The following is a 60,948-nucleotide window of genomic DNA, read 5'->3' as shown; positions in this document are numbered from 1 at the left end:
ATTCTTCCCCCTCTCTTCATTGCCCCCCCGTTCTCCCATCCCTTCTCCCCACCTCCATCCATTCCTTCTCTCCTGCCCTCTCCCTGACCTTCCCCCTCTTTTACTCTCCTTCAGTTTCACTTTCCTGTTTTCTCCCCCTCCCACTCCTGGCTCCTCCTTTTTCTTCTTTTCCTTCTATGGCTGGGACTAGCAGATACTTGCAGGCGGCCCCTCCCAGTGTCAGCTCAAGCCCACACTGTGTAGAGCCACTGGCAGGGAGAACAGATACTCACCCAGCTGCCATGGCCGCTGCAGCTACAGCAGGAGAAATACAAGATGAAGCTATTTGCTCCATCTGCCTGGGGTATCTGATGGAGCCGGTGACTATCGCGTGTGGGCACAACTTCTGCCGAGCCTGCCTCACCCAGTACAGTGAGGAGAAGGGAACGGGGACACCCCTGACCTGTCCCCAGTGCAGAGCCCAGTTCCAAAAAGGGGAGTTCAAGCCCAACGCCCAGCTGAACAACATCATACAAAGGATCAAACAACTGGGGTTAAAACCAGGAAAAGGGCAAAAGGAGGATCTGTGTGAGAGACACGAGGAACGTCTCAAACTCTTCTGTGAGGAGGATGGAGAAACTATTTGCTGGGTGTGTGAGAAATCCCGACACCACAAGTCTCACACTGTGGTTCCCATTGAGGAGGCTGCCCAGGGATGCAAGGTAAGAAATGCTGTTGACTTTGCTTAATTAAACCCCTTAAGGACACCAGGTTTATCCCCCATCAATACAAGGACAAACATTCACTCCTGGCTGCCTAAGGTTAGGCACCTAAATGAAAGGGGCCTGGTTTTCAGAGGGGATGAGCACTGGGGGTTGTAGATAATGAGAAAAGGTCCGAACTTTTTTTGCTCCAACACTGCAAGTTCCAACATGTAATAGAGAGAACAGGGCTGACGGCTCTTTATGCACCTGCAACCCGTCTGCCAGGTGGAGTGGGCAGCAAGAACATAAGACCATAAGAACAGCCATCCCCTGTCGGAGCAAAGGTGCATCTAGCCCAGTATCCTGTCTTCTGACAGTGGCCAATGCCAGGTGCCCCAGAGGGAGTGAACAGAACAGGTGATCATCAAGGGATCCATCCCCTGTCGCCCATTCCCAGCTTCTGGGAACAGCTGATCCGTGGCAGGTGGGAGGCGCTGGGAGGACGGGGCAGGAGCTGATCTCAGGGTCTCCAGCAGGCAGGAGACATTAGGGGGCAGGGGAAGAGCTGATCGGTGGGGCTGCCAGTAGGTGCTGAGCACCCACTATTTTTATTCCATGGTTGCTCCAGCCCTGGAGCACCCACAGAGTTGGTGCCGATGGTAAAAAAGAAACTTTAAATGAGAGGAGGGAAGTCACCCGGCATTAATGAAGGAAAATACCACACGCAGGATTCATAAATATAAAACCGTGAGCAAAACACCCTCTCCAGTGTACGTTGGTCAGTGTCTTCTGCCTCATGTTCTGGAGTTCCATAACCAAAAGTTCCTTTGTTGTGCCCCTCTCTGCTCCCTCACCCCACCCCACTCACAGTGGCTGTCCTAAGTCAGTGAAGACTCAGAGTTCAGAGATGCATCTGTGTGAGCTCACCTCCCACCCTGGTTCGGGGGCGGGGGAGGACGAAGATGGTACCTTGCTTGCTCCAGTGTCCAAGCCAGGGCCGTCCTTAGGCATACGCAGCTGCGTAGGGCACCATGAAATTTGGGGCACCAAATTGCCCCAAATTTAATGGTGCCCTAGGCAGCTGCATGCTGCATACTTGGCAGCACCAGCCCCGGCAACCAGCCCTATCCCTCAGCCAGCCCCCCGCGGGCTGTGCCCACTGCAAGGGGCAGGGCCTTTCCTACGGGGGTGTGGGGCTCCGGACACTCCCTCCACCCTGCCTCTTACCCTTCCCCCCTGCTCTGCCCCCGGCCCGCCCCCATTCCACCTCTTTCTCCAGCAACCCCGCACTCACCAGCAGTGGCGGGAAGTGGAGCAGCTGGGCCCCAGCCCGATCTACTCCGCCAGATCCCAGCCACGGCGCTCCGCTTCCCGCCGCCGGTGAGAGCGGGAGGTGATCCTTTCCGCAACCCGAGCGATATGGCTAGGGCCGGGGCAAGGGAAGCGGGGCGGGCTCCTCCCAGCCCCCCGCTAATCCCCAGGGCCACTCTGAGCCTGTGTGGCCCCCCACAACTCCTGCCATCCATACCCTGGGGGGGGTGGCCTGGGGCCCCACACAGCCCCCCCCCATGGGGGGGGCTGTGTAGGGCACCCAAATGGCTAGAGAAGGCCCTGGTCCAAGTACTTGCTCTAGTGTCACCACCCTACCGCACACCCCACTGTCCCACTCCACCGGCCGCCCTGCCAGCCATCACCTGCTTCTCTGCTATAACCTCTGCAGATCAGGGCCTGTCTACACTTGCAATTTAAAGCAGAAAAAGTCCCCTTTTGCTCAAAACCCTAGTCTCTTGAGGTTCTGCGCTGCTCTTGGTGATTTTCAACTCTTAGTGGGGGAACGTCCTTGCTGAAGCAGGCTGGGCAGAAACACTGTCCCACATCAAGTGATTTCAGCTCTAGTGATCACTTAACAAAACAAAAGACTCCGAATGGAGCCTTAATTAGTTCTGTCTTTGAACAGTGGAGAGGAGCAAGTTAAACCATGCCTAGGACTCTTGGGTAAAGTCCACACTGCCCAGCAAGCACATCTGTCCCCACCTCCTCTTAAACTTCACAGGGGTCTGGCATCCAAGCCCCCTGCTTAGTGAGATCAGTTCAGTGGAGGGTGACCCCCTCAATCAGAACAGGCTAAGCCAGGGGTGGCCAACCTGAGCCTCAGAAGAAGCCAGAATTTACCAATGCACATTGCCAAAGAGCCACAGTAATATGTCATGCATAATGACAGGTTTCAGAGGAACAGCCGTGTTAGTCTGTATTCGCAAAAAGAAAAGGAGGACTTGTGGCACCTTAGAGACTAAGGTGACTTAGAGACTTAGTCTCTAAGGTGCCACAAGTCCTCCTTTTCTTTTTGCGAGTAATATGTCAGCAGCCCCCGATCAGCTCCCCCGTCCCGCTCCTGCGCCTCCCACCCACCTGCAGCCCTGCCGGTCAGAGCCTCCCCCTCCTCCCTGCACCTCCCGATCAGCTGTTCCGTGGCGTGCAGGAGGGTCTGGGACGGAGGAGTGAGGGCACGGCGGGCTCAGGGGAAGGGGCAGGAAGGGGTGAAGTGGGGGCAGGGCCCATGGCAGAGCCAGGGGTTGAGCAGTGAGCACCCCCCGGCACCTTGGAAGGCTGGTGTCTGCAGTTCCAGCCACGGAGTCGGTGCCTATACAAGGAACCGTATCTTAACTTCTAAAGATCTGCATGTGGCTCCGGAGCCACAGGTTGGCCACCCCTGGGCTAAATGCTACTCCGCTGCCCTTTCCTCATACTGTAAAGAGAACCCTATTTCATTACCCCCACATTCCATACTGAAGTGATCTGTAATCCAGCACAGTTGATCACTTTGGCAACATGGCCCTGCTGCTGGCTACCTAGGCAGAGTCGGTGTGTTCATGTAAATACAGTCTGCACCTGAAGCCTTTTCCCCTCCCCAGCCAGCTGTCAGGGGAGAGCTCATTCAGACCCTGCTTGCACACGAAACAATCTGGACCCTGACTCATCCCTGCATGTCAGTGGCACTGAAAGCCACAGCTGGTACCTGTGTCCTGATCTTCTTTCTTTCTTTCTTTCTTTCTTTCTTTCTTTCTTTCTTTCTTTCTTTCTTTCTTTCTTTCTTTCTTTCTTTCTTTCCCCATGTCCTGTTCTTCTCTCCTTCTTCAGCTCTTCCCCGTCCAGCAGCCCTGCTCCACTCATATTGATTCCTGCAGCCATTAGCCCAGATAACATTAGTAGGATGAGAGGGGGTTGTACAGCTTAGGTACACCATGGATGTACACACCAGGGTATTATAATTGTCTGACAAAGTTGGGGCCACCTGTGTCCTGACACGGTTGGGTTTTGACAGCGTGGGTGGACAACACGGTTCTGGAACCACATTAAAGAAACATGTCATTGCTCCCAACCCATCTGGGGCTGTGTCTGGGCTGGAGAGTGGGAGGCCAGGGATGAGACGCTGCTGAGGTTCCCTGCCCGCACCCCGGGAGAGAGGGGAGGACATGGGCTGATGTTAGGGCCCTGCCCAGGGTTGCAGAAGGAAGGGAGGGAAATGGCCTGAATTCCCTCCCGACAGGGACCAGACTCACTGACACACTCAGTTTGGCCTGAACTGTCCCAAATTTCTGCTCCAAGTCCCTTCTTCATTGAGCTGCTTCTCTGCCCCAGGATCTCGCAGGCCACGTCGACACTGCCAGGGTTTCAGCAGCACAGCTACAGCCCGGCAGCACAATAGCCAGGGCAACTGAAGTGTCACGTTAAGATCAGGCCCAAGCCTCTGTGCTCACTGACAGGGCTCAGAGACAACCAGGACTCCAGGGCTCTGTGAAAAGAGAGTGAAATGGGGAGATCTCTGGCGGGGGCTCGGGAGAGGGGTCTAGGGCACTGCCAGGGGTGTTGCACAGAGCGGGGCTGACGGGGCAGGAGCACGTTGCTGTGCTGTGTGAATGAATCACACGCTGTCAAAGGGGAAGAGAGCCCTGGGTTATTACAGCTCTGGAGCCGTTATAATTATGGGGGGCCCATTCCCCCAGACTGAGTGTGTTCCCTGTTCCTCACTGACCTCCAGCTACATCACAGCTTCACTCTGCACAGTTAACGGGACTGCACTGGTTCAGGTGCTCAGCTGCTGCCTGAGGGAGGCCACGTGGGAGCCTGGACAGACGAGAGCCCAGTGGGGTCTTGTTCCTGGCCTGGGTCTGGGGTACAGTGGAGCGAGGTGCTGTCCCAACCTCTTCACTCGCACTGGCAGGAGGGATCATTCAGAACCTTCCCAGCTGCTTCACCTCTGGCCTGTGCTCAGGGATGGGAAACTTTAGCTAAAACACAGGCTTTGAGAAGTCCTGAGTGTCTGCACGAAGCAGAGCCCCCGCTCTGAGACTGGCGTCTTGGCTCCCACGCTGCCTTTGGGGCCGGCAGAGCCGAGTCTGCTGCTCGCTTCCAGGGTATTTTACTGCTCCTGTATGAAATGCCAATATGGATAGTGTTGTCCATCGGACAGGCAGATTAATGGCCGTTTATCGCACACGATGCCCTTGCAGGTGAAACTCCAGGGAGCCCTGGACCCTCTGAGGAAGGAGCTGCAAGAGGCCCTGGCTCTGACGTCTAAAGAGAAAAAGAAAACTACAGAGTGGCAGGTGGGTGTCCGGGTTTATTCCTCCCTTCCCCCTTCCCCCTGCAGCATTCCCAGGAATGCCGGGGCCCGTAAAGCTCCAGGATGAGGCTATGAACCTGCTCTGGTTGTTTGCTCCATTGCACAGGCTTGGTGCCGGCCATGGGCAGCGGATGCCTCCGGCATTTGGGGAGGCCGGGCGTGAGTGCCGGAACCTCCCTGGTGCCCAGATCATTGCCCTGCCCACTGCTCCAGACCCATTTGGCCTCCTCTCCCCAAGGCCCCGACCACGCTCCCTTCCTGCTCTGCCCCATGCCCGGCCCCACTCCCTTCCAGCCCCCTCCCCAGTGGCTCCCCGTTCACTGTGCAGCTTTCTCCTCTCCCCCACCCCCTCCCGCAAGGCCCCCTCACCTGCCGCTTGCTCCTTTCTGCCCGCTCCTGCCTTAAGGGTGAGTGACAGGGGAGGGGCGGAGAGGAGCAAGTGGCGGGGTCCCCCACACAGCTGATGGGCGGCAAGCGGCAGGTGCTGCGGGGTTCGGGGGAAGAGCGGGAGCGAGGGCACAGGGCGGAGCGCAGGCAGGACTCCAAAGGCAGCAGGTCTGTAGCCTGCCTCCAAAGGGAGGGGCGCTGCATCCTGTTTGTGGAGCCTCAGCCTCCCCGGCCTATGGTACCTGCCATCCAGGGTGCTGGCAGCATCAGGCTGTGTCTCCGGTGGGGATCTCAGCGCAGCAGCAGCTCCTGTAGGCGGAGGAGGAGGGGCAGTTCCTGGCCCTTGTACAGTGGTGCAGACCCACCCCTGAGATCTCTGATGGGGCAAATTCTCCATACTGGGTGCAGTGTTTTCACTATTCCATGGATCCTGTTTCCCTCCTGCAGGTGGGGAGGGTGTGTCGGCCGCTCCAGCCATCGGTTTTCCGTGGCCTCCATGACAGCTCTGTAGCTTCTCTGCAGCCTGGAGGAAACAGATTGTTCCTTCTCTCCCTGCTCCCACAGTCCCTGCAATGAATCTGCCCAGTGCCTGGGCCAGACTCTGGAGCTGGGAGGACGATTTGCCCCCACGGGTGAGGTTCAGATTTGCTCAGCTGGCTGGGCTGGGGGCACGCTGGGAGCTGAGCTCTTCTGAACATCAAACCCAGTGGCGGGTGTGGAGCTCTGTGGAAAATCTGACCCCAGGGTGCATCTACATGGCCCCAGCAGCTAGCTGCAGGCTAGTCCCTGAGTGACACCCAGGGGTCTGGTTGGGTGTGAACAGCCCGTGCTGCTGCGGCTTCATAGCTACCAGTACCCGAGCTCGCTAGATCAAAGCAAACTGGGGTGTGTCTACACACGGTGCTGTCAGACCTTCACTGCAGTGTGGACACCCCCTGAGTGAGCAGAGCCAGGGGCAGGTCAGTGTAAAGCCAGGCAGCACTCGGCCACCTCACAGCCTCTCCTGCCATCACGTGGCCACTTCATCCCAGGCACCTGCTACTGTTACTGTGACTTTACCTGTGCTTGTCTGTAGCCAGCTGATGAACCCAGGGGACAAAATGTCTGTTCTGGTTCGCCTGCCTTTTCCAGTGAAATCCCTGCAGAGAGCGTGGGGGGCGTGAGGAAGATGCCAGCAGCAGGGAGGAGAGGAGAAGCAGGTGTCCCACGATTCAGATAAAAATGGCCATTTACAAGAGCTGAAATGCTCAGAGCTGGGTGCCCCTGGTTCTGCATCTGAAGCCGTATTTAGAGCCCGGCGGAAGTGGGCTGGTTTCCAGAGGACAGAACCGCAGCAGCTCCCACTCTCCGCACCGGAAGCAGTTGGTGCTCAGTTCCTCAGACAGTAGGGATTTAGATGCATAACAATTAACAGCCGTCTTGAATGTGTCCGGCAAAGTTCCCAGCCGGCGCCATGGAGGCGGCTGCACCTTGGGACAGTCACTGGGGTGGTTCTGAAACCCTTGATTATCACCCAGTGAGAGCGAGTTACGTCCCACAGCACCAGAGGTCACAGCCCAGTGATCAGTGTCACTCCGTGCAGAGTAACTGCAGCCCCAGCGACTGTGAGATGAGGCCCAGCAGGGGCGGCCAGTCACCCACTGAGAGGGGCCGTCATGGGCCTGAGCCAGGTGGGGAGTATTCCCATGAGTGGGAGCAGGGCCCAGGAGGTGACAGGCCCCCATGAAGGATGCGCTGCCCATGTCTGATGGGGGGAGATGTTAGGGGATATCATAATACTTGCAGGACTTGAATTAGCTGTAACTCAACAGCTCCCAGGGGGCAGGAGGGGAAAGAGGCTGCAGGTCCATGGCCCTTTGCAGGGTCCAGGCCACATGCACAAAGCCTCGGGCAGGTGCCCACAGGGGCTCCTGAGGCAGCTGGGCCTTGTCAGGGCTGTACCCGAGTTGTCTGAGTGTCCTGTGGCTGCAGCGCTCCCAAGGGCGGGGTGGGGGTTGGTCTGGGGGATGGGTTGGTGGGTGTTGCAGATGGGCCCTGGGGTGCTGGAGGGCTGCGCTGGGGGCTCAGGTAAGAGGGACTTTTCCTAACATCACTGTAGCCCGAATCACGCTGGGGGGCAGGTTCACTCCAGGGTCACCCAGCACCTCTGGGCTGAGTTGCAGGGGAGCTAGAGAGGCCAGTGCAGAGCAGCCAGCCCGTTCCCCGGCCAGGGTCAGCACTGGCTCAGCATCATTCCCACGGCTCCTTTCAGAGAGCAGGTGGGGACACAGCTGGCATCAGCAACCCGCTGCTCTGTGAGCCTAGAGGGCTCCCTAAAGGCTGCAGCACGTGGGTATGGGGCACTCGGCCAGGCTGGGTGAGGCCAAAGCCAGCCCTGACAATGCCCTGGGTGCCCAACACCCATGTGAGCCCCAGGATGGCACCCAAAGGACTATTAGCATCAGCCCTAGGTCCTGAATGTTGCAGCCCCGGGAGCTGGTTGTCAAAGAAGGAGCATTGCCCACATCCCGCTGTGACGGGTCCCCGGGGTGTCTGAGTGCCCAGCACTTGGCACCCAAATCCCCCCACGGACGCCCTGTGCAGCCCCCTGTAAATCTTTACTGTCCCCTCGATTTCTCCCCACTCCACTGTGTCCATCCCGTGCCACCTGCAATAACGTACTGCGTCTTTACAAAGCACCCTAGACAACCCCGTTACGGAACTGGCCATATGAAGTAAATACCCTTCCAAACTGATACTGATCTAATATCCCCTGTTTCATGAACAGAGGCCCAGTCCATGTAACTCAACATCTGGCTCACGTTTTCTCTGTGCCTTTCCTATTTTTCTATCTCAAGGGGAAAGTGAAGAATAAGAGAGAGATGATTGCAGGTGAATTTAACAAACTGCACACACTGCTGAGAGAGGAGGAGCAGCTGCTTCTGCAGAGCCTGGAGGAGGAGGAGAGGGAGACTCTGCAGAGACTACGGGAAAATGTCACCAAACTTTCCCAGCAAAGCTCCTCTCTGCAGCAGCTGATCACAGAGATAGAGGAGAAGTGTCAGCAACCGGTTGCGGAGCTGCTGAAGGTGAGATGGCATCAAAATTCTCCACCCATCCAAAATTATAACTCAGCTCCATGGGTCTGGATTCCAACAATTAGAGTCAATGTGTTCTGTGGTTTACTGACAAACAGAACATGAGGCTAAGGGCTCCATCAGTTCCCAAATATCGCAGTTCATGTTAGAGGGGAATTCTCTTCATGGAGATCCAGTGAGGCCATGGGAGATTAGATGGATGATAGAAAAATGATACTGAGCTGAACCCATCCCTGCTCTGACTTCAGAACATTGGACCCAACACAGTCGATAAACACAGATACTGATGGGTTGTGTCCCTACAAGGGAGAACCCTTTAGCTAAATTCCTGTCTCCTCTATATATATGAAACAAGTGTTCAAAACAGTGAAGCCTGGGAGGGTTGATCTATTTTCTACAAGAAAGTTTGATGCCCAGAGTGAGACTCACTCAGTTTTATGCACATTGTGTTAATACAAGACATTGATTCTCTTTTTCCTTTCAGGATGTGAAAAGCACATTGAGCAGGTGCGTTTCCTATGTTCATTGCTCTTATATTCTTGGTGGTGGTTCTGGGATGATGTGTGCACAGAGCTGCTGAGTGATAATGGGACATTTTCTTCATAGGAGTAAGAATATGAAACTCCAGGAACCAGAAGCTGTTTCTACTGACCTGAAGAACGTGTATAAAATTTCCCTTGACATGAGGGAAGCGCTGAAGAGATTTGGAGGTGAGTGGCGTCGACTGGGACATTCAGCTGTATTGTGCCTGGGATCTGGACAGAGCCTGGGACCCCAGGACACGCTTGCACCCAGCTGACAGGCTTGGAGCTGTGTGAGAGCTGGAGGCTGATGCGCTGAGTGCTGGGCAGTTTCCCTGCTACTTACAGCCACCTGCTGGTACTTGCCCAGGTGTCTGACCAGGCCTCATCACTGTGACATCCTGACCCCTCCATGGCTGAGTTAATGGGTGTCCCTGAGCTAGGTGCTGTGAGGCCTGGATTGGGCACATTGCGCTGGGAGCTGCACAGACTGGTAACGGATGATGTGTCTGTGCCTCTCTCCTGGGATATGTGAGGGCTGCGTTGTGTGGCCACCGCTCAGCACTGCCCCAGCCCCCTTTAGCCAAGGCTGGCCGAGCTTTCTGAGCTGGAGGAGGGGCCGCTCTGGCTGCTGCGGTCTGACCTGGGCCGTGTGTTACTGGGTAACAAACTGAATCCTACGGGCCCCTCGTCTGTTCTGAGCACAGCCCAGTGTGAGGTTGGGTCAGTGGTTTGCTGCTCAGTGAGTGAGATTCACTCAAAAGAATGTGACTCACAACGTCTGAAAGTGAGCTGCCCCCACCCAAACGCCTCCCCACATCCCCAGCGTGGAGACCGGGGGCAAAGGCAGAAACCTGACGGCGAGGAGGGACAGAGAAGAAGCGAAGGCCGAGGAGAGGGGGAGTGGGAAGGTTCAGTGAGCTCGGTCTGTGATTGCTGAACTGGCCCTTTCATCCTACCCCCCCCGCCCTCCTCTCTTCCCACCCCCAGCAGGGGGCAGTCGAAGGGGCCAAGCTGGGTGCGTCTGTCCCGGCCGATGGAGGCTGCGCAGTGGGTGCCGGCTGCAGGGCCAGGATCTCAGGGCTCCGGGGAGCAGGAACCCCAGGCTGTGGGGGAAGCAGCTTCCTCTCTGTGGCTGGCTGGAGCCAGCACATCCCTGCTCCCCTCCCCCCTCGCTGCCCCCAGCCCAGCCCAGTCTGTGCCCACCGGACCCTGAACACGGCTGGGCTCTGGGCCATTCCACAGCCCTGGCCCCTGAGCCTGTCGGGATCCTGAGCCAGTCACCTCCGTGCCTCCTTCTAGGGGATCAGCAGCCCCTGGGGAGCCTCCTGTCACCCCCCGGAAACCCCGTCCTGGGCAGGGCCCCAGGCCCTGAGTCACTCGCTGGCTGCTCCCGGCTGGCCAGGCCCAGGGTCTCCAGCAGGGCCCTTGGTGCCGGCCCCGCGCTGGCTGCCAGAGCTCCCAGCCCCTGGCCCAGCCCGGCCTGTTGTCCCAGCACCGACCCCTCCCCTGCGGGTGGGGGGGGTGGGGACCCTGCTGCTCTCAATGGCTGAGCCCCCCCCCCCCCCCCCCCCCCCCCCCGCGGCCTCTGGTGCTGCGCTCGCAGGCTCAGCCCGTGCCAGGGCCAATGCGGCGCTGCTGGGGCTGCTCCTCCCCCGGCCCCTGGGTTCTCTGGGTCTGGGCGAGTGGCTGGGCGAGTGGGCAGGGACCTGCTCAGAGACACGCGCCCTGTGCTGCCCCCGGAGGGCAGAGACCAGCCAGGGCCGGGCAGCAAAGCGCCACCGCGCTGGGATTAACCCTTTCCTGCCACCCACCCCAGCAGCCCCGGCCGGTCAGTGCCACTTGACTGCCCGCGCTCAGGCCCTAGGGACCCGGGTCCGGCAGCTCGGGGGAGTCGCTGGGTGAATGTGTGGGGCAGAGTAACCAGGGCTCCCTGCTCCCCAAGGTCTCCGTGTGCAATGGGGAAGGCCCCGCGCTGTCATGCAGCCCTTTGGAGCTGGGCCCTGAGTGTTATTATTGATATAGCGCCCACGAGTGAGCCAGGCACTGCAGAGACAGAACACGGGGCTGCCAGCCCCACAGGGCTCCTGGTCTGAGCGCAGACAAGGCCCAGCAAGGGCAGCAGCAAGCATTGGGGGAGGGGACACGAGGGTCCCATTGTGGGGCCAGCCACTCCCTGAGCCCACCCTGTGCCTGTCTTCTGGGTGTGGTAGACAGTATTGTAGTGACCCTGATGGCTCCATGCTGGGCCCTGGGTCACTGCCCAGGGAACAGGGCAGGGCAGAGGCAGCCTGAGGTCGGGGGGAACTGGAGGCTGTGGGGGAGCGGGAGCATCCTGGGAACTGGGACAGGGACACTGGATGCCAGGTGGATGGCCCAAAACCCTGAGCTGTGTTTGCTCCAGGTTCCCACTCTGTGCTGCAGGCTCTGTTGGGGTCAGATGCTGTGGTGAGGGGCCCGCCCAGACAGACTGAAGAGAGCAAGGCTCTGTCTGCATGGGGAAGGGGCAGCAGTTCTGTTAAATTGGTTCCAGTTTTGTAGACTCATCGTGGGGTGGCCCCCTCAGGTACCACCCTCAGTCATTTCAGTGTGTCTTGGCAAGCATCTTGTCTCAGTTTAACCTCTTCAGCACTTCTTAAATTGCGCCTCATTGTCCAAAAGATCTGAGAGAAAAGTCCCCTCCTGGGGTCCACTCTGAGTCCAAGTAAACCCCAAAATAAAATCTTTTCCTTCACTCTGCTCCAGCCTCCAGCTCTCACTCAAGCTCCTCACTGTCCTCAAGACAGGAGTCCTAAGTCCTCCTTCCCGGAGCTGGGCTTGGATTAGTTTCCGTCGTGGAATCAGATGACGCCAGCCCTCCTTCCGGGAGCTGGGGTCATTTCAGACTGTGCCTTTATTCCCTGCATCCACTTTCTCCAGCCGGGGGCAGCTCTCCAGGGCTCTGTCCTTCTACAGCTGCTGCTGTCATTGTCATCTCTGGCAGCGCCTCCCCCTTAGGGGAGCTCCTCTTGTCTAGGACAGTGCTTCCCAAACGTTTTTGGTCATGCCCTCCCTTACCTGGTTTGTGCCCCCACCCCGGGAGCTGCGGTCGGGAGCTGGGCCAGGAACAGGGCTGCAATTGGGGCTAGGACCTGGGGGCCGGGTCTGGAACTGGACCCGCTGTTGGAGTTGGAGCTGCAGCTGGGGTCACAGCCTGGAGCAGGGCCAGGAGTCGGTGGCTGAGGCTGGGGCCAGAGCTGCAGCTGGGGCCAGAGTGGAGGTGGGGGCAGAGCAGGGCTGGTCGGCGTTCCCTTCCCGCCACCCATAGGGGCTGGTCCAGGCCCTGCCATGCCCCCAAATGTTCCTCCACACCCTCTAGGGGGCCACAACCCACAGTTTGGGGACCACTGCTCTGGAAGCACCCCTTCCAGGCTCCTTGCTCTGGAGAGCTCTCCTGGGAGCTCCTCTTCTCGGCAGCTTCCTGTCCCTAGGATTCCTTCGGCTGAGCCCCGGTAACCCTTTTTCAGGCTCATTAATTATTTAGCTGCCAACTAGCCACATAGGGATTTAATTACTTCCAGGTCGGTCTGGGTTGTCTCATTCTCCCTTACAGGAGCCTGTCACAGGTAGTCTGGTCCCTAACTCCCATAAAAGGGCCAGCCCTCTTCATACATTTCCCCCCACCCCCAGAGCCAACCTATATTCCAAGGTTGGCTTGACCATGGCTGACACTTGGTTATGTTCTGCAGCTGGGGTGGGGGGTACTTCCTGCCCTGCTGCCACAAGGAAATCTGCAAGGCCCTTGGCGATAATTTTCTTCTTGTCACCGAAGTGTGAAGAGACCAGGAGTTTGATTCCCCAACTTTCTATGTAGCTCATGTCATGGGTCAAATCCCCCATAGTCTTCAGCATGTCATAGTTCAGAACAACTCTTTGGCCAGAGCAGAGGTAGTCAATAACACTGGGCTTCATCATTGGTGTGATGGTCCTGTCACAGATATGGGCTGGCTACGGAGCTTCCCTCTCAGCCAGATAAACACCAGATGTGTTCATCACAAAATCCTTGAATTTTCCACCAAGCATGACTGAGATCAGTTTTAAGATGGTATTTTACACCCAGCACTACCTAGGGGTTGAACAGCATAATATAGTTTAGCGTTCCATTACATCTTCCCCGTTAAGTTCTACATTCCGACCATTTATAATATTTACATTATCTCACTGTCTTTGAAGTTCAGTGCGGATTAGTCTGTTAGGTGTCTCTGAATGGTGCTGGTCTTTTAATTACACAACCCGAACAGGTAACAGCTTCGTCATCTGGCTGTCCATTAGTTCCAATGACTGACTGTGGTCAGTCTGAAATCCTTGAGTCATCTTCTTGTTCTGCATCCATCATCTGCAGAGTTTGCACAGTTGATTGTTCTTTCTGAGGAACAAATTGTAGATGTTGACAGTTTCTGTTGAACTCTCCTCTCTGGGTCTTGATCACATACAACCTGAGTCTTGAATTCTTTTTCTTTACAACAGCTGGAGTATTCCATTCTTTTTCTCCATCCAGTTTGACACAAGCATGGTCACTGGGTTCTAGGCCTGGTAGTTTTCTAAGTGATGTCTGTTGTAAAAGTGTTTGCAAGCTCTTTTTGCCTTTTTGTTCAATTTGACTACTCTTTACATGTCTGACAACTTTGGAGATAGATTCTTTTCCAAAGTTGGGAGGGTAGTTCTGAGTTGTCTTCCCATCAGGAGTTGTGCTGCACTATATCCAGTAGCTGCTATTGGGGTTGATCTATAACTCAGTAGAGCAAAGAATGGATCTTCCTGTTGAAGGATATTCTTCACTGTATGATTCTTCACAAGATCATATTTTGTTTAGATAAATTAAATTCTACGTCAGTGAATTATGGTCCATGCTCTGTCACAAGTTCTTCTGGAACCCTGAAATGACCAAAAGTGCCCTTCAGTTGCTCTATAACACTGTGGTCCATTATGTCTTTCAAGTACACTCTTTCTTTCTATATACCTGGAAAAATAGTCCACGACTACCAGGTAAAGATGTCCCCTGAATTCACATAACTCTGCAGCTAGTCTCTTCCAAGGTCTCTTTCATTCAGACTAGTTCCTTGTTAGTGTCACTAATTACTACTGGCCATATCTCTTTCCCTGCAGCCTTCGGTAAAGAGCTATGGGAGCCCATGGGGAAATGTTTCTACCAAGGGCAAATTTAACAGCAGCTCTGGAGTGTTTCATAGCTGGTGTCCTGAGCCTGGCCTGGCCGTACCTGTGCGTTTCTGAGGATGTTGACAGTCACTCACTGCAAGTCACTGGGATTTGGGCTCCTAAGTTTCTGGGACATGTTTGAAATAGAGCTGGGTGTAATTTGGGGGGTAAATAGTTTATTTGCTGAAAAATTATATTTTGGGTCGACAGAAACTATTCGCGAATCCATGTCGAGTTTGCTGACTAGTTTCAATGAACAGAGAAAGGTGCCACCACTTCCCTTCCAGCCTTTAGCCCCGTGGCTGGGCCCTCAGTGGGGAGCCCCCGGTTCAATCCCCCTGTGGGATGTGGGGCAGGAATTGGAATGTGGGAATCCAGGAAAGGGCTGAAACTGCTGGGCTCCGGGTGTCTGATGTGGGGCTCCCACAATCTCTCCTGCTGAAGACGTCCCCCTGTGTCTAAACACTGCCCTGGGCACTGGGCCAGAGCGTGGGAGTGAGAATCACTCTGCAGGCCAGTGGGTCGGGCTGCACCTGGCAGCCCAGAGTCCAGCTCCGCTGCTCCAATGACCCTGTAAATACTGATCAATAACCCCCATGAGGGGAGGGGTTCTGGCCCCTGGCGCACCGGTGTCTCAGCCATGTCGGTGCCCCACTGAAAACCCCAAGTACAGATGCACTGCACTGGTATGAACTGGGACTGGCCCCTGGTGCAGCTTCTCCCAGATGGAGTGGGCAGCAAGTGGGGAAATGCTCCCTCCCCTCCCCACTGCCCCAGCCTAATTAGCAATGGCCCCTGTTCCCCCCAGCACCCCTCAACTCCTATTTCCCACTACCCTGTCCCCTTCCAGCGAGCCCAGACACCCTGCCCGTGCCCTAGTATGGAGAGTGCCCCAGCTGCGCCCCGTGGGTCAGGGCTGCACTCCCAGTGTGTGTGGGGATGGCACCAACCTGCTCTTAGCAACAAACCAGCCACACACGACCCCAAAGCAACAGAGATTCCCTGGGGCCTGTCCCCTTCACCTTCCCTCTTGCCCCCCTTCACCTCCCTCTATCCTCCTAGCACCTGCCCCTCCCTTACCCTTCCCTCAATTCCTGTGCCCACCTGACCCCCACCTCTATCCTGTCCCCTCACCCTCACCCCAAACTCCTGCTTCTCCCCCTGGGACCCTGCCCCTCTCCCCATCTTTGTCTCCCTGGCATCTGCCCCTGCCCTCCACCCACCTCTGCCCCCTGGCACCAGCCAGTCTCCTCATTCCCCTGTGCCCCCTGGCTCCTGCTCCTCCCTAACCCCTGTGTCCACCTGGCCCCTGCCTCTATCCTCACCCCTCCCCTTTTTCTCACCCCCTTTCTGCTCCCCTGGGCCCCTGCCCCTCTGCCCCCACTTTGCCTCCCTGGCATGTGCCCCTGCCCTCCACCCACCTCTGCCCCCCTGGAACTCACCCCTCCCTTCTCCCCCTGCCGTCCTGCCCCTCTCCCCCAAACATCCTTTGCACCCTGGAGCCCACCCATCACTTCACCCCCCTGCTACCCCTCCCCTCTCCTCTCCCCTTTCCCCCTCTCCTGCCATGTCTCCTTCCCCTCCCCTCGCCCCCCCTGCCCCGCTGGCGCCTGTACTGCCCTCACCCCTCTGCCCTTTCATGCCCCCCCATCACCCTCCTCTGCTGTCTTGGCTCCTGCCCTTCCCACCCCCCTGAGCCCTGCCTGTTACCCGTCCCTCTCCCCACCCTCTCTGACCACTGGCACCCTACTCAACCCCCTCAATCCCCCTGGTACCTGCCCTTTTCCTGACCCCCCTGCACCCTCCTGGTGCCGACCCCTTCCCTCATTCACCCTGGCCCCCTGGTACCCGCCCCTCCTCTTGCCCCCTTTCTCCCTGATGCCCACCCCCCTCACTCCGTCTGCCCCCTGACTCCACTCTCCTCACGCCCCTCTTCCCCCATCACCCATGAGTTGCCCCACCCCCTGCCTTTCTCGTGACCACCCCTCCTTTCACCCCCCATCTCCTGGCACCCACTCCTCCCCACCCCCTTCCCTCCTTTTTGACTGCCCCCTTCCTTTACCCCCTTCTGTCCCCCGGCACCTGCCCCTCCCCCTGCCCCTCTGGCACCCACCTCTTCCCTTGCCCCCCTCTGCCCCCAATACTGCCTCTTGCCTCTTGTTGTCCCTGGTGCCTGCCCCATTCCATGCCTCACCACTGTCCCCCTGGCACCTTCCCCTCCCACTGTCCCATTGCTGCCTGCCCATCTGCTCACGCTCCTGTGCCCCCCGGCTTTCACCCTTCCCCTCGTACCCCTCTAGTCTCCCGGCACCCACCCCTTCCCTTGCCCTCCTACCCACTGACGACCACACTTTACCTCACCGTCCCGCCCATTTGCCCCTGGTGCCTTCCCCATCCCATGCCCCACCACTGTCCCCCAACCCCCCAGCATTTGTCTCTCCCCCACTCTGCCCCCGGTTCTTGCCCCTTCCTTCTCCCGCCCTGGCCCCCACTTCTCCCCTCAGTACAAGCCACTTCCTGCACCCCCACCCCCTGTTGCCTGCCCCTTCCCTTGCACCCCTCCCCTGCCACCTTCCCCTTAGTTCTGCCCCCTTCCCTTCCCTCACTCTCTGCCTCCCTAAAACCTGCACCCCTCACCCCCCTCTAGTCCCCTGGTGCCAGCCCCTCTGTTCACTCCTCCTCTGCCCCCCTGAGGCCCATCTCTACCATTGCCCCCATCTGCCTCCTTGGTGCCAGCTCCTTCCTTTGCCCCCTCTACCTACCTGGTGCAAACCCCTTCCCTTGCCCGCCTTTGGGCCCCCTGGTATCTGCCCCTCCCCTCCCCATCTCCTAACCTCTGGGTCCCACCCCACCCCAAACCTCCCTCTTCCCCCCTCATGCCCACATCTCCACACCCCGCTGCCCATAGGGTGCGCCATTCTCCACACTCCACTTTCTGCCCCCCAGTGCCTGCCCCTCTCCTCTCTCCACTCCTTGTATCTACCCCTCTGCTCATCCCTCCGCATCCGTCCTGGTGACTACCCCTTGCCTCCTCCCACCTCTGTCTTCCTGTCACCCACCCCTCATGACCCTCTCTCCCTTTATGACTGCCCTTTCCCTCGGTCCACTGCTGCCCCCTGGGGTCTGCCCCACCGCTTGCCCCGGCATGTCCCTCTGAAACCTGTCCTACCCCCACCCCTCTTTGTCCCCTTGTCACCTGCGCCTTCTCCCACCCCCTCCTCTTCCCCTGGTGCCAGCCCCTCCTTCTACTCCCCCTCTGCCTCCCTAGCGCCTGACCCTCTGTTCACCCCTTGTGTCCCCTGGTGCAAGCCCCTTTCCCTCCTCCCATCCCCCAGTTCTGCCCGCCGCTTCTCTATCCCACCCTTTGGACCCCTGGTGTCCACCCCTCTCCTCATCTTTCTCTTTTCCTTGGCACCAGTCCTGCCCCTCACTCACACTCTACAGCCCTGATGCATGTCCCTCATAGAATCACAGAATATCAGGGTTGGAAGGGAACTCAGGAGATCATCCAGTCCAACCCCCCACTCAAAGCAGGACCAATCCACAACTAAATCATCCCAGCCAGGGCTTTGTCAAGCCTGACCTTAAAAACTTCTAAAGAAGGAGATTTCACCACCTCCCTAGGTAACGCATTCCAGTGTTTCACCACGCTCCTAGTGGAAAAGTTTTTCCTAATATACAACCTAAACCTCCCCCACTGCAACTTGAGACCATTACTCCTTGTTCTGTCATCTGCCACCACTCAAAACACTCAAGAGCCATCCTCTTTGGAACCCCCTTTCAGGTAGTTGAAAGCAGCTATCAAATCCCCCCTCATTCTTCTCTTCCGCAGACTAAACAATCCCAGTTCCCTCAGCCTCTCCTCATAAGTCATATGTTCCAGTCCCCTAATCATTTTTGTTACCCTCCGCTGGACTCTTTCCAATTTTTCCACATCTTGTAGTGTGGGGCCCAAAACTGGACACAGTACTCCAGATGAGGCCTCACCAATGTCGAATAGAGGGGAACGATCACGTCCCTGGATCTGCTGGCAATGCCCCTACTTATACAGCCCAAAATGCCATTGGCCTTCTTGGCAACAAGGGCACACTGTTGACTCACATCCAGCTTCTCGTCCACTGTAACCCCTAGGTCCTTTTCTGCAGAACTGCTGCCGAGCGATTAGGTCCCTAGTCTGTAGCGGTGCATGGGATTCTTCCATCCTAAGTGCAGGACTCTGCACTTGTCCTTGTTGAACCTCATCAGATTTCTTTTGGCCCAATCCTCTAATTTGTCTAGGTCCCTCTGTATCCTATCCCTACCCTCCAGTGTATCTACCACTCCTCCCAGTTTAGTGTCACCTGCAAACTTACTGAGGGTGCAGTCCACACCATCCTCCAGATCATTTATGAAGATATTGAACAAAACCGGCCCCAGGACCGACCCTTGGGGCACTCCGCTTGATACACCGGCTGCCAACTAGACATGGAGCCATTGATCACTACCTGTTGAGCCTGACAATCTAGCCAACTTTCTATCCACCTTATAGTCCATTCACCCAGCTCATACTTCTTTAACTTGCTGGCAAGAATACTGTGGGAGACCGTGTCAAAAGCTTTGCTAAAGTCAAGGAACAACACGTCCACTGCTTTCCCTTCATCCACAGAGCCAGTTATCTCGTCATAGAAGGCAATTAGATTAGTCAGCATGACTTGCCCTTGGTGAATCCATGCTGACTGTTCCTGATCACTTTCCTCTCCTCTAAGTGCTTCAGAATTGATTCCTTGAGGACCTGCTCCATGATTTTTCCAGGGACTGAGGTGAGGCTGACTGGCCTGTAGTTCCCAGGATCCTCCTTCTTCCCTTTTTTAAAGATGGGCACTACATTAGCCTTTTTCCAGTTGTCTGGGACTTCCCTTGATCGCTATGAGTTTTCAAAGATAATGGCCAATGGCTCTGCAATCACATCCACCAACTCCTTTAGCACTCTCAGATGCAGCGCATCCGGCCCCATGGACTTGTGCTCGTCCAGCTTTTCTAAATAGTCCCGAACCACTTCTTTCTCCACAGAGGGCCGGTCACCTCCTCCCCATGCTGTGCTGCCCAGTGCAGTAGTCCGGAGGTGACCTTGTTTGTGAAGACAGAGGCAAAAAAAGCATTGAGTACATTAGCTTTTTCCACATCCTCGGTCACTAGGTTGCCTCCCTCATTCAGTAAGGGGCCCACACTTTCCTTGACTTTCTTCTTGTTGCTAACATACCTGAAGAACCCCTTCTGGTTACTCTTAGCATCTCTTGCTAGCTGCAACTCCAGGTGTGATTTGGCCTTCCTGATTTCACTCCTGCATGCCCAAGCAATATTTTTATACTCTTCCCTGGTCATTTGTCCAGTCTTCTACTTCTTGTAAGCTTCTTTTTTGTGTTCAAGATCAGCAAGGATTTCACTGTGAAGCCAAGCTGGTCGCCTGCCATATTTACTATTCTTTCTACACATTGGGATGGTTTGTCCCTGTAACCTCAATAAGGATTCTTTAAAATACAGCCAGCTCTCCTGGACTCCTTTCCCCCTCATGTTATTCTCCCAGGGGATCCTGCCCATCAGTTCCCGGAGGGAGTCAAAGTCTGCTTTTCTGAAGTCCAGGGTCCGTATTCTGCTGCTCTCCTTTCTTCCCTGTGTCAGGATCCTGAACTCAACCATCTCATGGTCACTGCCCCCCAGGTTCCCATCCACTTTTGCTTCCCCTACTAATTCGTCCCGGTTTGTGAGCAGCAGGTCAAGAAGAGCTCTGCCCCTAGTTGGTTCCTCCAGCACTTGCACCAGGAAATTGTCCCCTACACTTTTCGAAAACTTCCTGGACTGTCTGTGCACCGCCGTATTGCTCTCCCAGCAGATATCAGGGTGATTGAAGTCTCCCATGAGAACCAGGGCCTGTGATCTAGTAACTTCCGTGAGTTGCCAGAAGAAAGCCTCGTCCACCTCATTCCCCTGGTCTGGTGGTCCATAGCAGACTCCCACCACGACATCACCCTTGTTGCTTACGCTTCTAAGCTTCATCCAGAGACTCTCAGGTTTTTCTGCAGTTTCATACTGGAGCTCTGAGCAGTCATACTGCTCCCTAACATACAGTGCAACTCCCCTGCTTTTTCTGCCCTGCCTGTCCTTCCTGAACAGTTTATATCCATCCATGAGAGTACTCCAGTCATGTGAGTTATCCCACCAAGTCTCTGTTATTCCAATCACATCATAATTCCTTGACTGTGCCAGGACTTCCAGTTCTCCCTGCTTGTTTCCCAGGCTTCTTGCATTTGTGTATAGGCACTTGAGATAACTCGCTGATTGTCCCTCTTTCTCAGTATGAGATGGGAACCCTGCCCTCTCGCGTGCTCCTGCTCGTGCTTCCTCGCGGTATCCCGGAGTCCCTCCCCTTCCCCCTTAGCCCCACTCAGTGCCTGCCCCTCCCATCATCCCATTTTCTCCCCTGGCATATGCTCCTCTGTTCACCCTTCCCCGTAGCCCCCTGGGAACCTGCCCCTCCTCTTACCCTCCTCCACCCACTGGTGACTCACCAACCTCACCAAGCAGGACATGGCGCCAGATCTACCCCACTGCCCCCGGCAGTGACCCCCGCAGCTGGTACCTGCACAGGGGTGACTGGGCCCTGCTGGCCCTGAGCTCCCGATCTCACTCACTGCTCCAAGCTGCCCCGTCTCTGCAGCTCCCAGGCACTCTGGACCCAGAGCTCCCTTTGCGTAGGCATGGTCACCCCGCAGCTCCCCCATTACAGCCACTGACACACCTGGGACTTGTCACGTCCTGGGCAGACTCACAGATTTCCCAGGAGAGTGACATGGACAAAGGGACAATCCTGGGAAAACCTGGACAGGTCGGGTTGCCAACTTTCTAATCTCACAAAACCAAACACCCCTGCCCCGCCCCTGCCCTGAGGCTCTGCCCTTCCCCCTCTCCGGGGCCCTGCCCTCTCTCCCTCCATCCCTCCTCCCTCCCTCGCTCACTCTCCCCCACCCTCACTCACATTCACTGAGCTGGGGCAGGGGTTTGGGGTGTGGGAGGGGGATGAAGGCTCCGGCTGGTGGTGCGGACTCTGGGTTAGGGCCAGGGATGAGGGGTTTGGGGTACAGGAGAAGGCTCCAGGATGGGACAGGGGATTGGGGTGCAGCAGGGGGATGCGCTCTGGGCTGGGGATGTGGGCTCCAGGTGGGGCCAGAAATGAGGGGTTCAGGGTGTGGGAGAGGGCTCTGGGCTGGGGTAGGGGGTTGGGTGCAGGGGTGCTGAGGACTCCAGCTGGGGGTGCAGGTTCTGGGGTGGGGCCAGAGATCAGGGGTTTGGGTTGCAGGAAGGGGCTCCGGGCTGGAGCCGAAGGGTTCAGAGTGAGGGAGGGGTGCGGGCTCTGGGGTGGGGCTGGGGATGAGGGATTTGTGGTGAAGGACAGATGCCTGGCAACCTTGTGGACAGTCCTAGGTCCTGTCCACACGGCCCAGTATCACCCTGCTGAGCTGGGTACAGGCAGCCACATGCCAGCCCAGGCCCCTGGCAGGGGCACTGAGCTGCTATGGTTACTAACAGTGTTAACTCTGCCACTTGCCACACACCACACCCCAGGAACAGCTGTAACCTAGACTCGTGGCACTGCAGGGCTGGAAGGGACCTGGAGAGGTCACCTAGCCCAGCCCCTGGTGCTGGGGCAGGGCCTAGACCATCTCTGGCAGGGGTTTGTCCAATCTGTTCTTACAAACCTCCAGTGACGGGGATCCCACAGCCTCCCTTGGACCAGGTCCAGAGCTTCACTGCCCTGAGACTTAGAAAGTGTTTCCTCATCTCCAGCCTCAGTCTCCCTTGCTGCAGCTTGCACCCATTGCTCCTTGGACAGGCCCTCGCCCTGCCCGCTGCGGGCACTGGGGGTGTCACCAGGTGTGAGCATCGCTGTTATCGCTCTGAATGGCTGGGGGCGCTGGGCTGGCTCAGGGGGGCAGTGAGGGAGCTGGGGCCTTTCACTCCCCAGTCACCGATCTCAGCCCAGGCTCAGAGTCCGGCTCCTAGTGAACAGGAGCTCATGTCATAATTCTTGTCAACGGCAGCCTGACCGGCCACCTCCGCAGGGAGGCCAAGGCCTGAAGGGGCCGCAGGGACGGTTCCTCCCCAGGGAGAGGCTCCAGCAGGTGTCAGGGCTGAGCCACGTTGGCAGGACAGTGCGGGGCTCACAAGGCCACTGTGACACCCTCGTACCCTCGCTACCCAGAGCTCCAGCAAGAGGGGTGTAAACCCCACTTGTACCCCCAGCACTGAACTCACTGACACTGCCCCAAGGCCCCCGCTCCTCCCGAGGTTGGGGGGGTGAATAAATGGCACTGGAAGAGAGGGGCCAGGAGACCATGGCCCCATCACTTTTACTGATAGGAGGGCTAGGTCTCCCACTTTTTACCGGCTGTAAGGGCTAGCGATGGGGGGCGGGAGGGGGCAGAGAGGAGCGACCTTGGGGGCAGAGTGTTGGGGGGAAGAGGCGGTGCGGGGGGTGGAGTCTTGGGGAGAATGGGCGGTGCGGGGGCGGGGTCTTAAGAAGGAGCTCCCGGAGAAGGACCCACATGGGAGGGCGGGGCCATGGTACAGGCACCGGTGGCCCCTCTACTTTTAGGGAGTTTCCATCACTCCTGGGGAGAGGACCATCCCGGATCCTGATCCACGGGCACATCTGTGTATTTGCCGGGTGCACAGAGCTCTCCAGGTGGAGACACTTTCTCACTGACCCAGGAATCGGTGCTGGGAGGCCCCACTGCCCAGGAGGCCAAGGGCTCTCGCTCCCCTGCCCTGCGGGTGAAGGGAGGGGCCCAGGGGCTGCTGTTCCCTGTCCCAGGAATGGGGTGAAGGGGACGTGGACACAGACAATCTCGTCGCTTGCGCTGTGAGGGGCAGACCTGGCTCCACGCTGGGCTTCAGAGCCTGAGCTCCAGCCTGAGCCTGAACGTCTACATGGCTATTTTTAGTGCCAAAGAGGGAGCCCCACAAGCCTGAATCTGTCCACCCTGTTCGGAGACTCGCTGCCGCGGGCTGTGTACATGAACCCAGAGTGTGTCCAGAGTCTGGGTCTGAAAGTTCCCAGCGCGTCTGATCCAGGGCTGGTTAATGAGAGCGAGGGGGGTGGCTGGCGCAGTGGTTAGATGGAGACACCGGGGCCCCTGGGGCTCTGGGACGGTCTCTGTGACCATTGTCTGCTCTGGGAGACGCCCAGGTGCAGCTGCAGAGGGTCTGTGCCGCCAGCATCATCCATGGGACAATCGCTCTGGGCAGAGTTCAGGCTGATTTGTGGGGGTCTCCATTTTCAGCCTGATTTTGGGGGCGAGATCAGGGGCTCGGGGAATTTTTTTACCCAGGGCAAATTAAATAGCAGCTCTGGAGTGTTTCATAGCTGATGTCCTGAGTCTGACCTGCCCGTAACTGCGTTTCTGGGGATGTTGAGAGTCACTCACTGCAAGTCACTGGGATTTGGGCTCCTCAGTTGCTCAGACAGGTTTACAGTGAAGCTGGGTGAAATGTTTTGGACAAATACTTTATTTGCTGCAAAATTATATTTCGGGTTGACAGAAACGATTCACGAACCCCTGTCGAGTTTGCTGACGAGTTTCAATGAACAGAAATGTGCCGCCGCTTCCCTTCCAGCCTTTAGCCCCGTGGCTGGGCCCCCAGCGGGGAGTCCCCGGTTCAATCCCCCCGTGGGACGCCATGAGGGCTTGAGCTGCTGGGCTCTGGGGGTCTGATGACGTCCCCCTGTGTCTAAATATTGCCCTGGGCACTGGCCAGAGCGTGGGAGCTAGGCTGACTCTGCAGCCCAGTGTGTCGGGCCCCGACCTGGGAGACGCAGAGTCCAGCCCCCCTACTCCAGTCACCCTGTAATCATTGATCCATAACCCCAGTGACGGGAGGGGTTACGGCCCCTGGCACACCAGTGTCTCAGGCCATGTCTGCCGGGGTTTCCTTGCATCGGTGCAAACCCCCAGGGTAGACTGGCTGTGCGGATGTGAACTGGGACTGGCGCTTGGTGCAGCTTCTCCCAGATGGAGGGGGCAGTAAGTGGGGAAATGCCCCCTCCCCTCCCCACTGTCCTGGCCTCATTAGCAACAGCCTATTAGTACGCATTTGCCCCCCCCTCCCCCAGAATCCTCCACTGCATGGCCGCCCCAGTGAGCCCAACCCAGAGCACTGCCCCATGGCAGACGGGCTGGGCCAGGAAAGGGGCGGGGCTGGCTGTGGGGTTTGCCTGGCTGGAAGGTGGTGCCCATGGGGCCCGCCAGCATGGAGAGTCCCAGCTGCGCCCCCTAGGGCAGGGCTGCATCCCCAGTGTGTGTGGGGCCAACACCAACCTGCTCTTAGTGAGAAACCAACCACACATGACCCCAAAGCAAGAGAGATTCCCTGGGACCTGCCTCTCCCTCACCCCTCTGGCTCCTGCCCCTCCCTTACCCTTTTCTCACCCCTGTGCCCACCTGGACCCTGTGTCTATTCTGACCCCTCCTCCTTCCCCCTCCCCTTCTTCCCACCCACTTTCTGCTTCCCCAGGCCGCTCTGTCCCCTACTTGGCCTCCCTGGCATGTGCCCCTGCCTTCCACCCACCTCTGCCCCACCGGAAACCCCCCTTTCTTCCCCCCTGCCCTCCTGGCACCTTTCCCTCTCCCCCAAACATCCTCTACACCCTGGAGCCTACCCATCACTTCACACCCCCGCTATGTCCTGGCATCCACCTCTCCCCTTTCCCTCCTCTGCTGCCAGGTCTCCCACCCCTTCCCTCATTCACATCTGCTTCCCTGGTGCCTGCCACTGCCCTCACCCCCTCTGCCCCCTGATGGCCGTCCCACCCCTCACCCTCTTCTGCTGTCCTGGCTTCTGCCCTTCTTACTCCCCTCAGCCCTCCTGGCACCTGCTTCTCTCCCCACCCTCTCTGACCCCTGGCACGCACCCCTTCCCTCACCCCCCTGTGCCCACCCCTCCTCTAGCCCCACTCTGACCCCCCGGCACCTGCCTCTCCCCAATGTCATCTCCTAACACCTCCCTCTACCCACCTGCCCCTGCCTCTCTCCTCGCCCCTCTCTGCCCCCTGGTGCTTGTCCCTCCCCTCCTCTGCCCTCCCTGTGTCTGCCCTTCTGCTCAACCCCCTCAATCCCCCTGGCACCTACCCTTTCCCTTACCCCCCGCACCCTTCCCTCCTTCCCCCTGCCCCCCCAAAAACCTGACCCTCCCCTTGTCCCCTTCCTCCCTGGTGCCTACCCCCTCACCACCCTCTGCCCCACTGACCTCACTCTCCTCTCGCCCCTCTGCCACCATCATCCATGCCACCTTCTCTTTATTTCTCACTCTGCCCCTCCCCTCGCCCTCTGGCTCCATGACACCTGCACCCCTCAGCACCCCTCTAGTCCCTTGATGCCAGCTCCTCCTCTGCCCCAAGTCCCAGCTCTACCCTTGCCCCATCTGCCTCCCTGGTGCCTGCCATTTCCTTTGCCCCCTCTGCCCGCCTGGTGCAAGTCCCTCCCCTCGCCCCCCTTTGGACCCCTGGTCTCTGCCCTTCCCCTCACCTCAGCACTGGCCCGCCCCTCCCCTCACCCTCTCCTAATCTCTGGGTCCCACCCCTCCCTTCACCCTCCCTTTGCCCCTCTGGTGCCCACATCTCCCTTCACACTCCTCTGCCCCCCTAGGTCCTGCCCTTCTCCACACCCCTCTCTCTGCCCCCCTTCTGCTCACCTGCTCCCTCACCCCCCATTCTGCCCCCCGGCACCAGTGCCTGCCCATTCGCTCCCCCCATGGTTTCACCTCCCCACTCCTCATCATCTCACCCCCTGGCAGCTCACCCTCCCCTTGACTTCCCCTGCCCCATTGGAGCTCCCCCATTCCCTCACACCCCTCTGCCCCCTGGTGCCTGCCCCTTCCCTTGCCCCCTGCAGCCCCCTGGGGTCCGTCCCCTTCTTCTCCCATGGAGCCCACCCCTCCCCCCATCCCCTGCAGCCCCCAGGATCCTGCCCTTCGCCCCCCCTCTGTTCTTATGGTGCCTGCCCCTTCCCTTGTCCCCACATTGCCCTTCTCCCTGCCCCTCCCCTCTACCCCTCCCCCCTCTGCTCCTGTCACCTGCCCCACCCCTCTACCCCTCCCCCCTCTGCTCCTGTCACCTGCCCCTCCCCTCTACCCCTCCCCCCTCTGCTCCTGTCACCTGCCCCACCCCTCTACCCCTCCCCCCTCTGCTCCTGTCACCTGCCCCTCCCCTCTACCCCTCCCCGCTCTGCTCCTGTCACCTGCCCCACCCCTCTACCCCTCCCCCCTCTGCTCCTGTCACCTGCCCCTCCCCTTTCCTCTCCCAGCATCATCCTCCCCCCTCCCCACTGACACCTTCCCACCCCTCCCCCGCTCCTCCTGCCCCTTCCCCCCATTGTCTCCTCACAGGCAGAAGGGCCCTGACTCCCCTCAGGCAACAACCCCCCCCAGTGATTAACGGGGACGCAGGTTAATTTCCCTTCGATCCCAGTGACCAGCCCCTGCCCCCGGCCCTGACTCTGTGACTCTCTCCCCAGTGGACGTGACTCTGGATCCAGACACGGCAAATCCCTACCTCGTCCTGTCTGGGGATCGGAAACGTGTGAGCGATGGAGACAGACGCCAGGATCTGCCCGACAACCCTGAGAGATTTGATCCTTGTGCCCTTGTCCTGGGCGCTGAGGGGTTCGCGGGCGGGAGGCGTTACTGGGAGGTGGGGGTGGGAGACAAGACGAGATGGATTCTGGGGGTTTGTTGGGAATCTGTGAGCAGGGAGGAGTGGGTCACACACACACCTGAGGATGGATACTGGGCCGTGCGGCTGTGGTATGGGGGATACGAGGCCCTCACCGACCCCCTAACCCCCCTCCCCGTGAGCGTCCCGCCCGGCCGGGTGGGGATTTTCCTGGACTATGAGGCGGGCGAGGTCTCGTTTTACAATGTCACTGACGGGTCCCATCTCTTCACGTTCACTGACACCTTCTCCGGGACGCTCCGCCCTTATTTCTGTCCTGGTTACAGTGCTGGGGGTGAAAACGCGGCTCCCCTGATCCTCTGCCCGGTCCCGGCTCTGGCCGGGGGGAATCTCGGTCCCTGACACTGACCCCGCGGCACAGACCGGCCCCCCCAGTGCTGCTGCTCCTCTGTGGGGGGGCCGGTTACTGCAGCTACTGGAGTTTTTGTGCTGACCGGATGCTGCCAGTTTCCCTTTTCCACTGGAGGGTCCAGACGAAAACCGGACACCCGGCAACCCCCAGCCCTCACCTTGCCCCGTCCCCTGCCCCGGGGGTAGCAGATGGTGGGGGATGGCGTCATTCACTCCTGCCAGAATTTTCTATCCCTGTGAAATCTCAGTGTAAAATAGGAAAGAAAAAAGATTAATCTAATTTAGAAAATATTATTGTAACAAGGTGAAAATACAAGAATATTTCACTTACATTTCAACAGTATTTCAAAAGTCAAGCATCTAAACATATTTTTAGAAATGGAATTATTTACATTTATTTTTTGATTCTTCCCTCAAATCTGTATTGAAGTTTAACTTCTCTAACTAATGTCATTTGTATTTCAACAGTGGAATTTCAAGAAATCCAAAATATTTATCTTCACAAAATAAACTATTAAATTGTCAGATGGGGTTGTTCCGTTACAATGTACGTGTGTCATAAACATCACAACTACACACATGTGCAGCTGCTCTCTCGCTCTCTCTCCCCCCCCCCCGCCCCCTTTATTGTCTTGACTGGTTCTCTCTGGGAGGCAGGGCACATACACCCACCTCCTGCACTGCACCTTTGAAAATTAATAGCTTAAAAATGATAGAATTAATGAAGCAATATATTTAAAATAACCCATACAAGATTATATAATATTCTTTGAAGTTCTGTCAGCATTAATTCACTTTCTAGCTGCACATAATCGGTAATCAAGATATGACCCTTCCTTTCTTTTTCTCACAAAACGCGGTCCCCAACCTCAAATGCTGTATTCTTAGATACCAGGGGTCGGCAACCGTTCAGAAGTGGTGTGCCGAGTCTTCATTTAGTTACTCTAATGTAAGGTTTTGAGTGCCAGTCATACATTTTAACATTTTTAGGAGGTCTCTTTCTATAAGTAAATTATATATAACTAAACTATTGTTGTATGTAAAGTAAATAAGTTTTTTTTAAATGTTTAAGAAGCTTCATTTAAAATTAAATTAAAATACAGAGCCCCCCCGGCCCTTGGCCAGGACCCGGGCAGTGTGAGTGCCACTGAAAATCAGCTCGCATTCTGCCTTTGGCACACGTTCCATAGGTTGCCTACCCCTGCGAAATACAAAAATGTCTTCTACAATCTCATTTTTTTTGGTTTATTTTTCTTTAGAAATATTATTTGCAGGCAATGTACTTTGAGTGTGCACTGTTGATTTCAAAGTACTGCCAGGCTTTCCATGTTCTTGGTTATAAGGACACAACAAATGTAGATTGAGAAAGAAATAGAGAAGGGGTTGTATTCCTTTACTGAATCATCACAAATTAACTTAATATACTGGCACTTAATGACACATAACATGAAATTTGGTGACGTTTTATTGGGAGACCTTTCTTCTCGGCCATAAATCAGTTGAAAGGGTGACATTTTTGTTGTCATGTGAGGTTTAGAGTACAAAGAAAAGAAAGTTGCTCCAGGAAATTCATCACAATTCCAATGGGTTCTGTCCACCACTTTCTAGAATGCTCTGTAAAAATAGTGACCGATTGGTCCAATTCCTTGATGTTAGCGATTGAACCTAATTTCTGGAAGAGCTGGCTGAGCTGCGTGTGAGAGGAGGCACATCACATGGCATTGCTAGGACCACTTTTTGTTTTAAACGTGACGCGTTATGAACATTTTCAATGTCATCATTCAGTTTTGAAGATTTATTCACAATACGCCATCCATGGCAGAGGGCCCTAAACTTACGCTGATTATTTGAAAATAAATACCCTCACGTTATCTTGTGATGGATTCATTTGTGGTTTTATCAAGTCTGCTGCTGTCTAGGTGGCATGGTCTGCTGAAGCTCTGTGTCACCCCACCATGATTGTGTAATTGACCATCTAGTGAAAATATCACCAAATGTAAACTGTTACCTCATTATTCAATTCAGAACCTAGATCTGCCAGTATCTGCTCTGGACAGCCATGTTAATATATCATTTCACATGTCTTCTTCTCCACCTCATGTGCTTTCATAGTTCTAAGTGGAAATTCTTCTACCTATTTTGAAAAATCATCTGTAGCTCTCAGTACATACTGGTATCGCTTCTGAGACACTGGATAGAGCCCGATTAAATCTGCTCTCAGCAATTCCCAGGTTTTAACAACCTATGTGCAACAACACAGGCGAGAGTTCTCATTTGGATCTTTCCTATGACATTTTTATTATAATCCCATCTATAGTAAGAAAAGTAAACATTATAATGTGGTTTCTGTAATAGTTGATGTCTCCACACAGTCAGAATCTAACTTTTAGTGTTTTTCAGAAGTAAATAAATACCGGACAAATTTCTGCAACTGAGAACGTGCATAAATACACCTTGCAGGGTCGGCGAGTTATATGGGCCCATGGTGCTCGTGCTCCAGCAATATTCAGGGCCCGGGAGCCAGGGTCCACCAATGTTTGGGGCCAGGTCTCTGCCCCGGCCCCATCTGCTGCCCCCATGGGCCTCCCCTGGAGCGCCCCCGGCCCCGCCAGCTGCTCCGCGCAGTGCTCCCTCACCGGCCACTGCTGGCTACAACACAGGGACTGGCGCGGGCGGCAGGCTGAGGTGGCCGCTGCGCCTACGGAGGGGGGAGAGGAGGAGGTGCACATGTGATGGCAGCCCCCCTGGCACCTACTGGGAGACGACTCCAACTCCGAGGAGGCTTCCTGGAGTCTGGACCTGAGCAGCTGGGGCATGGGTCTGTGTTGGACTCGTGCCCCCGCCCGCAGTCACTTCTCCTGCCCCACGCTTGGCAAGGTGATGCCCCATCCCCCACCCCCAGTGATGCTATGGTGACAGGCATCAGCAGGGGAGGAGGTGCACACGTGACAGCAGCCCCCCCCCCCCCCCCGCCACCTTCTGTCACCCACCACAAGGGAGGCGAGGGGGCTTCCTGGACCTGAGCAGCTGGGGGTTGGGTGAGTGTCGTGACACCCTGCCCTCCCCCGCCCTCCGCAGTCACCACTCCTGCCCCAGGCTGGGCAAGGGGCAGCCCCATCCCCCACTGGACAACGACGAAAAGTGTTTGCTGCCTCCTGAAGAACATCGCAAAAGAAGGGGAGACATTTTGTTTTAATTTTATGTAAGCAGAGTCAGGATGGGCTCCACCCTGACATCTGGTGGTGAGGTGTGGCAAGTTGTGGAAAAGAACTTCAGGGGCTGATCTCATTTGCATAGGCACACCCACCCCGCCTAGAATGAGGCCATAACTGCCCAAATGGTCACTTTGGCTGTTGTGGGATCCCCAGTGTCTCTGTTATTGGGGCGGGAAGAATAAATTGTTATTATCCTGATTATGGGAACTGTGCTTGGAACTGTACTTGGCCTTTTGTTATGATGGAGGGACTCACCATCAACTGAGTAGCACTCGCTAGGCAAGGGACATGGGTTCCAAAACTCTGTGAATTGAAAGAGACTTGAGACAGGTATTAGTATGTGGTGGTGTGGGTCCATTTGTGAGGGCCTGAAGCACCAATTGCACCTCTGTCTCTCTCCACTGTAGAATGTTAGAACTAGTTTTGGGTTTATTAAGAGTCTTGCTACGGATACTGTGCTGCATTCACTTTGGCCTTATGGTGCACCAGCACTAAGGCTCCCACTACTATGAACTGAAATCACTGAGCACTGTGTCAAGTAGTGGGGAGCCAGAAGATCTAGAGTGCAGTGGTGCTGTTTGTGGATAGGCTGGTGGAGTGTTTATGAGACAGCGAGCTGTGCAGAGCGGAGCTGGTCGTGAGACAGCGGTGTGTTCATGAGATGGCGAGCTGAGCAGAGCTGTTCGTGAGATGGCGAGCTGTGCAGAGCGGAGCCGGTCGTGGTGGAGCAGAGCTGTTCGTGAGACAGCAGAGCAGAGCCCTGTGGGGCAGTCAGCTTCAGGACACATAAGGTGCCCCTTACCTCTTTCCCCCACACACAGGCACATTTTAGCCAACTGGGGAGTAACACTCTGCAGATGAACTTTTGAACTCTGGGGCTGGACTATTTGGACTTTGGGTGATTTGTGGATTGCTGGACTCAAGAGACGTTTGGGTTCTGGGACTCAAGAACCCAAGGGAAAGAATGTGGCCCAATTTTCTGGGGTGGGTCTTTGCTCATGGTTTGGTTAATGAACACTAGTTGTGGTGTTTTCCCAATTTAATGCTGATGTTGTTTACCTCATGTTATTAAAGATTCTCTACTACACCAAGACTCTGTGCTTGGGAGAGGGGAAGTATTGCCTCTTTGAGGCACCCAGGGGGTGTGTAAGATTTTCCCAGGTCACTGGGTGGGGCTCGAGCCAGTTTTGCATTTGCTTTGATGAGAGGGAACCCCTGTGTACTGAACCCGGCCCTTGCTGCTATGAACTTGGCCTGGCAGAAGGGTTACATTTAGAAAGTATTTGCTTTTGAGGGCTATTGATCCAAGAGTGCTGGGTTGTTTCTGTATTCAAAAGAGTATGAATAAAGTTGATATTCTTCGTTAAATACATTTTCCTTATGATGGTGATATTGTGGAATAGAGGGAAACTGTTAAACGCTTCCTGTTTCCAGTCCACTTTTACATTATTTTAAAAAAATATAAATCGGCTTACAAGGCAGGTGTGAACGTCCCACTCGGTTCCTCTCTGCATCTTTAGGAGCCTAAATAACTTTGCAGATGTGGCACAGAGACTAAGGGACAGATTTCAGAAGGTCTGTAGACACCTAAAGATGTAGCTTGGCTTCTAGTGGGATTTTCAAAAGCACTTAGGTGCCTAACTCCCATTGGAAGCGAGGTGCTCAGGCACCTTTGAAAATTCCCCTGAACGACTCGGCCAGCTCACCACAGGCTGCTTCCCCCGGACAGGGTCCCACATGGGCACTTGCAATGTTTGGCCTCAGCTTTTTTTTTATTATTGTGTCAAATTCAGAAAATTGCAGTGGGATTTCAGAATGTTCTAGGGGAGGAGACCTAAGTCCCCTCATTTTAAAGCCTCCCCCACAGCCTCCCGGAGAAGCCCAGTGGGGTCGGCTCCAGGCCTGGCTTGGGGGAATTCCCAGGTCCCGTCAGGACCAATAATTGCATGGTCTGACTCCCAAAGACAAGACAAGCCCAGGATCCCAGTGAGTGCGATGGGGCCAGTGAACAACAGGGAATGTCCCGGCATTTACTGCCCTAGGGACTCATTGCCCATGGCGAGGAGTGAAACAGCCACAGGGGCCAAGAGTGAGAGCGCCAGGCCCTGCTGTACAGGCTGCTTTGTGCTGCCAACTTAGCTGTGTCAGGGAAACTGGTCCCAGAGCAATGGAGGGAGGGGTGGGGATGGGGAGTGGGGAGAGCTGGGGAAGGGGAGGGAGAGCCCAGCCCCAGGGTTGTGTGTGCAAGGGATCCAGGATGGGCGAATGGGACCTGGGAGCCCAGGAAGCTCTTCAACCCTCTCCACACCTCAGCCTCTTACCTAGCTTATACCCCACCCTATATTCTTTTATCTTTGCACCTGCCTCCATGCCTGGATGCCCACCCTGACCTATTGCCCTGGGCCTGCAGACTTCTCCTTGCATACACCCATTGGTGAGCCCCTGAGACCAGCCCTGCTTGGGAGCACCCAGGGCAGGGACCATACAACATGCCCAGGGTACTGAGGGAGCTACAGAAATAATATGGAATAAATAGTAACAGTAATTCTCCAGGCAGAGTAAAGGCATAAATAAAAGTCAAGAGACCAAGACCAGGTGGGGCAGGGGCCGGGGGAGGACAGAAGGTCTGAAAACAGAGCTGGGGAAATAATGTGCAGAATGTGACGTGTCCAGTGAGCTCAGTTTCTGTTCCTGTTTGTCAGCTGCCCACACACTGATCACAATTTTCTCACATTTATTTGTTCAAATACATTTGTCATATACATTGATTTCTGTGGGGTTAGTTATGATTACACACACAGGTCACATGGGATTGTTTCTGTTTCTTGATTGGCTGAATTTAACTCTTAGAAACAGGTTTTTGGTGCAAATATTTGTGATTAATGCTTTGGTGGGGTTCCTTGCTTGCTGAAATTTCTACACATACTTAAGGACCTTGTTGGGTCGGGGCCTAAATGTTCAGAGATTGCTTCCCAGGAATATTTTACAACATTTAGTAGAAATCCTTTGTTTGCATGGACATTCCTGCTGGCAAGCGCCGTCGATGGAATATGCATGGGATGAATGCAGAAGGGGCAGGAGCTAAAGGGAGTTCATGTGGAGTCAGGCACCTAACTCACGCAGGCACTTTTGAAAGTCCCACCAGGCTCCAGTCTGCATCTTTAGGAGCCTAAATAGCTTTGCAAATCTGGCACAGAGACTAAGGGGCAAAGTTTGGAATGTCTGTAGTCACCTAAAGATGTAGTTAGGAATCTAGTGGGATTTTCAAAAGCACCTACGTGCCTAAATCCCATTGGAAGCTAAGTGCCCAGGCATCTTTGAAAATTCCACTAGGCGCCTATCTGCCTCATAGACATCAAAACACCTTGGAAACTCTGGGCCTAGGTGACTTGCCTAAGGCCACACAGGGAGTCTGTAGCGGAGCAGGGAATTATGCACCTTACCCTGGAACTCCCTACAGAGCCACACCTGAAGCGTCTCAGATCCCCTGAGCTTGGTCAGCACAGGCAGCGGGGTGTTTAATGACTGTTCCCTGTCAGTGTGTTCTGGGGCACACAGGCTCAGCGTCGCTGGTGCCCTGACTCAGGGTCCGTCTGTCAGGCAATAGTTCAATAATGTGCAATAAAAAAGGAGACTCTGACCTCAGAGGCTCCCCTCTGCATTAGAGTGGAAAATACAGGAGCAGGTATAAATACATAAAAAGATGGGAGTTGCCTTCCAAGTGTGAGGTCAGTCTAATGAGACAATTCAACTAACAGTAGGATACAAAGGGAAGAAACATCGCTTTTGTAGTGTTAGTGAGAGTGGCCCATTTCAAACAGTTGACAAGAAAGTGTGAGTAACAGTAGGGGGAAATTAGTATGAGGAAAATTAGGTTTCGGTTTTGTAATGACCCAACCAGCCCTAATTCAGTCTTTATTCAGGACTAATGTGATGGTGTCCAGTTTGCAAATTAATTCCAGTTCTACAGTTTCACATTGGAGTATGTTTTGGCTGTAGAAAATGGATTGTGTGATTTGGTCTGGATGAAAGCTGGAGGCATGTAGGTAAGTCTAGCAGTCAGTAGGGTGGTGTTTATGTGACCATCGGTTATTAACACTGTTGTGTCGAGGAAGTGGACCTCTTGTGTGGACTGGTCCAGGCTGAGGTTGAGGGTGGGGTGGAAATTGTTGAAATCCTGGTGGAATTCCTCAAGGGCCTCCTTCCCACGGGTCCAGATGATGAAGATGACATCAGTGTAGCACAAGTGGAGTAGGAGCGTTAGGGGACGAAAGCTGAGGAAGCGTTGTTCTAAGTCAGCCATAAAAATGTGGGCATACTGTGGGGCCATGCAGGTACCCATAGCAATCCCGCTGACTTGAAGGTATAAATTGTCCCCAAATCTGAAATAGTTGTGGGTGAGGACAAAGTTACAAAGTTCAGCCATCAGGTTTGCTGTGATAGTATCGGGGATGCTATTCCTGACGGCTTGTAGTCCATCTATGTGTGGAATGTTGGTGTAGAGGGCTTCTACATCCATCGTGGCCAGGATGCTGTTTTCAGGAAGATCACCAAACGATTGTAGTTTCCTCAGGAAGTCAGTGGTGTCTCGAAGATAGCTGGGAGTGTTGGTAGTGTAGGGCCTGAGGAGAGAGTCTACATAGCGAGACAATCCTGCTGTCAGGGTGCCAATGCCTGAGATGATGGGGCGTCCAGGATTTCCAGGATTATGGATTTTGGGTAGCAGATAGAATACCCCTGGTCAGGGCTCTAGGGGTGTGTCACTGTAGATTTGTTCCTGTGCTTCTTTAGGGAGTTTCTTGAGCAGATGGTGTAGTTTCTTTTGGTAATCCTCAGTGGGGTCAGAGGGTAATGGCCTGTAGAATGTGGTGTCAGAGATTTGTCTAGCAGCCTCTTGTTCATATGCTGACCTATTCATGATGACGACAGCACCTCCTTTGTCAGCCTTTTTGATTATAATGTCAGAGTTGTTCCTGAGACTGTTGATGGCGTTGTGTTCGGTACGGCTGAGGTTATGGGGCAAGTGATGCTGCTTTTCCACAATTTCAGCCCATGCACATTGGCGGAAGCACTCTATGTAGAAGTCCAGTCTGCTGTTTTGATCTTCAGGAGGAGTCCACGCAGAATCCTTCTTTTCGTAGTGTTGGTAGGAAGCTTTCTGTGGGTTAGTGTGTGGTTAGAATACTCTGGGAATGGTGGGTAGAGCTAGACATTAACTAGGGTGTCTTGATAACTTTTCCCCTTAATTTTGAAATGCTATTTTTCTCCCTTGTTCTCACTGGACTGAGCCTATTTTCTTGAAAAAAAAATAATGTGACCAGATGAAACAATAGCCGATAAAATCACATTGTTAGTTTCCCTCTGCTCCTTCCTCTTCAGTTACCTGGGGTGTGCCACGTTCACCTGAAAGCTGCAGCCTGAGGCTTATCTGGCACCTGGCTTGGGCTGGGGTTTGCACTTCAGCCTCGGGAGCAGGAGAACTCGCAGGGCCTCTGCAGAGTCACTTGGAGCAGCCCCAGGGCTGTTGTTACTTTCTGACATTTTCATTTTCAGGGCAGGATGGCGGAAGCCCGGAGGAGATTTAACAGCCAAGACAGAACTCTGTGAGCTCAGCTCAGTGTCTCCCTGTAACAATAACCCAGGGGGCCGCTAGGCCCCTAACGACGCACAGTGCACTCAGGGCCGGTGCAACCCTTAGGCGAACTAGGCGATCGCCCAGGGCTCCAAGATTTGGGGGCACCAAAAAGCGGGCCCCCCCAATTTTTTTTTACATTTTAACTTGTCTTCTCTCCGAGGAGCAGGGGCGCTGCCTGGCCACTGTGCAGCGCACGGAGCCGGGGGATGGACCGGCGGGGAGGGGCGGGGCGGGTCCAGCTTTCACTGCGGCGGGCGGGGCAGCACCGCGGGCAGTAGCAGATTTACCATGGCGCCAGCTAATGCGCCAGGCCCACACTCCGAAGGGGCCCCAGCGGCCACTCTTCTCCGTCCCCTGCTCTCCCCTGCTGCGGCAGAAGCTTGGTGCTGCGGCTCCCGGGGCTCTGTCCTGCTTCAACAGGGCAGGCTGTGCCGGCCGCCAAGCTCCCCCGTCCTCCGCCTCTTCCCCAGCATGCTGGGTTCCCGCCTCCCCCCTCACTCCCTCTCCCTCCCTGCCACCCATCAGCTGTTGCCTGCGAGAGGGAGAGGGAGGAAGCGGAGAAGAGGCAGGAGCGGGGCCTTGGGGAAAGGGGTGGAATTGGGACATATCCCCTCCAGGCCCCTGCCATGAGCCTCTCAGGGCAGGGGGCTGGGAGCATCCCCAAGACCCAAGCCCACACCCCCAGCCCTCTGCCCTGACTCCTCTACCCCCGAGTCCTCTGTCCTGACTCCTGCACCCCCCACACCTCCCATCCCTGACCCCTGCACCCCCCACACACCCCCATGACCCCATCCCTGACTCCTGCACCTCCTCACACACACCCAGCCCTCTGCCCTGACTCCTGCACCCCCCACACCCCATGCCCTGACTCCTGAACCCCTGAACCCCCCTCACACACACACAGCCCCCAGTCCTGACTCCTGCACCCCCACATATACCCTGCCCCTCCACCTCATGCCCTGACTCCTGCACATCCCCGCCACCACCCTGAGCACCAAATGGGAGCTCCTGAACCCGGCCCCCCACATACCCACCTGCACCCCTCGCACCGAACGGGAACTGCCCCAGGGAAGCACTCCACACCCCAACCTCCAGCCCCAGCCCTGAGCCCCCTCCCTCATTCTAGCTGCTGGCCAGACCCTGAACCCCAACCCCCAGCCTGCTCCTGCACCCTAACTCCCTCCCAGACCCTGCACCCCCACCGTCAGCTCGGTGCAGAGAGAGATGAAGAGAATGGGCTAGAACCAGGGAGAAGGTAGGTTCCAGCTCTATGTGGGCAGGGGTGAGGGAGGGATCCTGTTTACCCCCTCCCCAGGCCTGCTGCACTTGCAGTTTACTCCCAGCCCCTCCCTTGCTCCAAGGACCAACCCTAGCTCCCACCCCGCTGTGCTTTTGCCTCCGGCCCCTGCCTTGCTCCAGTCAGCAGGGACTAATTCTCCCACCATGACCCACTGTGCTCATCTTGCCCCTGGCCCCTGCCTCGCTCCAGCTGGGGACCAATCCTTCCCCCCCACCATGCCCAGCTGTCAGGGTGGATAAAATTCAATGACTTTAAGAAAAAATAAAAAAATTAGATTTTAATTTAACTTGGATTTTTGAGGGAAAAAACGATCTAAAGACAGTTTTAATTAAGATACATTATATCATGGAATAGGGATAATAAATTCTAATTCTATAGTATGAGACAATATATAATTGTAATCTTTAAGAAAAGTTTTGTAAATAAGTTCTAATAGTTCATGGATTAGGGACCCAATCTTATGGGGTTCCAGGGGCTTCTGTATAGATTATTTAAGTTAATTTTTCTATCTACCCAATGGGATTCAGTGCTCAGTCTGGAAGATACCATCAGAGATGCTTAGTTTTGCAGTTCTCAAACTGTGGATTTGTGTCTCCAGAGGTAACATGCTTGTTAACAGCAAAAATGTTTTTAAATAAATAAATATTGTATAGCGGTGAGAAATAACAGACCTCAACTCTATTGTCCCTCTGCAAATTTGTGTACACAGGGTCAACCCTTTACCTCTCTTTAAAAGTGAAAAGTTTCAAAAAGTTCAATGAACAGAAGATTGTTGGGGGCAGAATAGATCTGGAAAAGGAGAAGAAGTCTGGAGATAAATGTGAGAAGTGATGGACATATGCTTTTTTATTAAAATATTATGTTTGCTGTTGAAGAAAAAAATACTTAACGTTGTTGTTTTAGTTAAATAAAACAATTTAAATGTCTGTCTGGTAGTGTTCTCCTCTTAATACAGCCTGACAAGAAAATCCTCCAAATATTCATGATTAACCTCTTGAATTGGAGATAGTTCACCTTCCAATGACTTCATAAATATCTGCTTCAATTATCTTTGACAAATGAAATAACCAAACAATCATTCATTTTCTGATACAGCCGTAAAACTCATCTGAAAAGTTTTCAAAATAAATCACGGTTTACAAATGTATAGTGAGTGCCTTCTAGAAATGAAACCTACATCTGTCTCTGAGTTGTGAAGAATATGTATTAAGGTTATAACAACCAACAAGAATGCACTTTTATGTAGAAACCCATGATTAAATCAAGTCTTCCTAACTAGTGATTTAAGTCATGATTTAAATCAAATCTACCCTGCCCGCTGTGCTCTTGCCCCGGCCTCTTCATTCCCCAGGGGGGCCCACAAATATGTTTGGCACCGGGCCCACAAAAAGTTAATTCGGCCCTGGGAGGAGCCAGGCCATCCCCCTCCGGGGCAGAGAGCACGGGGCCCAGTCTGCTCTGGGGCAGAGCACAGCCCCCACGGGCCCATGAGGTGGGACAGGCTCGTCCCCCTATGGTGGGACTGTTCATGGAGCAGGGCTGTGGTGAGACCAGATGGGAGCTGAAGGCAGGCGCAAGGAGGATGGAGCAGGACTCCTGGCCCAAAGCCTGAGGGTACCTGGGTACCTGCCACTGCCTCCCCGTGTGCCCCCCGCAGCCTTCCCGCTGGTGCCCCAGCTCCCCATAGTGAGCAGCCTCGGAGACCCCTGCCTGCCCCCTTCATTCTACATTTGGCCCAGGACATTTTTAAATTTCTTGGGACAGTTTACCCGTCTCAGGATTTCTATGGGAAGTGCTCACCTGGAGCCACAGCTGGTCAATGCAGAGACAAGCGGGCATCATGAGGCATTATAGTTACCAAACATGGAAACCTCCCGCTCTGTGTGTGTGTGTTCGTGTGTGTGTGTGTGCGTGTGACGTTGTTTCCTCATTGCGCACGGCCGTCACCCGTTCTGACAGGCTGGTTATCGTGCTACGTTGACTCGTTTTCGGAGGTTGTCGACTGAGGCTTACGATGTCTGTGGAGTTGTTTCAGATCTCAGACTCTGGCAAGTGCTGCTGCATCACTTCGCGAATATGTTGTGTCCATTGTGTGGGTATGCTCAGTATTTGAGTGTGTCTGTTTACGTGCCGATATGCGTGTGTTGTTGAAATTTGTCATATTGATATTGTCCTTGCCACTTCGTACCGCAGTGAAGCAGTACGCGGGGAGGGGAAAGGAGGGGGAGGGTGGGCACAAGGTGGAAGTTTCCTAGGGCGCAAAATATCCTTGCGCCGGCCCTGAGTGCAATACACAGGTGATGGGATGTGCGCGAGGGCCAGATCAAACGGCCAATGGGAATCTGACCATTGACTGCAAGGGGCGCCGGATCAGGCTCCAAGGCCCGGAGAGTCTCAGACAGGCCAAAGCTCACGGATAGAAATGTGGGGCTGGAAGGGTCCGGAGAAATCACCACATCCAGCTGAGGCAGGGCCCAGTAAACCGGACTGCTAGGGCTTCACCCTGGTCTGTGGGGGGTGTGGGGGGAGAGGGGGGTTAAGCATCCTCAGACCATGCTTCATCCAGACCCTATTTTGTGGGTTTTTACAGCTCTGAACTTCACAGACTGACTCTTTAGCTCCAGCTATAGAGACTTGTGCTAAGCGCTGTAGGTCCCCACTTCAATCCCCAGGGAGTGTTGGGGTGGGTTAGACAGTTCCTGCCTGTGGGGCAGGGGATATGCTCTCCCTTCTACCCTTACAGCAATACACATCAGATTGGTTCATATTCTTCCCCCTCTCTCCATTGCCCCCTGTTCTCCCATCCCTTCTCCCCACCTCCATTCATTCCTTCTCTCCTGCCCTCTCCCTCTTTTACTCTCCTTCAGTTTCACTTTCCTGTTTTCTCCCCCTCCTGGCTCCTCCTTTTTCTTCTTCTCCTTCTGTGGCTGGGACTAGCAGATACTTGCAGACAGCCCCTCCCAGTGTCAGCACAAGCCCACACTGCACAGCGAAGGGCAGAGAGAACAGATGCTCACCCAGCTGCCATGGCCGCTGCAGCTACAGCAGGGGAAATACAAGATGAAGCTATTTGCTCCATCTGCCTGGAATATCTGACGGAGCCGGTGACTATCGCGTGTGGGCACAACTTCTGCTGAGCCTGCCTCACCCAGTATAGTGAGGAGAAGGGAACGGGGACACCCCTGACCTGTCCCCAGTGCGAGAGCCCAGTTCCAGAAAAGGGAGTTGCAAATTAACACACAGTTGAACAACATCATACAAAAGATCAAACAACTGGGGTTAAAACCAGGAAAAGAGCAAAAGGAGGATCTGTGTGAGAGACACGAGGAACATCTCAAACACTTCTGTGAGGATGATGGAGAAACTATTTGCTGGGTGCGTGAGAAATCCCGGGACCACAAGTCTCACACTGTGGTTCTCATTGAGGAGGCTGCCCAGGGATGCAAGGTAAGAAATGCTGTTGACTTTGCTTAATTAAACCCTTTAAGGACACCAGGTTTATCCCCCATCAATACAAGGACAAACATTCACACCTGGCTGCCTAAAGATAGGCACCTAAACGAAAAGGGCCTGGTTTTCAGAGGGGATGAGCACTGTGGGTTGTGGATAATTGGAAAAGATCCGAACTTTTTTTGCTCCAAAACTGCAAGTTCCAACATGTAATAGAGAGAACATGGCTGACGGCTCTTTGTGCACCTGCAACCCGTCTGCCAGGTGGAGTGGGCAGCAAGACCTTAAGACTGTAAGAACAGCCATCCCCTGTGGGAGCAAAGGTCCATCTAGCCCAGTATCCTGTCTTCCGACAGTGGCCAATGCCAGGTGCCCCAGAGGGAATGAACAGAGGAGGTAAACATCAAGAGATCCATCCCCTGTCACCCATTCCCAGCTTCTGGGAACAGCTTCTGAACAGCTGATCTGTGGCAGGTGGGAGGCGCTGGGAGGATGGGGCAGAAGCTGGTCTCCGGGCCGCCAGCGGGCAGGAAGCATTGCGGGGCAGGGGCAGAGCTGATCGGTGGGGCTGCCAGTAGGTGCTGAGCACCCACTATTTTTATTCCATGGTTGCTCCAGCCCTGGAGCACCCACAGAGTTGGTGCCGATGGTAGAAAAGAAACTCTAAATGAGAGGAGGGAAGTCACCGGCATTGACAAAGGAAAATGCCACACGCAGGATTCATAAACATAAAACCGTGAGCAAAACACCCTCTCCAGTGTACGTTGGTCAGTGTCTTCTGCCTCATGTTCTGGAGTTCAATAACCAAAAGTTCCTTTGCTGTGCCCCTCTCTGCTCCCTCACCCCACCCCACTCACAGTGGCTGTCCTTGGTCAGTGAAGACTCAGGGTTCAGGGATGCATCTGTGTGAGCTCAGCTCCCACCCTGGGGGGGTGCAGGGGGAGGAAGAAGGCACCTTGGTTGCTCCGCTGTCCAAGCACTTGCTCTGGTGTCACCACCCTGCCGCACACCCCACTGGCCCACTCCACCGGCCGCCCTGCCAGCCATCACCTGCTTCTCTGCTATAACCTGTGCAGATCAGTCTCCTGAGGTTCTACGCTGCTCTTAGTGATTTTCAACTCCTAGGGCTTGGCTACACTTGCAAGTTAGAGAGCATTAAAGCAGCCCCGGGCGCCCTAACTCCTGAGGTGTCCACACTGGCAAGGCACGTAAAGCACCTGGATTCTGCAGCTGGAGCACCCCTGGTAATCCACCTCCACGAGAAGCATAACGCTCGCTGCGCCCCGGCTGAAACGCCCGGGTGTCAGTGTGAACTAGGTGTTGCATTACTGCGCTGTGATTGGCCTCCGGAAATATCCCATAATCCCCTGAAATCAAATGGCCACTCTTGTCACTGTTTTGAAATCGGCTGCAGGCAAGTGGATATCTCCTTTCAAAGCTCCGTTTCTGACAGCCGGCTGCCTCTCTGCTCTGGGGCAAAGCAAACCATGAGTGTGGAATGCTGCTGCTATGAGTGTGTGAGAGAGAGAGGCGGGGGGCGGGGGTCTGCTGCTGTCTGAACTGAGAAGACAGCCTGCTGACAAGCTCTCAGCCCCCCAAAACACACTGTCTCTCCCCCCACATACACACAACACACTCCCTGTCACACTCCACCCCTCCCCATTTGAAAAGCAGGCTGCAGCCACTTGCACACTGCGATTGCTCCCACAATGCACTGCTCTCTGTGGTGTTGCACGAGCTGCTAATGTGGCCAGGCCAGTGCGCTTGCAGCCGACAGTGTGAACACTCGGCAGCGTTTCCCTGCTGCGCTCTCCGAAGGCTGGTTTCACTCCCAGCGCTCTACATCTGCCAGTGTAGCCAAGCCCGTAGTGGGGGAACTTCCTTGCTGAAGCAGGCTGGGCCGAAACACTGACCCACAACAAGTGATTTCAGCTCTACTGATCACTTAACAAAACAAAAGACTCCAGTTGGAGCCTTAGTTAGTTCTGTCTTTGAACAGTGGAGAGGAGCAAGTTAAACCGTGCCTAGGAGCTTGGCTACACTTGCAGATGAAGAGCACTTTGGGTTAAACCAGCCTTCGGAGAGTGCACGAGGGAACGCGTCGCAGTCTGTCCACACTGACAGCTGACAGCGCACTGGCGTGGCCGCATTTGCGGCACTCGCAGCTGCATTGGGAGCGGTGCATTATGGGCAGCTTTCCCAGCATTCAAGTGGCTGCAACGTGCTTTTCAAATGCGGGGGTGGGGTGGCGTGTGACAGGGAGTGTGTTGTGTGTACGTTGGGGAGAGAGAATGGGTTTTGGGGTGCTGAGAGTGCGTCAACATGCTGTCTGGTCAGTTCAGACCCCCCTCCCCTCTCTGCCTCTCTCTCACTCACTCATAGCAAATAGTAAATGTTCGCTTTGTCTCGGGGCAGAGAAGCAGCTGGTTGACAGAAACGGAGCTTTGAAAGGGCACATCCGCATTCCTACAGCTGATTGCACAACAATGACAAGATTGGCCACTTGCCTTAAGGGGATTATGGGACGTTCCCGGAGGTCAATCAGAGCGCAGTAATGCAACACCTCGTTCACACTGACACTGGAGCTTCTCACCCAAGACGCATCAGACGTTATCCCTCTTGCCAAGGTGGAGTACCAGGAGCGCTCTAGCCAGGGCTCAGAGCACTCGACCTGCCTTGTCAGTGTGGATGGGGAGTGAGGTAGAGCGCACTGGGCGGCTTTATTGCGGTATAACGTACAAGTGTAGCCAAGCCCTAAGACTCTTGGGTAAAGTCCACACTGCCCAGCAAGCACACCTGTGCCCACCCCCTCTTCACCTTCACTGGGGTCTGGCATTGAAGCCCCCTGCTTAGCAAGTTCAGTTCAGGGGAGGGTGACCCCCTCAATCAGGACAGGCTAAGTGCTACTCTGCTGTCCTTTACTCATACAAGAAAGATAACACAATTTCATTACCCCCACATTCAATACTGAAGTGATTTGTAATCCAGCACCAACCACAGTTGATCACTTTGGCAACACGGCCCTGTCTGCTGGCTACCTAGGCAGAGTCGGTGTGTTCATGTAAATACAGTCTGCACCTGAAGGCTTCTCCTCCCCAGCCAGCTGCCGGGGGGAGAGCTCATTCAGACCCTGCTTGCACCCAAAACAATCTGGACCCTGACGCATCCCGGTACATCACTGGCACCGAAAGCCACTGCTCATACCTGTGTCCTGCTTTTCTTTCTCTCCCCATAATCTGTTCTTCTCTCCTCCTTCAGCTCTTCCCCGTCCAGCAGCCCTGCTCCACCCACATTAACTCCCGCGGCCATTAGCCCAGATAACATGAGGAGGATGTGGGGTGGCCTTATAGCTGACATACGCCTGGTATTGTGCACCAGGATGTACACGCCAGGGTATTATAATTGTCGGAAATGCTCAGAGCTGGGTGCCCCTGGTTCTGCATCTGATGCTGTATTTAGAGCCCGGAAGAAGTGGGCTGGTTTCCAGAGGACAGAACCGCAGCAGCTCCCATGGCCCGCACCGAAAGCAGTTGGTGCTCAATTCCTCAGACCTTAGGGACTTAGGTTCATAACAATTAACAGCCAGGTTTGAATATGTTGGAGAAAGTGCCCAGCCAGCGCTATGGAGACAGCTGCACCTTGGGACAGTCACTGGGTGGTTCTGAAACCCTTGATTATCGCCCAGTGAGAGCGAGTTAAACCCTAGAGCACCAGAGGTCACGGCCCAATGATCAGTGTCATTTGGTGCAGAGTAACTGCAGCCCCAGCAACTGAGAGACAAGCCCCAGCAGGGGCGGCCAGTCACCCCCTGAGAGGGGCTGTCATGGGCCTGAGCCAGGTGGGGAGTATCCCCACGGGTGGGAGCAGGGCCAGGGAGGAGACAGGCCCCCATGAAGGATGCGCTGTCCATGTCTGGTGAGGGGAGATGTTAGGAGATACAATAACGCTGCACCACTCGAATTAGCTGTAACTCAACACCTCCCAGCAGGAGGTGGGGAAGGAGGCTGCAGGCCCACGGCCCTTTGCAGGGTGCGGGGCATTCCGAGTCCTGTCCCAATGCCCTGTGATGCATCACTTTGCATCCCAGCAATCCCTGTGCTTCCATCCACATTTGGTGCCATCTTTCAATGTTTTTTGTATTGTGCGCTCTGTCTTCCCTTTCCGTCTGCGGGAATGGATCCCGAAGTGCTGAGGAACATGCTGACGAGTCTCACCAGCACTTTACATTTGGCATTCGAGTTACTCCTTAAGCTATAAACTGACAGTGAGGATTCCGACGATGATGTTGACTCGCAGAACGCATACGACATGAGATGGCTTGTGGCATTCACGGACATGCTCACCGCAGTGGTAAACAGCTTTTGGGTTTGGGAAACAAGCACTGAGTGGCGGGATCACATTGTCATGCAAGGCTGGGATGACGAGCAGTGACTACAGAACTTTCAGATGAGAAAAGCCACTTTCCTGGGACTGTGTGATGAGCTTGTCCCCACTCTGTGGCGCAAGGACATGAGATTGAGAGCTGCCCTGACAGAGGAGAAGTGAGTGGCTATTGCAATCTGGAAGCTGGCAACTCCAGACAGCTACCGATCGGTCGCTAACCAGTTTGGAGTGGGAAAGTCGACCGTTGAAATCGTGTTGATGCAAGTTTGCGGGGCCATTAATTGCATCCTGCTCAGAAAAACCATGACTCTGGGTAACGTGCATGACATTGTGGCTGGCTTTGAAGAAATGGATTTCCCTAACTGCAGAGGGGCGATCGATGGGATGCATCTACCAATTCTGGCACCAGACCACCAAGCCACCGAGTACGTTAATCGGAAGGGTTATTTCTCTGTGGTTCTCCAGGCGCTTTTGAATTACCGTGGGGCTTTCATTGACATTAACACAGGCTGGCCCGGAAGGGTGCATGACACACACATCTTTTGGAACAGTGGCCTGTTCAGGAAACTGCAAGCCGGGACTTCCTTCCCAGACCAGAAGATCACCGTAGGGGAAGTCAAAATGCCCACTGTGACCCTTGGAGACCCCGCTTACCCTTTAATGCTGTGTCTCATGAAACCCTACACAGGGAGCCTTGACAGAAGCAAGGAGCGGTTCAACAACAGGCTGAGTCGGTGCAGAATGACTGTGGAGTGTGCTTTTGGCCGTTTAAAGGGCCGCTGGTGCTCTCTGTATGGGAAACTGGACCTGGCTGATGACAACATCCCTGCGGTTATATCAGCATGCTGTACCCTCCAGAACATTTGTGAAGGGAAGGCTAAAAGATTTATTCAGGCATGGACCTCGGAGGTACAACACCTGGAGGCTGAATCTGAACAGCCAAAGAGCAGGGCTATTAGAGGGGCCCAGTGTGGGGCTGCAAGGATTAGGGATGCCTTGAGGGAGCAATTTGAGGCTGAAAGCCACCAGTAATGTCTGGTGCCCTGCATGGGAGTGAAGTGCAGTGTTTCCAATGTTAGTAGGAATCTGTGTTTGCTACACTGACTTGCAGTGCCTGTTGCTTTTCCGGGCTAAGGTATCTTTTCCTTAATACAATAATAAAGAATGGTTTCAAAGGCAAAAAAGCCATTTATTGAAAAGAAACACAACTGCTTGGGAAACAGAAAGGGCAAAGGTTGGGGTGGGGAATGGTACAATCACAGATTTGGGCATGTCTTATTCTCATACTCGGCCTTCATGTCTGGAGTGCTGTGCAATGAGTGCTGCCCTTCAGGCTGGCTAAAATGCATGGTGATGGGGGTTGAGTGCAGTGGATAAGGGTCACAGGGCTGGGTGGTGAAGCTACAGGTGTTGGAGGCAGCTGGTGGCTAAAAGAACCCAGATGTTGGCATGATACAAAAATGATCCTGAGCAAAACCCATCCCTGCTCTGACTCCAGAAAACTGGACCTAACCCAGTCGATAAACACAGACTCTGATGGGTTGGGTCCGGAGAAGGGAGAACCCTTTAGCTAAATACCTGTCTCGCCTCCACAAATGAAACAAGTGTTAATGCAACATAGAGTGTGAGATTTTACCACAAAACAGTGAAGCCTGAGAGGGTTGATCTCTTTTCTGGATGAAACTTTGATGCCCAGAGTGAGACTCACTCAGTTTTATGCACATTGTGTTAATACAGAACATTGATTCTCTTTTTCCTTTCAGGATGTGAAAAGCACATTGAGCAGGTGCGTTTCCTATGTTCATTGGTCTGATATTCTTGGTGGTGGTTCTGGGATGAGTACACAGCAGCTGAGTGATGATGGGATGTTTTCTTTGTAGGACTGAGAATGTGAAACTCCAGGAACCAGAAGCCATTTCTACTGACCTGAAGAATGTGTATAAAATTTCCCCTGATATGAGGGAAGCGCCGAAAAAATTCGGAGGTGAGTGGCATCTACTGGGACATTCAACTGTACTGTGCTGGGGATCTGGACAGAGCCTGGGACCCCAGGACACGCTTGCACCCAGCTGACAGGCTTGGAGCTATGTGAGAGCTGGAGGCTGATGCGCTGAGTGCTGGGCAGTTTCCCTGCTACTTAGAGCCACCTGCTGGTACTTGCCCAGGTGTCTGACCAGGCCCCATCACTGTGACATCCTGACCCCTCCATGGCTGCGTTTATGGGTGTCCCTGAGCCAGGTGCTGTGGGCCTGGACTGGTCTGTTCGTGCTGGGAGCTGCACAGACTGGTAACGGATGATGTGTCTGTGCCTCTGTCCTGGGACATGTGAGGGCTGCGTTATGTGGCCACCACTCAGCACTGCCCCATCCTCCATTAGCCAAGGCTTGGCTGAGCTTTCTGAGCTGGAGGAGAGGCCGGTCTGGCTGCTGCGGTCTGACCTGGGCTGCATGTTACTGGGTAACAAGCTGAATCCTACGGGCCCCTCGACTGCTCTGAGCACAGCCCAGTGTGAGGTTGGGTCAGTGGTTTGCTGCTCAGTGAGTAAGACTCACACGCAAGAGTGTGATCCTGTCACAGTGTCTGAGCGTGGGCTGCCCCCATCCAAACCCCTCCATCATAAATATAAAGGGAAGGGTAAACCCCTTTAAAATCCCTCCTGGCCAGAAGAAAAATCCTCTTACCTGTAAAGGGTTAAGAAGCTAAAGGTAACCTCGCTGGCACCTGACCAAAATGAGCAATGAGGAGACAAGATACTTTCTAAAGCTGGGAGGAGGGAGAAAAAACAAAGGGTCTGTGTCTGTCTGGGTGATGCTTTTGCTGGGGACAGAACAGGAATGGAGTCTTAGAACTTAGTAAGTAATCTACCTAGAGATGCGTTAGATTATGATTTCTTTAAATGGCTGAGAAAATAGCTGTGCTGAATAGAATGAATATTCCTGTCTGTGTGTCTTTTTTGTAACTTAAGGTTTTGCCTCGAGGGATTCTCTATGTTTTGAATCTAATTACCCTATAAGGTATTTACCATCCTGATTTTACAGAGATGATTCTTTTTTTAACTTCTATTAAAAGTCTTCTTGTAAGGATACTGAATGCTTTTTCACTGTTCTAAGATCCAAAGTTTGGGCCTGTGGTCACCTATGCAAATTGGTGAGGATTTTTACCAAACCTTCCCCAGGAAGTGGGGTGCAAGGGTTGGGGGGATTTTGGGGGGAAAGACATGTCCAAACTACGTTTTTCTCAGGAACCCAGATAAAGTTTGGTGGTGGCAGTGGAAATCCAAAGGTAAAATAATTTGTACCTTGGGGAAGTTTTAAGCTAAGCTGGTAAAAGTAAGCTTAGGAGGTTTTCATGCAGGTCCCCACATCTGTACCCTAGAGTTCAGAGTGGGGAAGGAACCTTGACACCCTCCCCACAATCCCAGCACAGAGACTGGGGCAAAGGCAGAAACCTGACAGCGAGGAGGGACAGAGAAGAAACTAAGGCCGAGGAGAGGGGGAGTGGGAAGGTTCAGTGAGCTCGGTCTGTGATTGCTGAACTGGCCCTTTCATCCTACCCCCGCCCTCCTCTCTTCCCACCCCCCACCCCCAGCAGGGGGCAGTCGAAGGGGCCAAGCTGGGTGTGTCTGTCCCGGCCGATGGAGGCTGCGCAGTGGGTGCCGGCTGCAGGGCCAGGATCTCAGGGCTCCGGGGAGCAGGAACCCCAGGCTGTGGGGGAAGCAGCTTCCTCTCTGTGGCTGGCTGGAGCCAGCACATCCCTGCTCCCCTCCCCCCTCGCTGCCCCCAGCCCAGCCCAGTCTGTGCCCACCGGACCCTGAACATGGCTGGGCTCTGGGCCATTCCACAGCCCTGGCCCCTGAGCCTGTCGGGATCCTGAGCCAGTCACCTCCGTGCCTCCTTCTAGGGGATCAGCAGCCCCTGGGGAGCCTCCTGTCACCCCCCGGAAACCCCGTCCTGGGCAGGGCCCCAGGCCCTGAGTCACTCGCTGGCTGCTCCCGGCTGGCCAGGCCCAGGGTCTCCAGCAGGGCCCTTGGTGCCGGCCCCGTGCTGGCTGCCAGAGCTCCCAGCCCCTGGCCCAGCCCGGCCTGTTGTCCCAGCACCGACCCCTCCCCTGCGGGTGGGGGGGGACCCTGTTGCTCTCAATGGCTGAGCCCCCCCCCCACGCCGCAGCCTCTGGTGCTGCGCTCGCAGGCTCAGCCCGTGCCAGGGCCAATGTGGCGCTGCTGGGGCTGCTCCTCCCCCGGCCCCTGGGTTCTCTGGGTCTGGGGCAACTCTTTCCTGCCACCCCCCCCAGCAGCCCCGGCCGGTCAGTGCCACTCGACTGCCCGCGCTCTGACCCCAGGGACCTGGGTCTGGCAGCTCGGGGGAGTCGCTGGGTGAATGTGTGGGGCAGAGTAACCAGGGCTCCCTGCGCCCCAGGGTCCCCGTGTGCAATGGGGAAGGCCCCGCGCTGTCATGTAGCCCTTCGGGGCTGGGCAGTGAGTGTTTTCATTCGTATAGTGCTCACGAGTGAGCCAGGCACTGCAGAGACAGAACACGGGGCTGCCAGCCCCACAGGGCTCCTGGTCTGAGTGGAGACAAGGCCCAGCAAGGGCAGCAGCAAACATTGGGGGTGGGGACACGGGGGTCCCATTGTGGGGCCAGCCACTCCCTGAGCCCACCCTGTGCCTGTCTTCTGGGTGTGGTAGACAGTATTGTAGTGACCCTGATGGCTACATGCTGGACCCTGGGTCACCCCCCCAGGGAACAGGACAGGGCAGAGGCAGCCTGAGGACGGGGGGAGCTGGAAGTTGTGGGGAAGCGGGAGCAGCCTGGGAGCTGGGACAGGTGTGGAAGTTCAGTGTGGAAGCCAGGGGGGTGGCCCAAAACCCTGTGCTGTGTTCTCTCCAGGTTCCCACTCTGTGATGCAGGATCTGTTGGGGTCAGACCCTGGGGTGAGGGGCCCACCCAGACAGACTGAAGATAGCGAGGCTCTGTCTGCATGGGGAAGGGGCAGCAGTTCCGTTAAATGGCTTCCAGTTTTGTATAATGACAGGTTTCAGAGTAACAGCCGTGTTAGCCTGTATTCGCAAAAAGAAAAGGAGTACTTGTGGCACCTTAGAGACTAACCAATTTATTAGAGCATAAGCTTTGAGCTGTAGCTCACGAAAGCTTATGCTTTAATAAATTGGTTAGTCTCTAAGGTGCCACAAGTACTCCTTTTCTTTTTCCAATTTTGTAGACTCATCATGGGGACGCGCCCTCAGGTATCACCCTCAGCTGTTTCAGGGTGTCTTGGCAAGCATCTTGCCTCAGTTTACCATCTTCAGCACTCCTTAAATTAAGTCTTACAGTCAAAAAGATCTGAGAGAAATATCCCCTCCTGGGGCCTGCTCTGAGTCCAAGTAAACCCCAAAATAAAATCTTTTCCTTCACTCTGCTCCAGCCTCCAGCTCTCACTCAAGCTCCTCACTGTCCTCAAGACAGGAGTCCTCAGCCCTCCTTCCCAGAGCTGGGGTGATTTCAGACTGTGCCTTTATTCTCTGCGTCCACTTTCTCCAGCCAGGGGCAGCTCTCCAGGGCTCTGTCCTGCTACAGCTGCTGCTGTCATTGTCATCTCTGGCAGCTCCTCCCCCGTAAGGGAGCTCCTCTGTCTAGGACAGTGGTCCCCAGACTTTTTTGGTCATGCCCTCCCTTACCTGGTTTGTGCCCCCACCCCAGGAGCTGCGGTCAGGAGCTGCGGTCAGGAGTTGGGCCAGGAACGGGGCTGCAACTGGGGCCAGGAGCCGCGGGCCATGGCTGGGAGTGGAACGGCATTTGGGTCCAGAAGTCGTGGGCTTCAGCTGGGAGTGGAAGCACGGTTGGGGCTGGAGCTGCAGCTGGGGTTTAGGATGGGGCCAGAGTAGAACTGGGGGCAGAGCAGGGCTGGGTGGCGTTCCCTTCCCACCACCCATGGGGGCTGGTCCAGGCCCTGCCATGCCCCCCAAATGTTCCTCCATACCCTCTGGGGGGCACAACCCACAGTTTAGGGACCACTGCTCTAGGATCACCCCTTCCAGGCTCCTTGCTCTGGTGAACTCTCCTGGGAGCTCCTCTCCTCGGCAGCTTCCTATCCCTCGGATCCCTTCAGCTGAGCCCTGGTAACCCTTTATCAGGCTCATTAGCTATTTAGCTGCCAACTAGCCACCTAGGGATTTAATTACTTCCAGGTTGGTCTGGGTTGGCTGGTTCTCCCTTACAGGAGCCTGTCACAGGTAGCCTCTCCCTAACTCCTGTAAAAGGGCCAGCCCTCTTGACACATTCCCACTCTTCCCCCCGAGAGCCAACCTGTATTCAAAGGTCGGCTTGATCATTGCTGATACTTGGTTATGTTCTGCAGCTGGGGTGAGGTGGGGGGTACTTCCTGCCCTGCTGCCACGAGGAAATCTGCAAGGCCCTTGGCAATAATTTTATTCTCGTCACTGAAATATGAAGAAACCAGGAGTTTGATTCCCCAAGTCTCTATGTAGCACATGTCATGGGTAAAATCCCCCATAGTCTTCAGCATGTCATAGTTCAGAAGAACTCGTTGGCCATAGCAGAGGTAGTCGATAGCACTGGGCTTTCATCATTGGTGTGGTGGTCCTGTAGCAGATATGGGCTGGCTACAGTGCTTCCCTCTCAGCCAGATACACACCAGAAGTGTTCATCACAAAATCCTTTAATTTTCTACCAACCATGGCTAAGGTCAGCTTAAATATCGTATTTTTACCCAGCGCTACCTAGTGGTTGAACAGCAGAATACAGTTTAGCGTTCCATTACATCTCCCCCTTTAAGTTCTACATTTCTACCATTTATAATGTTTACATTATCGCACTGTCTTTGAAGTTCAGTGTGGATCAGTCTGGTAGGTGTCTCTGAATGGTACTGGCCTTCTAATTACATCACCCAAACAGGTAACAGCTTGGTCATCTGGCTGTCCATTAGTTCCACTGACTGACTGTGGTCAGTCTGGAATCCTTGAGTCATCTTCTTGTTCTGCATCCAGCATCTGCAGAGTTTGCTCAGTTGATTGTTCTTTCTGAGGAACAAACTGTAGATGTTGACAGTTTCTGTTGAACTCTCCTCTCTCGGTCTTGATCACATACAACCAGTGTGTTGAATTCTTTTTCTTTACAACAGCTGGAGTATTCCATTCTTTTTCTCCATCCAGTTTGACACAAACATGGTCACCAGGTTCTAGGCCTGGTAGTTTTCTAAGTGATGTCTGATGTAAAAGTGTTCGTAAACTTATTTTTCCCTTTTTATTCGATTTGGCTATTCTCTACGTGTCTGACAACTTTGGAGGTAGATTCTTTTCCAAAGTTGGGAGGATAGTTCTGAGTCGTCTTCCCATCAGGAGTTGTGCTGCACTATATCCAGTAGCTGCTGTTGGGGTTGATCTATAACTCAGCAGAGCAAAGAATGGATCTTCCTGCTGAAGGATATTCTTGGCTGTCTGTACAGCTCTCAGCATCTCCATTTGCTTGTGAGTAATATGGGCTTCTAGTAATATGAGGAAGATCATATTTTGTTTGGATAAATTAAATTCTACGTCAGTAAATTATGTTCCATGCTCTGTCACAAGGTCTTCTGGAACCCCGAAATGCCCAAAAGTGCACTTCACTTGCTCTGTAACACTTTGGTCTGTTATGTCTTTCAAGTACACTCTTTCTACCTACCTGGAAAAATACTCCACGACTACCAGGTAAAGATGTCCCCTGAATTCACATAACTCTGCAGCTAGTCTCTTCCAAGGTCTCTTTCATTCAGACTAGTTCCTTGTTAGCGTCACTAATTACAACTGTCTGTATCTTTTTCCTCGCAGCCTTCAGTAAAAGAGCTATGGGAGCCCGTGGGGAAATGTTTCTACCCAAGGCAAATTTAACAGCAGTTCTGGAGTGTTTCATAGCTGATGTCCTGAGCCTGCCCTGCCCGTAACTGTGCATTTCTGGAGGTGTTGACAGTAACTCACTGCAAGTCACTGGGATTTCGGCTCTTAAGTTGAAGTCAAGCTGCATGTAATTTGGGGGGTAAATAGTTTATTTGCTGCAAAATTATATTTCGGGTCGACAGAAACGATTCGTGAATCCATGTCGAGTTTGCTGACAAGTTTCAATGAACAGAAAGGTGCCGCCGCTTCCCTTCCAGCCTTTAGCTCTGTGGCTGGGCCCTCAGCGGGGAGCCCCTGGTTCCATCCCCCCGTGGGATGTGGGGCAGGAACTGGAATATGGGTGCCCCCCCGAGGTTAGGGCTGGAACCACTGGGCTCCAGGTGTCTGGTGTGGGGCTCCCTCAATCTCTCTTGCTGAAGACACCCTGTATGTCTAAACACTGCCATGGGCATGGGCCAGAGCGTGGGAGTGAAACTGACTCTGCAACCCAGTGGCTTGGGCCCCTGCTGGGAGCCCAGAGTCCAGCTCCCCTGCTCCAGTGACCCTGTAATTATTGCTCCATAACCCCAGTGAGGGGAGGGGCTCTGGTCCGTGGCACAGCAGTGTCTCAGCCATGTTGGTGCCCCACTGCAAACCCTGAGTGCAGACGCACTGCACGGGTGTGAACTGGGCCTGGCCCCTGGCGCAGCTTCTCCCAGATGGAGTGGGCAGCAAGTGGAGAAATGCCCCCTCCCCTCCTCACTGCCCCAGCCTCATTAGCAATGGCCCCTAATCCCTCCAGCACCCCTCAACTGCCATCCCCCCACTACCCTGCCCATGCCCTAACATGGAGAGTCCCAGCTGTGCCCCGTGGGTCAGGGCTGATGGGACTCTCCACTGTGGACTGTTGATCTCAATGTATTGCCAGGCTCTTCATGGTTTTGGTTATAAGGATCTCATTATCTCATTCCCGCTGCTCTGAGTGGTGCCCATGTGCGCACGACCCAGCTCAGCTCTTCCTGTATCCCAGGAACGTCTTCATCTTCTGGGATCCTCATGGCAGCAGTGGGATGATTTAATGGAGCCCCTTAGCCATGGGGCCTTTCTCTCACTTTTGTTTCAGAGCCAGCGTCCTGGAATCGTCTCCTGGTGCGTGGAGTGGTGGCAGTGGTGGGGGTGCTAGTCTTACTGTACCGATGTGGGTTTTGGAAAGGTAGAGGAAAAGAGTTTGCCTACTCGCAACTCATCTTCGGGAAGCTGCTGACTCATCCCTCCCCGCAGCCTGGAAGTCGGCAGGATTCCCAGGAATCTGAGCTCCCCGCAGTGTGTGACAGGGACGGGGACCAGGCCCAGGGAACCAGAAACAGGAATCGAGACCCAGCCCTGAAGAATGGGGAAGGAGACCTGATTGCGAATTCGTATCCGGTCTGCTGAATTGTTCACATCCAGACCCTCCCCACAGTTCTTAAAAAGTCGAAGCATTTCATTTAGACGCTTTCCAAACAAACCATTTTGATTTTTCAGTTTGAAAAACTTTTGTGTTTAAAAATGTCCTTCAATTTTATTTTAAAAATTCAAAAAGTTACAACCCTTGAAATGTTCCTGGGTCTCTTTGTTTTTTTTTAAAACTTTTTGGTTCATCAAAAATTTGGAAAAATGTTAGTTTTGTTCAACCTGAAACCGTTTTTTTTCCATCTTTTTTTTGGAATTGCCAGGAACCAAAATATTCTGTTTGCCCAGCTCGAGAGGCAGGTGAGGATTTTGGCTGTTATATTGTGGGTCTCTAAGTCTCCTTGTTGCTCAAAGTTTTCTTACTGCAACAAATTAATTTGGGATGAGGGCAGGATGGGCAAAAGCTTCCTAAAAGTGGGGGGGGCTGCTGGCACCCAAACTGTTGCCCAGCCCCTGTGCCACCCCTTCTCCTCGAGGTCCTGCCCCCTCAAACCACTCCTTTCCCTGAGGCCCCCCCTCACACCGCCTTTCTCCCTGAGCTCCCACTTCACGCCACCCCTTGCCCCCAAAACAGTGCCCCCCCACTCCCTTCTCTCCCCCATCATCCAGTCGCTCACACTTATGGCCAGTAAAAAGTGGTGGGCCCTGGTCTCCCCTGTTCCGGCACCCCTGGGTGAGAGTGGGAGAGGATGAAGAACTCCCTTCAAATATAACTCCCCCCCACCTCAAAACAGCACAATTTGCCAGCAACAGCAAAACATGCACCTAACCAACCCGGGCCAGTCACGCTGTGTTGTGTGTGACATTCCCGTCCTGGGGCGGTTTATGTCTTGGAGAATGTGAACCCTGCAGGCCTGGGTGTTTCTCTGCATAATGTGACCTCAGTGCTCCTCATGAGAGCCGTTGTTTGTAAATGTTTCAGTAGCAGACATATTTATCAATCATGGACAGATAGACATTTATTCACAATTAGAACTGGTCAAAAATAGCGAGGGTGGAGAGGTTCATGAAAATTGAAGAAGAAACCACTCCCCACCCCCATAGTCTTCAAACTTATTTGGAAATGTTTTTAATTATCAAATTTTTGTTTCGTTTTGGTGGGAAAAACTCCATGTTGTCTCTCAAGTGGGCAGAGAAATCCAAAATGTTTTTTTTAAAGAGGTAACTTTTTTCAAATAATCAATGTAATCCAAAGTGGCATTTTTAGTTAAAAGGTTGCATTGTCAGTGTAAAACCCTTTTGAACCAGCTCTGTTACTGTATAACAAGACGAGTTTATTTTTCGTGATGCATTGTTTGGGCCAGGTTCCAAGTGGCATTTCAGTTTTTGCACAGCTCTTCTCTTCTTGCGTCTGCACCTCTCCTAAGCTGTGGCCTTAATCTTGGCCCTGGAAACACTTACGTGCATGTTTCACTTTAATTACTGCTGTGAATAATTCCATTTCAATGGGACAACTCTGAGGTCGGGTTTATGCTACGGCCCTATATCGGTGTAACTATGTCATTTCTTTAATTTTCTTTCTTTTATATGTGAAAGTTCTTGAGAGGTTAAAGCAGGTAAAATACATGAACAGGTTCGGACAGTCCGAGTTTGTCAGTGCAAAGTGACAGCAGAGATGTGGGATCTGCTAGTTTTCCATAAGTCTCTCAGGGTTACCCAGGATAACTTTGGGGATCTCTGTCTTGCATCGGGAATGTTCCTTGAAAGTGTCCAAACAGCTCAGAAATACAGAACCATTCCCTGGATCCATTCTTATAGCTGTCTTCCCCGGAAAGCAGTCTGGCAAATGTCCCTGTCAGCTCATTGCTAAGTTATCTGTCAAAACACTAGAGTTTTCAGGTGCCTAAGTAGCCCCTGGAATCAGGGTGAAATTATCCTCCCCACCACCACCAAAATTGGAAATGGTGCCCTGGAGTGCACGGTACCCTACCGTGCTTCCCCCATAGGAACTGCATGAACAGGCAACTATGCAAGTTATCTGCATGCCTCTGCAAATGACCCCCATGCCTCTCCATTTCCTTGGCCACATGTATCCTGTCCCCATGCTGGCGGCGAATCCAGAAAAAGAGGGAAAGAGCTCACCACTGCGACCACCTGAGGGAGGTGTTGGGTTGAGATCAGCTGGTCAAAGCAGGCAGTAGGGACAGAATCTGAGACTTGAAGCTCCTTGAGTGCCCTTTCTAGACCTGCCCTTCAATCAGACACAGTGATTGTAAAGTTGAATGTGATAGTAACTAGACCCATTTGAAACCCTTCACCACACAAGACAAAGCCTGTAGGATTCATCATGAACTATTTATTTCTCCTCCCCTGGCTCCCTGCAGCCACCAGCCACCTTGGAGCTTTCCCTCCTCTCTCCCAGGCTGGGCTCACTTGATCGCAGGAGCTCAGCGGAGGGTCCAGCTTTGCTCTTTCGCTTCCATTCTTCATGTCTTTGGATGGCTGCATTGGCAACTGAGCAGCCGGATGGAAACACTGAGTCCTCTGTCTCGGCAGGCAGGCCCAGCCGCCAAAGCCAAAGACTCCCTGAGAACAGGGGGAGGTTCGCCTGAACTCTCAGGAGTGGCGGCTGGGCCCATAGGGTAGGGTTACCATATTTGAACTTTCAAAAAAGAGGACACTCCGAGGGTGGGGGGGGAGTGGTAGCCCTGCCCCCTATCTACTCCCTCCCACTTCCTGCCCCCTGACTGCCCCCCACAGAACCGCCAACCCATCCAACCCCCCCTGCTCCTTGTCCCCTGATCACCCCCTCCCAGGACCCTGCCCTCTATCTAAGCCTTCCTTCTCCCTGTCTCCAACTGCCCCCTCCTTAGACCCCTCCACCCTAACTGCCCCCCTAGAACTCCACCCTCTACCTATCCCCTGACTGCCCTGCCCCCTATCCGCACCCCCGCCCCCTGACAGACCCCCCAGCTCTCCCACACCCATCCAACCACTCCCTGTCCCCTGACTACCCCTGCAGAACCCCCAACCCATCTAATCCCCCCTGTTCCCTGCCCTTGATTCCCCCCCCCGAACCTCCGCCCCATCCAACCCCCCCGCTCTCTGTTCCTTGACTCCCCCGACCCCTCTTCATATGCCCACCCCCTGACAGGCTCCCCCCAGAACCCCTCACCCATCCAACCCCTCCTGCTCCCTGTCTCCTGACTGCCCCTTGGGACCCCATGCCCCTTCTCCAGCCCCCCCGGCCCACGTACCCTGCTGCTCAGAGCAGTGTGTCTGGGGTGCGGAGCCAGACACAGTGCCGTGCTCCCCCGCAGAGCGTGCAGCTCCCCCTCCGCCCCCAGAGTGCTGCATTGGGAGGGAAATCCTGGACCTTTTCAGAGTTTTACAAATTCCTCCCGAAGGGCGATTTAGAACCCAAAAAGCCGGACATATCCGGGAAACTCCGGACTCATGGTAACCCTACCACAGGGACTCCAGGATCTGCAGCTGCTGCCACCTGTATGGTGAATCCTCCGACTCATCACCAAACAGCTCTTCCCCATTCTCCAACCTGGCCCCACGGTCTGACCGTGCAGGAGAACAGAAACCCTTTGGGACAAAAGGAGAGTCTCCTCAATGCCACACTCTTCGCATGGCTTCCCGTGGTCACAGTGAAACACGACTACCCTGCCCCCAGGAGTCTCTCAAGGAGCTGCCGGCGCAGTCACTGGGCACCCACTCCTAATGGTCTCGGGCAGTGGCATTGCAGAGGGAGCTGAGCAGACCGTCCCTTCTGTGACTTCCTGAATTGCTGCCAGGACGGATTCTCCTCTGCGCTAGGGAGAGTCCCCGAGGACAAGCAGCTGTGGTGCAGGAGGGGGCAAGACAAGCACTCCCCCTGAGCCCTTGACTAGCAGGCAAGCAGCACTCTGGGAGCCAAGGCATAGGTGTGTCTTGCTGGGAGAGCAGAGCTGGAGAGCAGAAAAGGGCATTGGAGGAATTGTAGAAAAGTCATTGTCATGGCCGGGTCATGGGCAGCCTGACCTAGTGGTCAGAGGCAGAGTCCACACTCACAAGACAGGAGTCGAGAGTCAGCTGGGTGAGGACACTGGAAGAGCAGAAGCAAAAGACCAAATTGTGTTCAGAACCTCAAGTCAGGTGAGTCACCCTGAGTCCGGATGCCAGGAAATCAAGCCTGGGGAGTGGGAGCAGGAACAGCCAACACACGGTCCAGAGCCGGGGAGGAGCTCGGCTGTTCAGACAGCTTCTTCTTCCTGCTGCTGGTTTAAGGAGGTCCCGGGGGCCGATTAGCTGCTCTGGGACTCTGCCAATAGGAGCCTCAAACTGGGTCTGGACTTCGTCAGTCCTAGGTAAGCAGTTTTTCTTAGGCTTCCAGGTGGCGTGCTGGAGGGTGGCTGCTCCCAGGAACCCTGCAGACCGGGGTTAATGACCCATGGGTCAGGACAGTGAGTGATCTCTCCCCGCTCAAACCTCCTGCACGAAACAGTCTCCAGGGTCCTGGATGCATCCTCTGAGAAGAAAAAAACACAGTCATGAGGACAAATAGGCTATGGAACAGGAGCCCCCTCTTTGTTGCAACAGCCCCAAGTGTCCAGAAGAGTGGACGGTTCTTACCTCCAGGAGATGCCTGGGATCTTCCATCTAAGCCTCAAGGGGACCCCTGTTGCTTGGTCTGACAGGAGGAGATCATCTGTCCCCACTGCTCCCTGCGCTGGGCTGGCTGCAGCACACATCTGTGTAAGAGGCTGGGCCAGAGAGATGTTACAATCAGGGTCCAGGCACCCCAGAAGGAGAACAGAGGCTCTGAAACCAGAAGACGAAGCAATCAAATCAGCGGATTCGACAGAAAAGTTTTCTACCCTACAGGGACATCAAAGAAGGTCTGTTAGGAAAGCTGAGATGTTAGTCTGGAAACTGCTAAGATAAACATTGTGACTTATTAAGATTCAATTTTAGTCACTACAAAGTGTGTTGTGTTTTGTGTGTCTCTTTGAAATGTGTCTCTTTCTCTTGCTTAGTATCACTTAAATCTCTTCTTTGTTACTATGCTTCCCAAACCACCTCAGTGTTGTGTGTTCCAGTGAAGTGTGAGTCTCCAGCCTACCCAACAGGCTGAGCTGTGCCCTGTCTCTCTGAAGGTAATGAATAATTTCTGAGCGGTGCTGGGCCCAGAGTCCAAGGGCAGTTCACCAGACATCTCGTGGGAAGCCCAAAGAGACCAAAGGAGCAGGAGAGATTCCGGCCCCACTGACCCATGGGAACTTGCCACAGAAGAGCCTACACAGGGCTCCAGACACAGCCACTTTGGGTGTATACCAGAGTTCACTCACTGCTAGATGCTGGCCAGGCCTCGTGTCATTGCTTTCTCGCTGGGCTAGCAACCCCGCTGATACTCACTCTTGCAGTTTGTCGGCTGGGAACTCAGCCGACCAACCAGGTGACTGTTCTTTACTCCACTCCTTCCTGGGTCGTGCTCCTTGCAAACAAAGTCCCAAAATGTCTTGAACAGGAACAAGGCCTTCCACCCTCGTGGGGAGTTCTTCCTCAGCCTGATTTCGATTCGGCCTGCCGGTGGGGCTCACTTGGTCATCATTTGGCTTAGCCCCAGGCTAGGCAGCCATAGGCCAAGCCACCCTGTTAGATACCCTCCTCCTTCCAATCCTCTCCAGCCCGGCTGACAGGTTTGCTGAGGGGATGGTGAAACCCCATTGCTGATCAGAAGGAGGTCAGAGTCTGTTCTCTAGGAGCTGAAGGTCCATTTGTCCTGCTGCGGAAAGTGGAGCTGGAGAGCGGAGATGTTAGGTGAAAGAGACTGCATGATGGAGTTGGAGACTGAGGGACGGGAGCCTCCTCCCAGAAACGCTCCCAGGAGAACAGGTTTGAGGAGGAGTTCTCTAGGGAGCCTCTTGCTTGGAAAAAAACAAGGGTGGCACATTGATGAAGATGTCTCTGTCCCAGGGATGGGGGAAGCTCCCAGCCAGGCTATGCAGCAGGGATCCCATTTCTCCCCCAAGAAACCCATTTTGCCCAAAGAAGTCAATGGCTCTTACCTCCAAGAGGGAGCGGGCTCTTCCCTCTCAGCCCCTTTGAGAACTACC

General features: G+C 54.4%; 1 protein-coding gene across 1 annotated transcript; it reads left to right on the top strand.

Annotated features, from left to right (window-relative positions):
* Positions 1-218: 218 nt before the first annotated feature.
* Positions 219-27,953, top strand: LOC144929314 (E3 ubiquitin-protein ligase TRIM39-like). Its single transcript, XM_078848490.1, has 6 exons — positions 219-701; positions 5,195-5,290; positions 8,532-8,762; positions 9,256-9,278; positions 9,378-9,481; positions 27,034-27,953. The coding sequence occupies exons 1-6, from the start codon at positions 282-284 to the stop codon at positions 27,591-27,593; spliced, it is 1,434 nt and encodes a 477-aa protein (XP_078704616.1). The 5' UTR covers positions 219-281; the 3' UTR covers positions 27,594-27,953.
* The last annotated feature ends 32,995 nt before the right edge of the window (positions 27,954-60,948 follow it).

The sequence above is a fragment of the Lepidochelys kempii genome, chromosome 14, assembly GCF_965140285.1.
Source record: "Lepidochelys kempii isolate rLepKem1 chromosome 14, rLepKem1.hap1, whole genome shotgun sequence".
Lineage (NCBI taxonomy): Eukaryota > Metazoa > Chordata > Testudines > Cheloniidae > Lepidochelys > Lepidochelys kempii.
Note: the sequence above shows the minus strand (reverse complement) of the source record. Positions and strands in the feature narration are given on the sequence as shown.

Excerpts from the sequence above, each read along its gene's own strand:
- LOC144929314 (XM_078848490.1), top strand. The coding sequence starts at position 282 with ATGGCCGCTGCAGCTACAGCAGGAGAAATACAAGATGAAGCTATTTGC. Across the intron at positions 702-5,194 it reads AGGCTGCCCAGGGATGCAAG|GTGAAACTCCAGGGAGCCCT; the intron begins GTAAGAAATGCT and ends ATGCCCTTGCAG. Across the intron at positions 8,763-9,255 it reads CGGTTGCGGAGCTGCTGAAG|GATGTGAAAAGCACATTGAG; the intron begins GTGAGATGGCAT and ends TTTTCCTTTCAG.